General features: G+C 44.2%; 3 protein-coding genes across 3 annotated transcripts; all 3 read right to left on the reverse strand.

The window, feature by feature from the left end:
- Positions 1-15274: 15274 nt before the first annotated feature.
- Positions 15275-26507, reverse strand: LOC141463444 (nucleoporin NUP35-like). The gene is made up of 8 exons (XM_074145826.1): positions 26351-26507; positions 23581-23696; positions 22820-22889; positions 22073-22214; positions 21655-21724; positions 21436-21564; positions 16521-16685; positions 15275-15352 (listed from the first exon to the last, which is right to left on the reverse strand). Exons 1-8 carry the CDS (start codon positions 26505-26507, stop codon positions 15275-15277), a joined length of 927 nt encoding a protein of 308 aa, XP_074001927.1.
- Positions 26508-29948: 3441 nt separating this feature from the next.
- Positions 29949-36388, reverse strand: LOC141463019 (nucleoporin NUP35-like). Its single transcript, XM_074145235.1, has 8 exons — positions 36229-36388; positions 35016-35147; positions 33494-33538; positions 32743-32884; positions 32174-32243; positions 31955-32083; positions 30399-30569; positions 29949-30026 (listed from the first exon to the last, which is right to left on the reverse strand). Exons 1-8 carry the CDS (start codon positions 36386-36388, stop codon positions 29949-29951), a joined length of 927 nt encoding a protein of 308 aa, XP_074001336.1.
- A 16977-nt stretch (positions 36389-53365) lies between these two features.
- Positions 53366-59719, reverse strand: LOC141463449 (nucleoporin NUP35-like). Its single transcript, XM_074145833.1, has 8 exons — positions 59563-59719; positions 56761-56876; positions 56000-56069; positions 55249-55390; positions 54831-54900; positions 54612-54740; positions 53834-54004; positions 53366-53443 (listed from the first exon to the last, which is right to left on the reverse strand). The coding sequence occupies exons 1-8, from the start codon at positions 59717-59719 to the stop codon at positions 53366-53368; spliced, it is 933 nt and encodes a 310-aa protein (XP_074001934.1).
- Between the last annotated feature and the right edge of the window lie 1229 nt (positions 59720-60948).

Genomic DNA, 60948 nt, shown 5'->3' on the forward strand with positions numbered 1-60948 from the left:
TTGGCCTGTTTAGCTAATGGGAAAGCTACAGATGTTATAAAGTGAAAAAGAATGAGCCTAGTGCATCTACTTGGTGACAGGTCATAGCAGATTCAATTTCAGTAATAGCAAGAGTATTTTAGACTTAGATTAAGAGGCTTTCATAGCCTTTATATTTGCAGCACAGAACATGGGGTGAATTGATTAATTTTCATCAAACAGTAGGTAGTACAGCAAACAAAAGAATAGATAACCTCAATTTTAAAGCTGATTGTTTTTCCTGGCCTTATTATAAACTAATTACTCCTAACCTGGAAAAATCACGAGACCATTTGATACCAAACTTGAACAAGAATGCCTTATAGTACTCATCTTTTTAAAAATTTAATAAAGTTTAATTAAAATCTGTCTGCCTATTTTCTGCACCCATGCTTTTGCAGAGCAAGCATTTGGATGTCTGTTCGCGTGCATAATATGGGAAAATGAGCTTTGAAAAGAATGGCTATGAGATTGCATCTACCACCATTCCAAATAAATTCCAAATCTACAGTAACTGGACTTCGCTATCCTCCAGATTAAATGGAAAGAAACTATGTAGCATGAGTTGCAACTTTATTGTGAAAAATATCTATAGAGCTTTGCTATTCTTGTTTACTCTTGACATTCTCTGACACAACATCTGGCTATACATATCATATAGTCTGCTCTTAACTAGTGATCCAAGAGAAGACTAAAGGCATTTCACCATGGATATACTGAGAAGCTCAGCTTTTTTGCTCATATTGCAACAAAATGAGAATTTTACTTTATAAGAAATATGCAAGGTTTTGGTCTTCTCAAACGTGAATACTTACAGCTCTTGAGCTCAGATACTCTGTTGCAACTTGATTATTTTGTTTTCACAGGTCTTCAGGGTACAGTGTTTCTAAAAACAGCAAACACATTATACATAAAGAACAGGTGAGCTCTGCAGCACACAGCCTAATCTTTGGTAACACTCAATATCTTTGGCCCACTGCACAGAAAATGCTTATTCCACCACAGGGTCAACGAAAAGCATCCTGAAGGTCATAAGCACTACATTTCTAAAGTTCAAGTATCCTGCCCTTGACAAATACAGCAGCTAAACAGTAATCACAGTGCAGTGCAATAATCAGGAACATTCATAAGAACCCAACTAAACCTTTAATTCCTTCTCAAACAAAAGGAGGAAGAAGGCCGATTATTTTACGATTCATAGCAAAAGCTGCTGAACTATTTCTGGAAATTCTGAAAAGGTGATTCAGACACAGAATCACGCAGGACATAAGTTCTGTTAGCACTCCTGGAAGTTACTCTGAATTTTACAGAATCACATCTGAATACAAAGTTCTAGAGCTAAAGCTAAGGGACTTCTTTGCTCCGCTGTAAATAAATACATATTGTTCACTGGGCCCCTGCAGAGATGTTGAAACCAACCATGTTTAGTTCCTATTTCTAGTTTTCACAGTTCTCCCTACAGCTTATCGGACAAGCTTGTCACATTTTCAAGAAGCACCTCAAAAGCAAGCCTTATTTATTTTAAGTTATCATAATTCCATCCAATGTAATGGAGCTGTCTTGAGTGGTACAGATGAAAATTTTCCAGTTTCATCTGGTCTGCTTTCCTATTATACTTTATACTATACTATATTTATACTATAGTATTATACTACTATCTTTAGGAAGCCACATGTAAAAGCATATAGACAGGTTGTTTTTTACAGTTTCTTTCATCCTTTTCTACCAAAGCAGAAACTTAACTCCTCTAAAAAACTGCATTCCTCTGTAACTTTTTCAAGCCTACAATGCATACAAGTTTGTCTCTTTCACCTGTAACAGCAAGGAACACAGAAACTACATAACCCACATACTACTGCTAGCGCCACACAGAATAATGACACAAACCCCAACCTGAGAGTGAATAATTCTGCAAAGTCATCCCCACCAAATATATCTGAAAATGGAACAAAGATACCCTGACAGAGGTAATCAGACTAGGAGACAGAATAATGTATTGATTCATTTCAGAATTCACTTTTTTTTTTTCCAAGACAGAGTCAAAAGTACCAAAACTGCAACTATAAGCATCTAAATACAGTTCTTCTTGTAGCTCTGACAACAGACTCTGCTCACTCGGTTGTATTATCCTCTACTGTAATCTGCATGTTCTTAAATATGATTGACTTTTCACCTGTGCATTTACTATATTTCTGTACATAATCAAGCCATTTTTTGTCAAACTGGCAGTAGAAGTGCAATGTGAAGTAAATTGGTTTTCAAAGCTACTATGACACCCCAAAAACAGTAGGGGAAAAAGGCAGTAAAGTGTAAGATTTTGCTTCATTAGAAACAAAGAAAAATAGTGGCTGTTAATAAAAATGCCAAGTGAATTGATGTTTCATTAAAGCAAAAAATTCCAGTGGCAAAAAAGACTAATTTAGGTCTTAACACACCACATATTCACTGTTCACTGCTACCATAGATAGAGGCTAAAATATGTCTGCAGTCTAGTTATGTGTATATATATTTATTAAACCTAAGGCAGCTACTTTAGGATGCCAGTGTCCTTTAGAAAACACTACAACAAAAACAATTACTCTATTTTAAAACAAAGTTACTTGAAAACCATTAATAACATTCTTTATAGCCCACAATCTCGACCTAAGGACAAGTCAGTTTGGAAATTAAAGACATTCACTTCTTGAATATTTTCCTAAATCAGAGACTTGATTTAAAAAGCAAGGATTCTCAGTTTACCTACAATATGGTTTTGCATTGTTTGAAAGACCCTGGAAAATGGAATAGTTTCAGAAAAAGAAACCAAACCTAAGAAAGAAAAAAAGGCGTGGGATAAAAGATTATGTTACACTATTCTAATTCTGAGCTGCAGGCTAGCACAAGGAAATGCTGAAGGGCAGTATTTTAATATGGTTAAAAACAACAGCTATAGTTTTTTTTGACCTGTTTTCCAAGCTGCTCAGTATGGTCCATTCTTTGTTCATGAAGTAGGTCACCTTTTCCTCCCGTTTAATAAAGGCTTACAGGACAATTTATGGACTTCCATGAAAGCTTTATATCAGTAGTGTTTCTAATTATGCCTAGAAACTTTCAGGATAGGAACACCCTTACAGAGCCATGATAAGACCTTTTAATCTCATTGATTTATGTATTTGGTTGGTAAACCGTTAACACTAAGCTACTATTATAGCAATCAGGAATGACATCACCGACTTTTGAAAAATAAACCATAGAACAGAAAATCAAGTGAACTCTACTGTGCTAGGAAGATCTGGTATACAATAAGATGTACCGTATACATAGAACATTTCAAATTCTTTCCCCACATAGTCCATCATACTTCCACTCTAGTTTTTAGGTTTCTTCTCGAAACAGAGTTTCGGAGTAGGACTAACCTTTCCACAAGAAATGGGCTCATAAAATAGCAACAACTAATATGAAAAGGGAAAGCATGAAATTAAAATTTGCAGTCATCTCTCACATCTTGATAGCTCAGCTCTCAATTTTCTAAGTCCTTCTTCCCCTCTAAAGGGATTTTTCCCCCCTTGCCTACACATAAATTATACACATATTATGCATGTAATGATGCATACAAATTATAATGATTAAATATTTTTAATTGCTCTATCTGCTTCAAAAAGACAGATACTCTATTAAGTATGCATGCTCTCCCTCCCTGTAAGCTATAAACAACTTGAAGTTGTATTGTTGAGTGAGAGAATGGTAAGTGTGAGAAAAATTGAATAGGTTTGAGGCTGATTTCACCTGCACATAGGAGACAGGTATACATTAAAGTAGATGGATAAAAGTTTGTTCAAGTAATCCTTTTTCATGCTTAAACTTTTACCAAAAAAATTACTTGTGTCTGAGAAACACTACTGAGCTCCTTGCAGTCATACATACGTAACTGAGAGCTGGCTGCTTTTACAGAGAGAGGGAGACACACATACAGACTATATCCTTCATGAAAAGGCTGCCTGTTAACCTATTTTGGGTCACAGCTACTTATTTTATATGCTTTCAGACTGGGGAAGTAGGACTGTCACACAGCATGATTTTCTCTATGTGTTTCCCAACTAAAGCTTCGTATCAAATACTCTGGAAACAGATCCATTCACTTCCCCCCCACCCTGTTATACTGAACACTTTGTGATCTTGAACGTGTCCTGGATTAAGGTAGTTATTCACAAAGCTATTGGCAAATCTCTGCCTTTAGAGTTTGTAGATCCGATTTCCCTATAGACCCTGGTCAGCAGTGTACAAGGACTCTAGAGGTCAAACCCTGATCACACAGGAGCAGTGTTTTACCAATGATTAGTTTCAGTGGTGGCAGAATTTCTAGCTCTTTTTAAAAAAAAACTGTAAGAGTTTGAGAAAAGTGAGTATTCCAGGAAATAAATATTGCTGGAACTGCTGAAAATTAAACCCCTTTTTTCTCACTTTCACTTTACAGTTGATACATTTTACTTATTCTAATGCTAGCCCCTTTACCCTATATCATGACTGCTTTTGTCAAACAGTATTGTTAAAACCACCAGGATTTATGTGGGGCATAACTTTGCTGGTAAGCACAAGAAAAAGTTGATCTTCCAAAGATAAGCTGAAAAAAATGTTAACGTTGTATTCCATCCTGATCTGTTATAGAGCACAAATTATTCTTTGAATTGTTTTCAACCTCACAGGATACAGTTTAGAGATATCACTTCACATTTTAAGAAACACACCAGACACTTGTTTAGAGATCATTTTCGTTACAACATCACAAACGAAGACTGCCACTTTTCTGAATGGGTAATTGTTGACAAGAGCCATTTAAGCTGCCACGTGCTAATAAATAGCCATGCACTCAGCAGGCATTTGGAGAAGAAAAAAAGTAGATGAAAATGCTTTTAAGCTATAGAAGAAGCTGAGCTGCGTAAATGGGAATAGCTTGTTTCCAAGAGCAGGGCAGTGCTCTAAATAAGAATACTGCCAGTCCACAAACACAGTGGGACAATTACATACTGCGGTGAAAGCAAGGAGTTCAAAGTTGGTATCAAGCTCTCAAGGACAACTGTAACTCTGCTGATACAACTTTCTTAGCTTTAAAGCATATTCTGAGAAACTGACCTACAAGAGTTCTTGAAGCAGCTATTGGTACTGAAAATTTCTATCCATTTTTATTGTCTGCTGCTGCCAAGGAGTGCATCAACTCAAAATAAAAGTGCTACACAATATGTCCTTCAGCATAAAATCAGCAATTGTTATTAGTAACAAGTACCTTTATTATTCACAGGAAATTTCTTTCTAATGCTTTTAAACTGAAGAGGGTTAACTTGCCAAACAGCATCCTCAGTTTCTTTCTTTAAATTTTGGTTCTTAAAGCTCACAGTGTTTTCAACTGATGAGTATACAGTAACAGTTTTCAGAACCAACATTAGTTTGCTGCACCATTGGTTGAAATCCAAGCATTTAGTCAAGCTTGTTTCCCTCGCTGCCTGGCTTAGCACAGGTAATGAGAATTATGTCTTTCACGTTCGTGCCAACTTGAATAGATCAGAAGCAAGAATAACAGAATTGGCACTATATCAAGATAGACAGCACTGCAGAAAATAATTCCGTGCATTCTTACCCAGGCAGCATTCCAATTCCAAATGTTAAAACCAGTGAACCATAAAGAGCTAATGACAGAATAGAGCTTGCTTCTACAGTCTAACCTTGCTTAGTTTAAACTATTGCTGGATGCATTTTAAAAAGTATTACCTTGAGAACTTATCCTGTTCCGTACAGGTTAGATATCATCGTAACGTTGCTTAAGTAGTCTTTGTCACCTTGCATTCAGATAGCAAAAAAAAAACCAAACCCACCACACTCGATTTTCAACATAAACCACTCATTTTGCAAATTTTCACTAAAGACTGCAATCAAATCTCTGCTTTGTGTACATTACTTTGCAAACGTATTATTTTTACATCTGAAAACTACAAAATAACATGAATGCATGTAAGCATCTGCAAGTTTTGCACTGTATTACTAGTACAGTTAGAGTAGTAAGCACAAGTAATAAAAAATATTTTTATATATTTTCTTGTTTTCAAAAAATTATATTTCCTTTCAACATATTTCTGATATTCATTGTTTTATTCTACTCAGGAAGGCATTGATGCATAAGGTAAGCTCTCACTTAACACTATTTAAACACATCTTCTAGATGGAACATATCCTTGAATAATTTGCTAAATGGGGATATCATAAGAACTTACATATTCCTTCCTTGAATTGGGACCCTTGTCCTCATACTGGCTGAACTGATCATTGCCAAGAAACAGTATTACCCAGGACTGTTGTAAGGCTGTTCTACAGTATATGTATAAACAAGAAATAAAGAAATAGTTAAACAGTACTCAACAGTTTGTTTCAATAGTATTAAGGTATAAAATAGCCCAAAGATCTTATTTATTAATATGAGAATATATTCAAAGAAAACCCTCAATGAAATTACATAGCAAGACACAAGAACACCACATTTTAATAACTGACAACATTCAGTGGAGATCACTGAAACAGTGCTGGGTGGTCAGTTTGATGTCTCCCCATGACAGCCTTCCTTGTGAATCATAACATCCCACTGCCACCTTCCTCCTCTTTTTCTGTAACTTTTTTCTCTTCCATTTGCTTTGGTTCTTTTGCTCCAAGTTTTCTTAGAACATGAAGCAGGGCAGAAACACCTATATGTGGATTAATGACAATTTTATACTACAGATAGAGATGGAATATATATATTTATATACAATAAAAGACATAAAAGATTACTTACCTTAACTATATGATTTGTTTTTCATTACATAGGGTAGTAGGCAACTGGGACAAATTGAATGTATATACTCCACTGCCCACACAGGACACAGGTTGACACAGAATTTGTAAACCAACATCAGATAACCTATCTATTGCTCTGCTTTAGGGTTTTTTATTTGGTTTTGTTTACTGTATCACCCTTACCCAAGGAGTGATCCTGTTGAAAGTACTCAATGCATTGAAGAATTAGGTTCTGTGTGCACTCATGGTGATGCAGTAGCAAAAAAAGAACTTATACTGCCAACATCTGATGAAAGAAAATATAAATCCAAATGACATCACTAAACTAATCGCACTATAAAGGGGTAAATGAACACATGGTTAAGATTACTAAGCTCAATTTTGTAAAAAGTTAGTTTGTTTCAACAGAAAAGCAGATATCCTAATTGGCCTGGGAGTGATAATCTATTTCCAATTTTTTTTTTTAAACACAATGTGAGAGTTTCAGTTTGATTCAATTCTTTATCTCTTCTAAATTATAATTCAAAATAATTCTAATATCACCACTATTAATAGGACCTAAATCTTGAAGTCGATACAGTACAGTACAGTGAATTAGACTTTTTTGAAGTCACTATCAGACACAAAGTGACATCTTTTTCTCCTTTGTATTTCTCATAGGTAGAAAAAAGACTAATGTGCCTGACCAGAAAATGCCAAGGGGAAAACATGCAAGTGTAGGCACTCAGCTGGTAAGACTACCCCAAACAGCACTGGTGCCTCAAGACCTAGTGCCCTTTTTGCATTTCACAAAGTTCTTCATCATCCTGGAAACCTCTTGTGGAGATCTTTGTTCGAAACCAAGCTATCAGCAGGGAAGACCACACGAAATCTAGCAAAAATCTTAGCTGCAGAAGCCACTTTTGACATCCCAATTAGACACATTTGGATCAATATCTAAGACAGTTTCTTGCACCCCTTCAAAACACTGGGTCATGAGCTCATTACTTTTTGCAATCATCTCTGCCAACTTTCAAACCCACATGGCCTCTCCAGAGGTCAAGGCCTGCAAAGCCTGTGATACACATGCACACTTTGCTTTTGTACAGGCTAGACAGAAGATACATTCTTTCCTACTGCCAAAACCTTAATTTTAAGCTTACACTCCTTATCCTTGGGAAGAAAATATGTACAGTGATTCATGCAGGTTATTAAAAACTGAGGGGAAAAAAAAAGGAGGAATGGAAAAACTGATGTATCACTTCTATTTGTCACTGAAATATCAATCCACCAAAACATTCCTACCAAACTTATGCCTTCAAAAAATTAATAAATCTTTTATGCAAATATTGGGTTATACATCAGGTTTGTTTATCAGCTTGGGCATTTAAATCTCAATCTGATAGGGCCTCTGTTGGGAGGTAAAAAAAAAGCAAGCTTTCTTTCCCCTCACTTCCAGAAGCTGTACTATGCAGTTAATACTTCAGATATGGGAGTATTTTTCCCTCTCTCCTTCATGCAACTCAAGATTTCTTTGTTCTCTTTTATTGAGAGATTTCTATTGTTTCTGCATAAGAGTAGGACTTAACCTTCATGCATGTAATATTTGCTACTGCTCTGTGACACACCAGCTCCCCTTTGCTATTTCTATTCTCCTCTTTGCTATTATTCCATAAAACCAGCTGCATTACAGTGAAAACACTTGTGTACAGCTCCTGATTTTTAGCTGATAAGAGGTGCTATGGTATTTTAAGATGACACGGTAAAATGTAGCATGAGGGCATTATTTCCAACCCCCTCAACAAACTTGGCTTCCTGTTTGCAAATACAGAGCAAGCACAAAAGCAGGGGGAAGAGGGATGCAGGCATTTCTGTCTCTGAATCTTTATGCAGCAAAAGAGAAGGTACGCTAATACAGCCTTAATCACAGTTTTCTAGTAGAAGATACCCAACACTGAATTCTCTTCAAAACAATTTGCTAGCTCCTTACTGATATTAGCAGGAAGCGAAGAATTCTGTTACACAGCTAAACTCTGGTCTACATGTGTTCTGCTGCTCCAGATCTACAGCGTAACCCTAGGATCAGTCATTTAATCTCTCAATTCATCAATTTCCTTATCTATAAAATGGAGACCCCAATTTCCATCAATCTCACATTTCCAGGTTGTATGTTCTGCAGGGCAGTACCTACTTCTTGCAAAGTGTCTATATAGTGCTTACAAAAGGTACTATGACAAGAATGGGAGTCTAAAACCAGTACAAGGGCACAGGTGCTAGAATAAATAGTTCTCTGTTCCAGAGGTCCCAGACATCCCTGCAGGATTTGAGACATTTAAGTTATCAGAAGATTCTGAGTATTTCTGCTGAGGGCAAACTTCAGCAAATAAAAGAGGAGATCCCTGGGTTCTAGACAGACGTTCTCCAGCAAGAGCAATATCCTTTCCACATAATAGTGAAACTCCGGGAACACACGCTTTCATGGTAACCTAAGGCTTCTAGGCCATCATCTTTTATATGATTTGCTATTCCCATACTTTTTCTCCCCACATCATAAAGACCATGCAACTTTTTCCCTGCCTAGAATCTTGTCAGTTAAAATGTACAAAAGAATTCACTGATATAGCATATGAATTGCCAGGTGTTGGTGTCTATATTGAGGAAGGCTTTTCCTGCTGTGCCAAGGTCAACCTGAGATATAATGAGAACAGATGTGATCAGTGGATCTCTGAATGCTGACACAACACAAAAGGAAAAGGCTTCATATGCCTTTTGAAGTACCCTTAAGAAAAGGATAAAGGCAGTGCAATGGTGGGCGTCATTTTCCATTGTAGAACATTTATTTGTATTCCATAGAAAGCAAAACTATTTCTTTTGAACTTGAGCATGCAATAAATTGGGAAGAAAACTGTTGGATAAAAGTAATGGATAGGATAGAAAATTGTGATCAAGAGGGAACCATGATCAACCATTCACAACAATAGCATGTAGATTATCAACAAATCCTCTTCTATTTTGCAAGTAGCTGAAGGAAAACATGTTCATATTTAATCCCAATATATGTGAAACGCTAGATCCTGTCTCGGCAAGCATCCTGACCTAATATACCAGATCAGGTTGCTGCTTGAATTTGCTGCAGTTAACCATATTAATTTCCTTTCCCTTTAAAATGGCTGGGTTTATATTCTCCTTGTATTACTGAACACAAAGAAAGTCTAAACATTAGTTCTAATAGTGCTGGGCTGCTGTTGCAAAAACAAACAAAACCAACCAACCAACCAAAAAAAATCAAACCCAAAAAAACCAAAAGCATTTCAGCATTTCATGTGAATGTTAAGACAAGTTAAGAGGTAGTGCTGAAAACTTGAGGCCTTCTTCCATTAGCTTGTGAGTTGCATAAAAGTTTACCCTGCTTTTACTGAATTTTCTTTGATGTCATTAGTACATTTGTTTGTGTGAGGTTATTAAAATCATAAAATAGACCCACAATTCATTTAACACACCGCCAAACTCTCCAGCTATTTAAGTCCTGTCATTATATAGCTGGAGATTTCAATTTTAAGTTTCCCGTAGACTTTAGGAGACAAAGGTTTGAGGAAACATTCTTATGATTAAAACACAGAATATGAAATATAATATTGTAAGACTTCAGAAAATAACAATTAGATTTACAACTGAAGTAAAACGACCTTTTGACTCTTAGTGGCCTTCAGAGAACAATTACAATATACTCTGTAACTGGAATTTCAAATGCAGTTAACAGTAAATGATCTGGTCAATGATTGGTCCAACCCCAAAATCAAAGTCTATATACACTACTTGCAGTAAATAAGTTTGGGGGTTTGGGTGTGTTTATTTCTTTAAGAGTTTTTTTACTCCCATGAACTAACTTCTGTGGTACTGTTCCTCAGGCTTTTAATAATGTATCTTCAAGAACTCCTTCCTGCCATCACTCCATATCTTCATTTTTTTCTGCCTTGCAAGCACTAGAAAAGAAATTTCTTTTAAATTATGTCCATAAATTATTGTACAAGTTTACCACAATATAGTATTTTTACATATATATACATAATCAGAGGAAAAGCCATAATTTTATGGGGAGCACCACTCATGTTCAGTAACAATATTCGACCTGAGGCTAACACAGTGACTGTTATTTACATTGCTAGTTCAAATTTCAGTAGGCTGAAATACTGGTGCAGCAATACTGCTGCAAGGAAGCTTATAGAGCTTCAGTATATTTTTGTCTTCAGGAGAGAAATAGTGGGTTTACGTCTGAACAACAACTAACATGATCTCATTTCTTTCAGCTCTAGAACAAAGCTGGCCCATCTTTCAGTAGAACAGACTTCTCTCAATTCACAAAGCAGAATTTTTGAGAGAGGAGACAGAAAAAAATCTAACAGAACCTAACATAGACATTGTGGAATCAAATCCCTACACAGAACTTTTTTCATTCCAAAGAGTTAATTCAAACTACCTGCGTAGCTTTTCCCAGTCCATCCTACAGGGACTCAATGTCAGCAATTCCAGATGGTCAGAGAACGATACCCACAAAACTACTTCTAGTTGTTAAAAAGAAATCCTTCCTCCAGTAAATAAAGACCTGGCACAGAATGCTAGGTAGAGAAAACACTGTGCATTTCTCTTACTACAAGCATTTACAGCATTGCTATGTCAACCATATTTTATGCACTTCCCACTTAACACAGTTCAGAGGTGGCAGATTTTTCAGAAACGGAGGTGGTATTTTTTTATCATGCTAATTTAATTGCACGAAAATGGGCAGAGGAAGAACACTGAGAAAATGTTACTAAACAATATCTTACACTTTTCATTCAGTGAAAAGGTCTGAAAGTAAATGACAAATTTATGTTTTTATTGTTTGTTTTTTTCATGCAAGGTGTTAAGGTTCAGGAGTGCACAATGGTTCTAGTTGCGTATCAAACTTAAATTCAAGGCAGAGGTTTACGCTTTCCCAATGCATCCGCAGCGGCAGAAGACACCGCAGTAGAAGCTTCCAATACTTGGTGTGGTTTAGGGGAGTTTGGTGATCGATATTTGTACAGCAGAAACGCTTCCCAATCCCTTGTTCAGACTGTCCTTCACGCCTTGCAAATTGCTTTAGTTGTTTCTGAATAAATCACTATACTTCTCCTGGTCTGTCTCATACGACGTATTCCACCGATAACACCCTGAATATCTGGTAGACACACATCACCTTGCTCAAGGTCCATTAGATGCCCATCTAGGGTCAGGGGCCACAAAAGTCTCCCAGAAATACAGCAGCTCTGCAGCTGCTCCTGCATCCCGTTTTGTTACGCTGTGACAGCCTGAGCTCCTGCAAATCAACTTGTTCTCCTCTCCTGGGGCACCAGAATGCCAGCTGCCACCACTGCGCTGCCACTAGTAATAATATATAACCTGTACTAGAGCTACAGCTGTAGTGTCAGGAGGTGGACGCCACGATCCTTACGAGTCCCTTCCAACTCACCCCATTCCATCAGTCTAGGTCTTTCAGGACCTTCCCTCGTGGCAATTCTATAGAGAGCTCAAAAAACGTTTCAAGACTCACCTAGTAGGACGCTCGCTGAGGACTAAACGGTCAAACCCAAAAAGACAGTCACTCCCACCACCTCCTCCATTAAAATACTAATCTCGCAGCTAATCACTGTATATCCATCTATGAGGCTAGTTGTCTCTGTAACCAAATACATAAAGCACATTTTATATTCTGAATGACGCCAATATCTAGGAACAACAGTAGATTCACTTTCAGAAAGACACTTTAAGCCTTTAAGTCAAGATGTAAATTCATCCTCTCCCCCGCCTAGAATTTACCTGCAGGGAAAGCAGTTTGATACTCCTCATTCTAAAGAGCTACCACCTTTGCTAGAAACCGGAAAGCTGGCAAGTCTAAAGAAACGCACAGCAACAACAATTAATGTCTTCTTGCTGGTGTTCGATTTACCATTACCAAGAACAAAACCTATACGATTCCATATATTGGCAAGCTCCGCTGTTAATGCCATAGTCATCTGGAAAAAGTAGTCTCGTTAATATTAGACTGTCCTCTAGCCTGTATACAAGGGTGACCTCTCTGCAGTTTTTACTTCAGGACCTTCAGTCTGCAAATGAACATTTTCATATGTTCACAAGCACAATTCAATTACAAAGAAAGAGAAACCGTGGCACCTCAAAATCAATGGCCCATTAGGATGGACAATTCTAACTCCATTTCATTGATTGACACGTGATACTACGTGCTGTCCTAGTGCAAGCCTGGAAAATACTGCAGGCCTTCCCTCAGTTTCACTGAAGTCAGCAGCACGATCTTATCCACCGCTGCAATCCTACACAGCAAACACATCAAATTGGCAAACTTTAAAAGGAGAGCTAAGAGCACTCGGTGGGAAAGCCCAGTAACTCAAAGTACTGGCCAGCCGAGACAGCACCTTCTGCAAGAAAACCTTGTTACTTTACTGCAAAGACGATTTTTTTTTTTTTTTTTAAATAAAGAGGAAGTTTCGTTATAGTTTTATGACTTTATGGAACAACATCTAACTTCTGTTGCAGTCGGGATTGCTGAGAATTTCTAAGCAGGAGACTGCTAACTGTCACTATTTGAATTAATAATGTATGTTATTAATATATTAGAAGATCTATACAGCTTAATAAATTCATTCTACAGTGCTTTATGTCATGACAGCCAGTGTTGCAACCATGAGTCTTTCAAGCCAGCTGCATGTTAAATTGCCACGAAGAACTGGGAGTTTTGTCAAAAGAACAACCACCAGTTAACATATGTGCACTCAAAAAACCCCCCAGTCTGGGTTCCAATCAAAATATTCAGCTACAGCACTGTATCGAAACCAGTTTTGGACTCTCTTCAGGTTTCAAACCGAATTGTCTCTTAATAAGAACTGGATAATCCACACTTCAGAACTATAATTTCCAAGATTTCCACAGACATCCATTTATTAAGTCATCTTTGCTTCATGTAATCAAGGTTACCTTACTGGCACCAGGGGGCAGAAAAGAACCTTGAAAAAGAAAACAGCTTTTCTTCAAACTTAATTCTGCAACACGGGACGGATTTTCACAGAAGACACACACAGCTCCAAAGGCAGCCAAACAAGATGCTAATTAGGTGGACGACACGCAGCAGAAGCGAAAAAAATATTGAAAAGTTCTCTATTTATCATGTGGAAAATTCAGGCCATCCCTACAATGAAAGATATGTTCCTAAACTGATTTCTACAGTAAACTATTCCGAAATCGGATGCAATAAACACTTGAGCAAAATAAAACACTGACTGTTCAGAGCAAACCCTTATTTTCAGGCTGTTTCTAATCAGAAGAGATTTGCAGAGAGAAGTGCAGCTGAAGACCTTTGAGAGCACCCTGCACTGGGAAGCAAAGCCTGGAAATCGGCACGACTGGATTTTCACCTGGCAAACACAAAACTGACCAATGCAGATCCACACTAACACAGCCACAAAATCAAAGCAGTAACAGTTGCCTGTAGTTTCCAGAGGACTGGAGAAAAAGCTGCTCTCTTCCCAGACAAAAGAGACCTTGATCTCAAAGACCAGGAGCTTCCATGACACACACGGCTACCCGAGGGGCTCACCTCCAACAGAAAGCTTCAAGGGGGGTGCGGTGGGGGAAGTTCAATTTAGGAAAAAAAAAAAAAAAAATCATCATTCAGCCAATACCTTTGTGCTGGTGGCATCCAAACCTCTATGACTAACTCTGTCAGTCATTTGGGTCAAGAGTTCTTGACAAGACAATGGGAGAGAAGGAACAAACGGACCTAAAACCAGGTACCCCAACCCTCAGCGGGCTGATTGTCCAAGAAACTTGGCTATACCTCATGAAATGCTCCCTGGGGGGGAACTTAGCAACTAATTGGAATATGAAAGCCACTCTTCTAGAAGTTAGGATACCCACCTCCACCTGAAGACCCCCACCCACTGAGCCAGCACAGGACAATTAAGAGACACTGCCCCTTTAATTGAAGACAACCACATTTGACACCAACCAGCTTCAAAATCAGGAATTGTGAGCACCAGTAAAAAGCTGATGAACAAGGAATATGTTAATTATGGTAACTTACAATGTACAACTGAATGATGTGTCAATGCTGGGCGGGCCAGCTTTGGGGAAATACCCCCTTGCCCCTTTTCTGCACAGAACTGCTAATAAGTAGCTAACACCTCCACTCTGTGTGTCATTGCCTTCCACACAGGGTAAACAAAAATGGGAAAAAAGCTCTTCTATTTACAGTTACTCCGTTTTCAAAACCATGCCTACGTTGCCATCATTTAAAGTGCAAGCTACATCTCTGCTGAATTAACTGAAGGCACAACAGGTGGGATGTAAGTTAAAACACTGCCACTGGTAGTCATACAACTAACCACGGATGCCAGTGGCGTATTTCCAACCCTGACCCACTTAGTGTGTTACGTCCTCCTGTGTATTACCAGCCAAGCACAGATTCCATTACTTCAGATACAATGCTCTCACCTTTCCTAGGAGTCTGTCTTTCCAAAAACACCTAGAAGGAAAGGAGAAAGAGTGTCAAGGTTTTGGCTGAATTTACCAAAACCGGACCGGCAGATGGCCCTTCCCCCCCCTTCCCCCCCCCAAAAAGAGGAGAGAGGAGGAGAAAGAGATAAGGAGATTCAGAAGTTTAGAATGAACTAAACTACTTTAATGAAAAATTAATATTAAAATAAAAATAAAGAAGAAAATAATGAAATAGATACAATATATACAAAACCGTATCAAGCTCCCAGGATGTCAGTTACATCACCGGCAGGCACTGGGGAAGTCCCAGACTGGACTCAGTGATGAATGGGAACTGGATTCCAGCTCTGGAGTCAGGAACACACGGATCGGGATCAAAGGCAGATGAACAGACAGAGTCCTCTCTGGACATCGGCCATCGCAGGAAGGGGGCTGACCCTTTGATCCCTCAGCCTTTATACTGAGCATGGGGCAGATGGGATGGAATACCCCAGTTGGTCAGGTTTGGGTCACCTGTCCTGTCCGCTCCTCCCCACTGATGTGACCCCTCTACGTTTTTTCCGTTTCCGACCCTCTAAGGGGGCAAATAAGGAAATTGGCTGCCCTTGGTTGTTATAGCAATAAGTATAAGCAAGGGCCTCCCTGCATACCATTCCTTGGCATGGAGCACAAACATTGGGCTTATCACTCTGAGAACGAGCAGTTTTCTCCACAATATGCCGTTAATTTCAGAGAGTTAGAGGAGGCCTAGCTAGGATGTAAAGTTACAGAACAGAAAATTGGTTCGGTTTTACTTCAAACCGGGACAAAGAGGAAAAAAGAAAATAAGGATAATCGGTTATCACACTGAATGCTTTTTTTAAATATCCAGGTTTTTTTCTTTTCCCAAGTGCTGCTATATTTTGACAAAATACGTTTGAAAGATTTTCAAAACCTCTGGAAACATGAAAAAAATAGTTTTTTTTATTTTATTACTATTACTTTATTTGATTACTATTATTATCATTATCACCATTATTATTATTGTTCTTGTTGTGACTGAACAGAGTGAGTTTGTACTTGAAGCACACCTTTAAGGAAATGACAGGAGGAGAAGATCAGGGCTAAGCTCACACTGAGGTTAAAGTGCGTACAGGCTCATACAGCTAAGAGGAGGCAGCACAAAGAAACACACGCTTCCCTTTCCCTTAAATTACCTGATAGTGACTGGAGTAACCTTTACATGCAAGAGGTCTCATTGTGGGAAACCTTGTCGTACAATTAGCAGGCTGTACTGGTGTGCTGGTGACGGACTGTGTAGGTGGAGTCAAAACTGAAGACAGTGAGGATACAGAATTTCTTGCAAAGTTTGTCATCACACTCTTAAAAGAGGGATAATAGAATGTCAGCGAAATTATAAAGCAGTATTTCAAACTTTACTGTGTAGAATCATTTGATAATTTACGTTCTCATCTCAAAGTCAGCCACGACCACAAATGCTGCATTTAGACTGAGTGGGGCACAGCCTTCAACCTGCCTCCAGACAGCCAGAATTCAGAAGCACATCTGGCAGGAGATGGTAATAGGAACCTCTCCTCGTACAGCTTAGTGGAGATTTATTTGCAGGCATAAACAAGCATGCCAGGGAGTTCTAGGACTCGCAACCCTACTTTCCCCTTCAACCCTAGAACACCAGCAGCGGGACACAGAATCCAAATAGGAACAAGACAGCACAATTAAGCTACAGCCCTGTACCCCATAAACAATTTTGGACCATCTTCAGGGTTCAAAACAAAGAGTCTCTTAATAATAACTGGGTAATCCACACTACAGAACTATCAACCTACTTGAGTCAAAGAAATCCTTAAGAGAAGACCAAAAGTCATTCACAGGGCTTTTAATTACGTATTCATTTCTAAAGGTAACTTCACCAACTGAACTCTCATTTATAAACACTAACATAAAGTTGACAGGACTGGTTGCACTTTAACACTTGAGAGACCCCACATCAAAAGAACACCTTTTACCCCTGTCCAAGCAATTTAAAAAACATGGCAGCATTACCACAAAGTAATGCATGAAGTTGCCTGAGGACCGCTGTTTTTACTCGAGACAGAGAACCTGTATTCCAGAGCCTTCTCATCGGCAGTCTGAAATTCAGTAAACCAACCCCTGATGCCAAGTCCTTTGTCAGCCTGTTCATTGTGTTTTCACTCACTTCACAACTGGACAGCTTACTATTTCTGAACATACTTAAGCAGGACAGTTTTGCAGACTCATCTGTGGTCGAGTCATCTACAGCCAAATTCAAGAAAACTGATGCAAGTCTTGTATTTTTACACACGGACTCAGACGATCAGAAAAATCAAAGGCAATTCTGCTCACACAAAACAGATTTTGTGGTATATTCTGCTAAAACACTGTGTGGTCAATTTGTCCCTCGCAAAAAGGAGAGGAGTGAATACTGGTAGGATTCTCAGTAAACCTTGAGGACTATTTCATGAAAGCGATATTTAGAAGTCTGAATTGCTCTCAAATTGAGACATTGAGTAAACTCATCTTGTCCCTCCTCCTTTTATTATGAAAGCCCTTCAATTAAGAGAAAACTGAGCACTGCTATTTTCTCACAGTACTGTTTATACACCTCCTAACCACGGTACAAGTAAGATACCGTCTTCTATTGCATGTCAGTTAAACTTCTCACTACATTATGGAAAAAGTGCCACACAGTGGAGGTAGATACCTACAGTTTGAAATGAGAGGCAGACGTGAGGCACTCTAGCATTTGATCTTCATTTTATGGTAGCGTACATGGATCACCCAAATAAACATCACTCACCTAGCAGAAAAGTTACCAGAAAGCTAAATTGAAGAGGGGTGGGAGGGAAAAGGGGGCACAAAAATAAATGCTTTCTCCAAGTTATAAAAGTCTTTACCAAAAGAAGCGCCTGTGAGAATTGCAGTGAAGTTCGCATTAAACCAATACCACTGATCCTTCCAGAGCTGAAAACTGCTCGATCTAAGAGAAGTGAATTGGATACCTGAGTAACATGCTTGTGATTGAGGCAGACAAAAGAAAATAAGCATTCCTGACAGTTTTGTGTTAAACTAAGGCCATAATGCTTGTGAAAAATGTAGTCCGCAATCTTATGAGAAACCCCGGACTAGGGAAACCAGAACTGAGTTTCATGAGTATGTTAGACATCACTAGCTGAAGTCCATTACTTTGGTTTTAATCTAAACCACATCTAGCTACAGCTAGAAGAGAACCCTTCCTTATTGCAAAGGAGCAGGTACGTTGACAACAAACAGGGAGACCTGGGTTTTTAAACACAACTACCTAACAACAGGAGCTAGCCCTGAAAAGCTTTACTTGAAGACCTTCCTAGCGATATTATCAGGCACACTTTGCAACAAAGCTGTGTGGTGATTTGTGCTACGTGGGACCGGAACATTCTCATACGTAGAAAACCCAAACCATCGATGCCGGGGTTTAACTAGTGCTCAACACTAAGGCAACGTGTGAAGTCTTAACCAGCAGTCTTTACCAGCAGAAGCCACCTCAGAAAAATTTCTTCATGATACTGTCCGGAAGTGCGCACACTTACCTGTTCTGAACTCTCTTCTCCTCCTACTTACTACTTCCAGAACCAAGTAAACAACATCCGCTGCTCCCAAGTGCTTTTCCTCTACAGGAAGCTGCAATGACCTATCAGTAAAAGCATTCTTCAAGCTATGAGAAGCAAGAGACTGAGGCAAACAACCGGGGGGGAAAAGCACCAACTTAGCACATTTCAAAATCTGGTACTTTGGGGTAAAATACGTCAGCCAAACTACGGGCTTGGGCTCCAACTCCTTCCGTATGCATTTAGGGATAAGCCATACCATAGGATGTCAGGCTCAGCGTATAAAGCTGGGGGAAGGAGGAGGGAGGAGGAGGTGTACAGAGTGAGGATGTTTGTCTTCCCGAGTCACCGCTACGCGTGATGGAGCCCTGCTTTACTGGAGACGGCTGAACACCTGCCTGCCGTTGGGAAGCGGTGAATGAATCCCTTGTTTTGCTGTGCTTTTGTGCGTGGCTTTTGCTTTACCTGTTAAACTGTCTTTATCTCAACCCACGAGTTCTTCCTCACTTTTGCTCTTCCCCTTCCCATTGGTACTACTTCAGTAAAAATCAGCAGCATCTGCTCTGCTGATCACACTTCAGCAAACATTTGGCGGCATCATACTAAAGAGTTAGGAAAGACCATTTGCAGTGCTCTTAACAGAACTCACACCTGTTGAAAAAACAACCTAAGAAAAACTTTATTTAGCATTATCTATAAAACAAAGAGTTAGAAGGTTGCTATGACATTTAGAACATGATGCATTTACAACAGCAGATAATTATAAAACAGCAACAAATGCTAGCAAAAACATTGACATCACAAATGCTAAGAACAGTCCCTTTCCCCGGGAGCCAGCTGGGCATAGTGTTCTTCCTCCAAGGAGCCCAAGACCTTTCCAGGAGGAAAAAAAAAAAAAAAAAAGAAAGAAAGAAACAAACAAACAATAAGTTTCAAAGCATCAGTAAATAAAGCTGCCATTTTAAACATTTCCAGTTTACTGGGAAGAAATTTACAGAAATTAAGGACAGAGGAAAAATGTCAATGCTGACAGGTTTTCTACAATCAGGCAGTCGGAGCACAAATGGGAAAAAAGCTCTTCTATTTACAGTTACTCCGTTTTCAAAACCATGCCTACGTTGCCATCATTTAAAGTGCAAGCTACATCTCTGCTGAATTAACTGAAGGCACAACAGGTGGGATGTAAGTTAAAACACTGCCACTGGTAGTCATACAACTAACCACGGATGCCAGTGGCGTATTTCCAACCCTGACCCACTTAGTGTGTTACGTCCTCCTGTGTATTACCAGCCAAACACATATCCCAGTGCTTTAGATACAATGCTCTCACCTTTCCTAGGAGTCTGTCTTTCCAAAAACACCTAGAAGGAAGGGAGAAAGAGGAAGAGAGAAAATAAAGATCATCGGTTAGCGCTTTTTTAAATACCCAGGGTTTTTTCTTCTCCCAAGTGCTGCTATATTTTGACAAAAGACGTTTGAAAGATTTTCAAAACCTCTGGAAACATGAAATGAACTTAATTTCTTCATTTTTTTACTATTATTATCACCATTATTATTATTGTTGTTGTTCCGACTGAACAGAGTGAGTTTGTACTTGAAGCACACCTTTAAGGAAATGACAGGAGGAGAAGATCAGGGCTAAGCTCACACTGAGGTTAATGTGCGTACAGGCTCATACAGCTAAGAGGAGGCAGCACAAAGAAACACACGCTTCCCTTTCCCTTAAATTACCTGATAGTGACTGGCGCAAGCTTTACACGCAAGAGGTCTCATTGTGGGAAACCTTGTCGTATGATTTACATGCTGTACTGCTGTGCCATCAACGGATGTAGATGTAGAGCTTCTTGCCATCACACTCTTCAAAAGAGGGATAATATAATGTCAACAAGTACTAAATAGCAGGATTTCAACCTTTATTATTTAGCATTATTATTTGAACGATCTAGCTCAGGATCCAATTAGCCCAAAAAACAGCCTGCCCTACCCCAACCACTATGGAAAAGAAAGGAAGGTGGCTCGGTGGAGGCAGGGTGTCTTGCTCACAAATTCTCAGTCAAACGGACCAGGATAAACACAAGAGCCAGAATCCCATGAAGAGTCCCATATAAATGAGGGATGAGGGACAATTAGGAGCAAGAACAGTCTCCATCTGCCACCACGTATCTACGGCAGCCCCTAGATGCCACCAGTTCCAGCCTAGGAAACTCTTTGAGCTCAAGCGTCTCCTATTGTGTGCTTCCGCTGCAGATCTGGTGCAGCAACACCATCCTGTGCACTAGAACTTCCCAGCAGCACAGAGGTTTCCAAGCGTGACCCTTCTCAGCAGGAAGCCCTGTCAAACACTTCAGAAAAACTCGTGTAAGGTACAGGAGACTCTACCTACTGAACTTAACTTCCCAGGCAATTTGCAATTCAAAAAGGAAAAAATAAAAGATGTTGAGGCAAATAAAGAGGAAGTCATAAAACAGAGCGCCTTCTACTTAAATACAAGCAGCTGTTAACTCACTTTATCTGTACACGGCTTGACACCAATCCTGATGCAGTCACCAAAAATTCTTCCGTCTTTGCTCAAGGCTTTGCGGGCTTCAAGCTCAGACTGATAGCAAATGTGCATCCAGTTTCCTGTGTTGGACATCTAGAGGAGATTAAGGCACCACTGTGACATTCAGCCTTTTAAAGAAGGAGCCAGAACCTTTCCAGAAATGAATCCCAATCTAAGACATACCACGTGCTTTAATATGTTTCCATACTGAGCAAACTGATGAAGAATGTAGGAAGCTGATGCTTGAGTAAACCTGAATGATGGAAAAAAAATTATGCAAAAAGTTACAATGAGTAGTTTATGAAGGCTGGTGCTACAAGAGAACCCTAGGAAGGGGTTTTAGATATCCAAAAGAGACCAGGGCGTTCATGCCGTTTTAGAAGCAGCCACTTGAAGAACACTCTCTTTCTAACTTGAAAAAAATAACAGGCAGCTTATGTTCAGGTGCTTCGCTAACAGAGGTGCATTTACTGACTTTAACCACAGCTGTATTTCTGGCAGAACCTAGGAATGCCAGACAACAGCAACGTCCAAGTACCTCTTCCCACATGTTGCCAAGATTACACCTATGATTTTTCCTATACTTTGGAAAGCCACTTACCCATATACGGTTACCCATCTGCCGTCACCTTGATCCTCCGATCTTAGAGAATAAACTGGAGCATAAAAATGATCTGGCTGAGCAGGAGACAGAGTCATGCTCCTTCGCTGCCATGCACTTGCAGGACTGAGCATACTTGGAGCTGTTAAATTGAAACGGCATTCGTTAACAAATCACTTTTCCCAGACAGACATCACTTTTGCTTAGGAGCCTAAACTGAAAGAATCAAGTCAGTCTCAAGCATTTCACTTGCTTATGGAAGAGCTTGGGAGAGACTTAGTTGCAGACACAGACAAACAGTACATCAACCCAACCTTCTCATCTGCAAGCACACTAGGAAGACTTGTGACTCACAGCCCCGCTTTCCCCTTCAGCCCTGAACACCAGCAGCTGAACACAGACTCCCAAGAGGAACAAGAAAGAAGCAAGAAGCCACGGGCTCACACAGAAGATAGGAAACCTTACAAAGATGGAAGGAGACCCATCCAGCTCAGTGCCTTCACTCAACTACAGCCACCTCTGCGCTCAGTTCAGCAGCACATTTTGAAGAGGGACTAAGTAAAGCTGATTGCAATTCAGAGTGGAAAAGTATTTCACATCCACATCCCTTTTGAAAAGTTAGTACAGAAAGACACAACTCCGTCGTAAATTTGCAAGGAGTTGATGCAGCTTCAACAACAGTCATGATTTTTGTCTGTTAAGCAAAGCAGTAAGAAAGTCAGTTATCTATTTGGACAGGACGTCTACCTCGTCCAGGAGTTGATGCCGTAATTCCAACCAACGGGCTCCGTCCTAGAGAAGAGGTTTTTTTCATGGCCTGCAGGAAGACACAGAAAGTGTGACAAATCATTCTCACGGGTACGCTTCTCAGATCAGCTGAGATCATTTCCAAGGACTTGAGCATCAGGCAAGAACATTAACTGGTTGCCTTAAGGTCCTCCTCACTTTTCAGAGTAAGAACAGACATTCCCGTGTATATTTAGTACAAGATGATTAAAAGGTACTCATGAGAAGTTATTTGACAGTGTTTTTACATTCCAGCACACAGCCTAGCAGAGTCTGGACACGCAGGATCCTCAGCTCCCACATTCCGGCATTTCCAGCCGACTACTATAGCCTTACAAGCTCTACAAGAAGAAAGCTTAGGTAGGCTTAGCGTGAGCTTTAGGAAACAGGAACCCAAAAATCCCTTCAGTAAACGCCTCTAGTGCCCATTAAAAGAAAAGATAACGCGTATTTGGACCCTTCTGTCCATCAGCAGCCCAATACATTAACAAGAAGGGGAAAAGCTGCAACAAGTCTGCATTTGTCATGGACAAAGCACAGCAGAGGCAGGATTTGCATTTGTCATTCTCTACAGTACCGAAACGCAAAACCAGGAGATGACAGCTCCACAACTGCAGCTCGCGTTCAAGCCACACAGGAACAGGCACACCAAGCCACCAGACTAAGCAACAGCATGAGCTGAAGACTCACTGGGCACTTTTGCCAGTATCAAAGCCACTTACTGGTGTTGATGAGCCGAGAGGTACTGATCCACGGCCAAGATCATACCGGCTTCTAACTGGTGGTGGATCACGTCTCTCTTCATCTGTAGGGACTACTGCTGGTAAGGGAGATAACCCTAAAATCAAAAGGGACAAATGAAGAGCCTGAGAAATCTTGGGAGTTTTACTCCACTGCTACTTGTTCTTGAAACTTCAACAGGAAATTCAACCAGGAAAGACTCTTGTTTCTTTCACTGGGGGGTTACAAAACCACCTGGTCAATAGAGGATGGCCCTGGTGAGACACGATGGAAACTAACTAGGCAAACTAAGTCCAGTACACGCGCCGAGAAAAACAAGGGAACTCAGTATTGTTGTTGCCAAACTATGTGCGTACCCATGAGAACCTGACCTTCAGAGAAGGAAAACAACCAGAAGAAGATGCAACAATGTGGTCGCGTATCAGAAAGCCGCTGTTAGCCCAGTCGGAGCACGAGTCTGGGAGGCTCACTGCATGCACTGGCCACGCGTGCAGCGACCCGAGCTGGTGCTTTCCCACTCGCTCCGGTGCAGGATATAAGGGGGCTGTCTCGGGCGGTGGGAGAGAGAGACACGAGCGCACTTTGAAGTTACAGGGGACGCCCTGAAGGTGCTGTGCCTACCTCCCCCCCACCATACCCATGGGGCTCCTCGCCATCCTGCTGCTCGGCGGTGCTGCTACTATCTTTGGGTTGGCAAGGCTCTCCTAAATAACTGCTGTTCGTTGGTAAAACTCTAAGTAACTGTGGTTTCTTGGTTAAACTCTCCTAAAGTAACTTTTGGTTGTTGGTAAAACTCCTAAGTATTTTTTGGTGCATTTGGGAATTGCTTATCAAGGCTTCACAATAAAGCAGAGTTAACATTTTGTTTTTCATGTGAACTCTCATTTCTACGTTGGAAACCAGATACACCCACCAAACTCTTCAGGTTGGAATGTTCTAGGTAAGAATTTCACACACGTGTCACAACCTGCTGCCTTACACAAACATCATCTAAAACTTTGAGACCTCTTAGTAACCCCCTATAGTCACTGTCACACCCACTTGGACTTTTAAAGAAGTTCTGAGCATAGCTACACCTTCCCGGTTTAAGGCAGGTTGGAGGTGGATTTTAATTGTCTCAGAGACTAACTCCCCTCCAGCCGAGAGGCAAAAGCAAGGCTTTTAAGACTCAAGACATTCTACATGCTAAAGAACCCTACCACAGTGCACGCAGACATTGCACAGGCTGCCACATTCCCACTCTCCAAATTCCTTCCCCTCCCATTAATCTTGTAGTCAAGTAAAATGGAAGCTCTTGAGAGCAGGGATGAGCTTGCATTTAGACAGGATGAAGTTAAGGCAGCTGCTCTCCCATTTGCAAAACTCTGGGACTTCCAGGAGAGCAGGGAATTAAACCGACTGGAAAACCTTGACCTATCTCTGAACACCTTCTGTGTGTTCACCCCAAGGGGTAAAAAACCTCACACTAATAAAAACCAAACCCAAAATAACCCCAAACACATCCAAGAAGTATTACAGCAGATTCTACAAAGCACTCTCCTCCCAGCAAGTTTTCAGTTACAGGGACATACTTAACCACGCCTTTGGGGAGGCCTGTGTTAGTATCCGACTGCTCCCCCTTTTCTGGAGTTAATACTCTGAGGCTGGAATAAACCCTTTTAAAAACAATCAGGTGAAATTCACATGATTATCTTCAATTTCATAAATATTTCCATCAGAGGGTTGTATTTGGCCAGAGGGGGATGGCAGGGGATAGGGTTGAGGTGGGGAGCAGGGCGGACAAGATCCAGAAGCAGGAGACCCACGGACCACCAGTCAGAATATCTCAAGTTGGAAGGGTCCCATAGGGATCATTGAGTCCAATTCTGCTTGAAATTGCAAGACAGGAATATCTACAATTGTCTTGCATGTTCTTTAATTCTCAGCTTCTCCTCCAGAATGACTAGCACACTAACACCGTCAGCTATTTCGATTATGCCAACTGATCTAATGCAGAGCTAAGATCACCCATGACGTCAAATTAAGCAGTGAAGCTGTTAACGACTCACCCAGCTCAGAGAAGAAAACAGACCTAGGATACCACCATCTCAGGAACATGGGAAAGGGCTGCTTCTAGTCAGTACAAGTAGGCAGCTGGAAAGGGATTAGCATTTACAACTGGGAAAAGTCACTACTCCAGCCCAGCTACAGCAAGCATCAAGCCTGGGAATACAACCAGTTACTGAGTTGTTGTAACTGAAACAACTGGTTGCTGAGTAAGGAGTCGCTTGTAGTTCTTCTCCATCCAGCTGTTACAAGCCGGACAATCGGTAGGTGACTTGTTAGAGTTCATCGCAAAGAAACCAGCAGCTTGCACGAGCTGCTTTTCGGCTGCCAGCAGACGTGTCTGTTTGAAACAGAGAGAAAGCACTGATGGCCGTTCTCGCAATTGACTTGTGAAGAGCTGGATGAACTGATTTGACCTTACGAGAGGTTCCTCTGACCTTCCCTGTAAACGCAACTCTTCCTGCACCAAAACTGCCACGTTGACAACACTTTTTAAACTTCAGCGTACTTGGCAGGTTTTAGCCAAACCCCAGAGAACACGCTTGAGTTCCCCGATCGCTCAACGAGTTGAGCTCATTGCTAGGAAGTTACAAAGCTACAGGAACTCAGGCCGAATTCAAGCCTGCAGCGGTCCTGTAGAGCAGCAGCCAGACAGACCAAACGTCCCCTCTCAGGAGACTCTTTCAGCACGGAACAGACTCTGACCTGCAAGCAGCGCCCAAAATTCCCACACGCTGACTGTGCGGCCGCGCAAATCGGGTACGGGGCGACCCACTGCGTCGGGTAACGCGCCCATCAGGAACTCGGGCAGAAAGCGCCCATCGGCTCCTGCCTTCCGAGAGAGCGGGGCGCCGGGAGCCATCGCCTCGGCTCCTGCGCTACCGCCAAAAAGCTCCCGAAAGCGGCCGGGCCGCGGCGGGGGGCAGAGCCGGGCAGCCTGGGCCGGGCAGCAGCCACCTCTGAGGCGCCTCGCGCCGCCCAACGGCCGCCGGCAGCGGCTCGCGCGGGGCCCAACGGCCGGGGCCCGGCGGCGCGGGGCCGAGGCGCAGAGGGCGCGAGGCCGGGGAGGGGCGGCGGCGAATTGAGGGGGTTTGGTGTTTTCGGTGCTTTCGGTGCGAGGTGTTAAGGGTCGGAGCGCACCCTGGCTAATAGTCGTGTCCCAAAGCGGGATTCAAGGCAGAGGTTTACGCTTTCCCAGTGCACCCGCAGCGGCAGCAGACACCGCAGTAGAAGCTTCCAATACTCGGTGTGGTTTAGGGGACTTTGGTGATCGATATTTGTACAGCAGAAACGCTTCCCAATCCCTTGTTCAGACTGTCCTTCACGCCTTGCAAATTGCTTTAGTTGTTTCTGAATAAATCACTATACTTCTCCTGGTCTGTCTCATACGACGTATTCCACCGATAACACCCTGAATATCTGGTAGACACACATCACCTTGCTCAAGGTCCATTAGATGCCCATCTAGGGTCAGGGGCCACAAAAGTCTCCCAGAAATACAGCAGCTCTGCAGCTGCTCCTGCATCCCGTTTTGTTACGCTGTGACAGCCTGAGCTCCTGCAAATCAACTTGTTCTCCTCTCCTGGGGCACCAGAATGCCAGCTGCCACCACTGCGCTGCCACTAGTAATAATATATAACCTGTACTAGAGCTACAGCTGTAGTGTCAGGAGGTGGACGCCACGATCCTTACGAGTCCCTTCCAACTCACCCCATTCCATCAGTCTAGGTCTTTCAGGACCTTCCCTCGTGGCAATTCTATAGAGAGCTCAAAAAACGTTTCAAGACTCACCTAGTAGGACGCTCGCTGAGGACTAAACGGTCAAACCCAAAAAGACAGTCACTCCCACCACCTCCTCCATTAAAATACTAATCTCGCAGCTAATCACTGTATATCCATCTATGAGGCTAGTTGTCTCTGTAACCAAATACATAAAGCACATTTTATATTCTGAATGAGGCAAATATCTAGGAACAACAGTAGATTCACTTCCAGAAAGACGCTTTAAGCCTTTAAGTCAAGATGTAAATTCATCCTCTCCCCCTCCTAGAATTTACCTGCAGGGAAAGCAGTTTGATACTCCTCATTCTAAAGAGCTACCACCTTTGCTAGAAACCGGAAAGCTGGCAAGTCTAAAGAAACGCACAGCAACAACAATTAATGTCTTCTTGCTGGTGTTCAATTTACCATTACCAAGAACAAAACCTATACGATTCCATATATTGGCAAGCTCCGCTGTTAATGCCATAGTCATCTGGAAAAAGTAGTCTCGTTAATATTAGACTGTCCTCTAGCCTGTATACAAGGGTGACCTCTCTGCAGTTTTTACTTCAGGACCTTCAGTCTGCAAATGAACATTTTCATATGTTCACAAGCACAATTCAATTACAAAGAAAGAGAAACCGTGGCACCTCAAAATCAATGGCCCATTAGGATGGACAATTCTAACTCCATTTCATTGATTGACACGTGATACTACGTGCTGTCCTAGTGCAAGCCTGGAAAATACTGCAGGCCTTCCCTCAGTTTCACTGAAGTCAGCAGCACGATCTTATCCACCGCTGCAATCCTACACAGCAAACACATCAAATTGGCAAACTTTAAAAGGAGAGCTAAGAGCACTCGGTGGGAAAGCCCAGTAACTCAAAGTACCGGCCAGCCGAGACAGCACCTTCTGCAAGAAAACCTTGTTACTTTGCAGCAAAGACGACGTTTGTTGTTTTTTTTTTTTTTTTTTAAAGAGGAAGTTTCAGAAGAGATTTGCAGAGAGAAGTGCAGCTGAAGACCTTTGAGAGCACCCTGCACTGGGAAGCAAAGCCTGGAAATCGGCACGACTGGATTTTCACCTGGCAAACACACGACTGACCCACACTGAAATGCCACTGCGGATCCACACTAACACAGCCACAAATCAAAGCAGTAACAGTTGCCTGTAGTTTCCAGAGGACTGGAGAAAAAGCTGCTCTCTTCCCAGACAAAAGAGACCTTGATCTCAAAGACCAGGAGCTTCCACGACACACACGGTTACCCGAGGGGCTCACCTCCAACAGAAAGCTTCAAGGGGGGTGCAGTGGGGGAAGTTCAATTTAGGAGAGAAAAAAAAAAATCATCATTCGGCCAATACCTTTGTGCTGGTGGCATCCAAACCTCTATGACTAACTCTGTCAGTCATTTGGGTCAAGAGTTCTTGACAAGACAATGGGAGAGAAGGAACAAACGGACCTAAAACCAGGTACCCCAACCCTCAGCGGGCTGATTGTCCAAGAAACTTGGCTATACCTCATGAAATGCTCCCTGGGGAGGAACTTAGCAACTAATTGGAATATGAAAGCCACTCTTCTAGAAGTTAGGATACCCACCTCCACCTGAAGACCCCCACCCATTGAGCCAGCACAGGACAATTAAGAGACACTGCCCCTTTAATTGAAGATGACCACATTTGACACCAACCAGCTTCAAGACCAGGAATTGTGAGCACCAGTAAAAAGCTGATGAACAAGGAATATGTTAATTATGGTAACTTAAAATGTACAACTGAATGATTGTGTCAATGCTGGGCGGGCCAGCTTTGGGGAAATACCCCCTTGCCCCTTTTCTGCACAGAACTGCTAATAAGTAGCTAATACCCCCACTCTGTGTGTCATTACCTTCCACACAGGGTAAACAATCCCACCTGTTTGGGGACAACACTGGTTTGGGATGGAAGTTGATTGTCTTCATAGTAGCTAGTATGGGGCTGTGTTTTGCACTCCTAAGAAACCTCACACTTGTTTAAAGAACAAGCTAGCTTTATTTGTAAATCACAGAGTTAAAAGGTTGCTATGAAGTTTTGAAGGTGCTTCCAGAGATAATTATAAAATAGCAATGAATGCTAACAAAACAGTTAACACGGCAAATACTAAGAACAGTCCCTGTCCCGGGGACCCAGCTGGGCATAGTGTTCTTCCTCCAAGGAGCACAACACCTTTCCAGAAATAAATTAAAAAAAAAATAAAAAAAAAGAAACAAACAATAAGATTAAAGGCATCCGTAAATAAAGCTGACAATAAGTAATTGCTGATAGGTTTCCTAGAATGAGGCAACTGGAGCACAAACAGCTTTTAATTTACACTTACCCGGTTTTTAAACCATGTCTACATTACCATCATTTAAAGTGCAAGCTACATCTCTGCTGAATTAACTGAAGGCACAACAGGTGGGATGTAAGTTAAAACACTGCCACTGGTAGTCATACAACTAACCACGGATGCCAGTGGCGTATTTCCAACCCTGACCCACTTAGTGTGTTACGTCCTCCTGTATATTACCAGCCAAACACAGATTCCATTACTTTAGATACAAAACTTTCATCTTTCCTAGGAATCTGTCTGCCAGAAACCACCTAGAAGGAACGGAGAAAGAAGAAGACAGAAAATAAGGAGAATCATTAACATACACTTAATTATTTTCATACTAACCAGGTTTTTTTTTCTTTCCTGAAGTGCTACTATATTTTGACTAGGTATGTCTAAATGATTTGCAAAACAAGTCTTTAAATTCTGGAAGCACGACATTAGTTAACGTCATCAATTTATTATTTACTATTATGTTTCAGACTGAACAGAGTGAGTTTGTACTTGAAGCACATCTTTAAGGAAATGACAGGAGGAGAAGATCAGGGCTAAGCTCACACTGAGGTTATTGTGCGTACAGGCTCATACAGCTAAGAGGAGGCAGCACAAAGAAACACACGCTTCCCTTTCCCTTTAATTACCTGATAGTGACTGGAGTAACCTTTACGTGCTGGTGCAAGATGTGTCATCGTGGGAAACCTTGTCATACGGTTTGCAGGCTGTACTGGTGCGCTGCCGACTGGTTGTGTATGTGGAGTAAAAACTGAAGACATTGAAGATGTAGCGCTTCTTGCAAAGTTTTCCATCACGCTCTTAAAAAGAGGAATAAATATAATGTAAACAAGTACTAAAAAGCAGTATTTCAACCTTTATTATCTAGCATTATTATCTGGAATCGTTTGGTAACGCATCTTCCCATCTCAAAGGCCACAGGAAAACTGCCTGTCAGCACAGAGCAGCACCAAGCATTTTCCCCACCGCAAGCATCGATACGTTGGGTTATGCCACCCCAAAGTAGGGGAAGCTTCAAATCTGTTCCCTGTATGTACTAAGTGGCAGCCAAGTTTGGAACAACATACAGCAAATACAGCAATTGTAAGACTTGCAGCAAACCGCAAGAAGTATGTTTTTTCATGCCCAGTTGATCGTACGTAGCGTAACATACTCCTTTAAATACTTCTCAAAACAGTTGACCTGATCCCCGCAGGAGCGTCTCCAATCCTTTACCAACTCGCAGCTTTTGGCTCCGATTCCATTTCCCAAGGAGTTTCACTCAGTCCCTTCAGCAAATGCGAGGAAAGGAGTCATAAGGCTCCGTTTCTCTATGTGTTTAGAAGGGAAGGTGTGTAGAATGGAAGAGGCAGCAAGTGACTCGATGGGAACCGTGAGTTCCACAAGAACCCAGAGAAAACAATGCGTGAAATGACAGCCAGCCTGGGGAGACCCAATTTTCCCCATTCAAACTCAGCGGAGCACAGCCTTCAGCCAGCCTCCAGACAACAGAAATGCCGCAGCACATCTGGCAGGAGATGGCTATCCAAAACACAGCATAGGAGTAGTGTCCTGGGGGGTGGCAGCTGACTCGGCTCAACACAAGGGGAACCGACCCATGGAACCATCTGCTCCTTTTAAATCTGAAGCCTAATCTCTCCTGTCAAAGCCATCCTATCTAGTTGCTAATTGCAAGGAAGAGCTTTACAGACTCATTCCAAACCCTCAAGTGCATTCGTCTCCAGAATTCTCTCTTGCCTCCAAATACAGAGGTTCATGATTATGGCCTTAATCACTGATATTTGAAAGTGGACACTGTCCACGAAAGACAGAAAATTCCAAAGCAACAAAGATCACAGACATGGAAATTACATGTCTCAGATGCCATCAGTTCCAGCCTAGGAAACTCTTTGAGCTCAACCGTCTCCTATCTCACGGTTTCACTTCAGATCTGGTGCAGCAACACCATCCTGTGCACTAGAACTTCCAAGCAGCACAGAGGTTTCCAAGCGTGACCCTTCTCAGCAGGAAGCCCTGTCAAACACTTCAGAAAAACTCGTGTAAGGTACAGGAGACTCTACCTACTGAACTTAACTTCCCAGGCTTTGCAATTCAAAAAGGAAAAAATAAGAGACGTCGGGGCAAATAAAGAGGAAGCCGTAAAACAGAGCGCTTTCTACTTAAATACAAGCAGTTGTTAACTTACTAAATCTATACATGGCTTGACACCAATCCTGATACATTCACCAAAAATTCTTCCATCTTTGCTCAAGGCTTTCCGCGCTTGAAGCTTAGACTGATAGCAAATGTGCATCCAGTTTCCTGTGTTGGACATCTAGAGGAGATTAAGGCACCATTGTGATATTCAGCCTTTTAAAGAAGGAGCCAGAACCTTTCCAGAGATGACTCTCAAACTAAGACATACCACATGCTTTAATATGTTTCCATACTGAGAAAACTGTACAAGAATATAAGAGGCTGATGCTTGAGTAAACCTGAAAGACAGAAAAGATATACAAAAAGAATTATGGGGGAATGCTGTTGCTGAAACAGAACCAGTATAAAGTATTAAAGAATTAACAGTATAATATATAGTGATATATATATTATACAATATATTATAAAAGTGTAATATATAGTCTAATATAAAGTATTAAAGTATTAACATAAACAGTATACAGTTTCTTTAGAAATCCAAAAGAGACCAGGGAATTCATGCCATTTTAGAAGCAGCAACTTGAGGAATAGTCTCTTCTAGGCTTTTTTACTCCACCATACCTCAGGGGTGGAAGCTGCCTTTCTAATTTGAAAAAAAATAACAGGCAGCTTAAGTTCAGATGCTTCGCTAACAGAGGTGCATTTACTGACTTTAACCACAGCTGTATTTCCGGCAGAACCTAGGAATGCCAGACAACAGCAACGTCCAAGTACCTCTTCCCACATGTTGCCAAGATTGCACCCATGATTTTTCCTATACTTTGGAAATCCACTTACCCATATACGGTTACCCATCTGCCATCGAGTTGATCCTCTGATGTCAGGGAATCACCCTGTGTATAAAAAGGATCTAGCTGAGCAGGAGACAGAGTCATGCTCCTTCGCTGCCACGCACTTGCAGGACTGAGCATACTTGGAGCTGTTAAATTGAAACGGCATTCGTTAACAAATCACTTTTCCCAGACAGACATCACTTTTGCTTAGGAGCCTAAACTGAAAGAATCAAGTCAGTCTCAAGCATTTCACTTGCTTATGGAAGAGCTTGGGAGAGACTTAGTTGCAGACACAGACAAACAGTACATCAACCCAACCTTCTCATCTGCAAGCACACTAGGAAGACTTGTGACTCACAGCCCCGCTTTCCCCTTCAGCCCTGAACACCAGCAGCTGAACACAGACTCCCAAGAGGAACAAGAAAGAAGCAAGAAGCCACGGGCTCACACAGAAGATAGGAAACCTTACAAAGATGGAAGGAGACCCATCCAGCTCAGTGCCTTCACTCAACTACAGCCACCTCTGCGCTCAGTTCAGCAACACATTTTGAAGAGGGACTAAGTAAAGCTGATTGCAATTCCGTCAGAGTGGAAAAGTATTTCACATCCACATCCCTTTTGAAAAGTTAGTACAGAAAGACACAACTCCGTCGTAAATTTGCAAGGAGTTGATGCAGCTTCAACAACAGTCATGATTTTTGTCTGTTAAGCAAAGCAGTAAGAAAGTCAATTATCTATTTGGACAGGACATCTACCTCGTCCAGGAGTTGATGCCATAGTTCCAACCAACGGGCTCCATGCTAGAGAAGAGGGTTTTTTCATGGCCTGCAGGAAGACACAGAAAGTGTGACAAATCATTCTCACAGGTACGCTTCTCAGATCAGCTGAGATCATTTCCAAGGACTTGAGCATCAGGCAAGAATATTAACTGGTTGCCTTAAGGTCCTCCTCACTTTTCAGAGTAAGAACAGACATTCCCGTGTCTATTTAGTACAAGATGATTAAAAGGTACTCATGAGAAGTTATTTGACAGTGTTTTTACATTCCAGCACACAGCCTAGCAGAGTCTGGACATGCAGGAGCCTCAGCTCCCACATTCTGGCATTTCCAGCTGACTACTATAGCCTTACAAGCTCTACAAGAAGAAAGCTTAGGTAGGCTTAGCGTGAGCTTTAGGAAACAGGAACCCAAAAATCCCTTACCTAACACCAATCCCATAGGCTTTGAGAAACCAAGTAGCTTTAGGTAGCCATACTCACAAACCTCATAGGCTACCTTCTTCAAAGCAGGCATCTCACTATTGCTGGAGTAGAGCAATTCACACATTCACCTGCCTCCTGATGGAGAAGATGCCAGGATCACAAATCACCAGCATCTGAATTTCACTGCCTAAAAGGCTTAGAAATCACGAGAGCATCATCCCCGCTTGTAATCCTCAGCATTCACTTCCTTTTTCTCTCAACTACTTAGTGCAACTGCACTGAAGGGAAGCCCAATTCCAGTTTTAGCAGCTAGGAGTTTTTTTCTGTTTAACATAGAAGGCTGTCAACATTCAAAAGTAGTTTAGTGCATATTTAGCATGAATCACAGCATTTTGTAGACACAAGATCAAACGGACTGGATCACCACTGGGCCTAGCAACATGCCTTCTAATAGCTGCTCTTTTAGAGCAGACTGTTCATTCAAGTGAGGCCGCCTTCTTGTGTCAAAAGAATCATGTTCACCAAAAAAGAACTGACTAGTCCTTCATGGCTCAGTTGGGCAAAGCAGAAGAGCTTATTCTTAGAATGACCTTCTAGAAATTTTACTGTTACCCTTTCAAAATTGACCCCACTTCCCAGCCCGATATTGGATTCCATGTTTCCCTCAGTGCAAAACTCCTTCCAGATCAGTAGACGCCTCTAGTGCCCATTAAAAGAAAAGATAACGCATATTTGGACCCTTCTGTCCATCACCAGCCCAATACATTAACAAGAAGGTGAAAAGCTGCAACAAGTCTGCATTTGTCATGGACAAAGCACAGCAGAGGCAGGATTTGCATTTGTCATTCTCTACAGTACCAAAACGCAAAACCAGGAGATGACAGCTCCACAACTGCAGCTCGCGTTCAAGCCACACAGGAACAGGCACACCAAGCCACCAGACTAAGCAACAGCATGAGCTGAAGACTCACTGGGTGTTTTGCTACAACGGCTGACAAAAATGAGTTAAAAGAATTCCATGAAGCTGTAAACTACCTCACATTTTCTGCCAAGAACAAGCCAGTATCTAGGCCACTTACTGGTATTCTTGAGCTTAGAGGCCTTGAACCAAGTCCAGGACTAGATAATTCATCATACAGGCTTCTCACTGGTGGAGCACCACTTTTATCTTTATACGTAGGGACAACTGGTTGTGGGGGAGATCCTCCTGAAATGAAAAGGAACAAATGAAGAGCCTGAGAAATCTTGGAGATTTACTCCACCGCTACATGTTCTTGAAACTTCAACAGGAAATTCTGCCGGGAAAGACTCTTGATTCTTTCACGAAAAGAAATGCAAAACCATTTGGCCCACCACACTCTTCGGGTAGGAATGTTCTAGGTAAGAATTTCACACACGTGTCACAACCTGCTGCCTTACACAAACATCATCTAAAACTTTCAGACCTCTTAGTAACCCCCTATAGTCACTGTCACACCCACTTGGACTTTTAAAGAAGTTCCGAGCATAGCTACACCTTCCCGCTTTAAGGCAGGTTGGAGGTGGATTTTAATTGTCTCAGAGACTAACTCCCCTCCAGCCGAGAGGCAAAAGCAAGGCTTTTAAGACTCAAGACATTCTACATGCTAAAGAACCCTACCACAGTGCACGCAGACATTGCACAGGCTGCCACATTCCCACTCTCCAAATTCCTTCCCCTCCCATTAATCTTGTAGTCAAGTAAAACGGAAGCTCTTGAGAGCAGGGATGAGCTTGCATTTAGACAGGATGAAGTTAAGGCAGCTGCTCTCCCATTTGCAAAACTCTGGGACTTCCAGGAGAGCAGGGAATTAAACCGACTGGAAAAACCTTGACCTATCTCCGAACACTTTTTGTGTGTTCACCCCGGGGGGCTTGGGGAGAGAAGAAAAAATGATTTTCACTTAACAGCTTTCACTTGCAAAACATTTGGACATTAAGCTTTTCTAAAGTACTCTTCCATCCTAAATTCTGAGCTTCAGGACTCCTCTCTGACCTGCTTAACACATCCAAGAGTGTTACAGCGGATTCTACAAAGCACTCTCCTCCCAGCAAGTTTTCAGTTACAGGGACATACTTAACCACGCCTTTGGGGAGGCCTGTGTTAGTATCTGACTGCTCCCCCTTTTCTGGAGTTGATACTCTGAGGCTGGAATAAATCCTTTTAAAAACAATCAGGTGAAATTCACATGATTATCTTCAATTTCATAAATATTTCCATCAGAGGGTTGTATTTGGGGCGGATGGACAAGAGTCAGACAAATTCTGACCTGCAAGTAGTGGAGACCTCATTTCCATTACACCAACTGAAAGGCCGCTTAAAGCACACGTTCGAGGGGTCTCTGGCACAGGTAAATTACCCATCAAGAATTCAGGAAGAAACTGAACACTAGCTCCTGCTTCTGGAGATGTTGGGGAACCAAGAGTCATCGGCTCAGCTCCTGTGTTAATGAAAACAAAAAAAACCAAACCAATATAAAAACACAGAAGACAAGAGACGAGCCTTTTCCATGGCTTAAATGTTCGTTCTACTGCTGGATTTCTGGCTTTGGGGGTAATCACGGGGTTTGGGTGGTTTTGACGGCTTTCTGATGTAAAGGCAATCACGCCAAGGCGGGATCCTCCTCCGCTGCCGGCCGGTTCCGCGCCCCAGCCCGGGGAAGGCGCTTCCAAAGAGCACCGCGGCCTCACGCCGCCCACTTAGCGGCTTCCCCACAGCCCTGCCGCCACCGCCGGCCTCGCCACACCCCTGGGCCGTCCCCGCCTTTCGCAGGGCTTCAGGGACGGCTCTGGCGTCGCGGAGCAGCGGCTGCTCGGTCCGAGCCCAGGCGTTACCCCAGAGGAAGGCGCTCATCCCGCCGCCGTCTCCCATCACCCCGCTTCAGCCCGGCGGCGCCCGGCCTCCCCCAACGCCTTCCCCAGCCTGGAGCAGGGGGCCGGCCCCGGCCCCAGCCCCCTCGGCAGGAGAGCGGAGCGCGGGCCGCGGCGGGCGGCAGAGCCGGGCAGCCTGGGCCGGGCAGCGGCCACCTCTGAGGCGCCTCGCGCCGCCCAACGGCCGCCGGCAGCGGCTCGCGCGGGGCCCGGCGGCGCGGGCCGAGGCGCAGAGGGCGCGAGGCCGGGGAGGGGCGGCGGCCCCGCGGCCAAGGCGGGCGAGTCGGGCCGGGCGGGGGGAAGGAAGCCTGTGCTCGGCCTCGGGGCTTTTCCCCGAGAAACAGCCGGGGCTGCGCTCAGAAGCCGCCGCCTTCCGGTGTCGGTGAGGGGGGAGCGGCTCCTGCGGGTCGGGAGCCAAGGGCCGACCAGCACTCCGGAAGCCTCACTCGGCCAAGGCGGGGAAATCGCCTCAGAAACCTCTCCATCTGCGCACGCACATCAGGTCCCTTCTTCTGCACCACCACCAGCGAAGCCCAGAGTTCCTGCCCCAGGGCAGCAACCTGAACCTCTCCCGAAGTGCTTGGGGGATCTTCCTCAGGACGAGCTCCGGCTTCGTCCTGCCAGCCGGACGCCCATCTCCCGTGCCCACGGAGCGAAGCTCAAAGTAGTTCGATCGAGGGGTCTTGGTAGGGAGGTGGCTGAGACATCACAGAAGGTGCTTGACCTCGAAGAGGGACCGAAACCAAACAACGTGTCTCCTGTGTTCTGCTGCAGCTGCTGACTGAGACAGGGGACAGCAAAAAATAACAAGTTCTGCACCACAGTGGAGCCCAGAGCGTACCCCAGACTAACCCGGGGCAGTTACAATGCAAAAATACACCCCCTCCCCCTTTGCCAACACGCAGTGTGAGAAACGCTCGCTCACAAATAGAATGTAAAGAGGACAAAGTCTTTGAAGCAAAGATAAAAACTCATTAAAACAAAATGAGCGAGTGAGCTGAACCGGGTCCAGTTGCAGAACTTCAGGCATTTAGGACTCTTCAGGACTATGGTAGCGTTACACCGTCTACACTAATTACATAGGGGTGCGGGGCCTTGAAATTCTCTTTGGGTTAACTCTTTAAAACTAGAATCCCTTACCGCTTACGTACATTAATTTTTGTACTACTTCTTGTTGCTCACACACAATCCTAGTCTCCTCGCCTCACACTTCGACAACAAGTGTAAACACCGATTAGAAATGTATTTCAGAATGATGTGTTACCATTTAAAGGTTCTACCACGCTGGACCGCTTATGGTGGTGGGGTATTTTGCTGAACAACACATAGGGGTTGGGCACAACTGGGTGGCGCGCCTCAACAATTCTATTTAGTTCCCTCAAATCCTGCACTAACCTCCACCCCCACCTGATTTCCTTACTGGTAAGATAGGCGCGCTGTAGGGAGACGTACACGGTTCTCAGAGACCGTCTTGTAACAGTCCCTCAGTTAGGGGTTGGAGCCCTCTCCTGCCTTCCAAAGATAGAGGGTGTTGCTTCACACCCACAGGTTGACGTTCCTTCTTTAATTCTACTCTTAAAGGGGGCATATCTAGTCCTCCTCTATTGCGTTGCGCTACCCAGACGATCGAGCCAATCTCTTTCTCATCTTCTACCGTTCATTTCAATAGCTGCACCACCATCTTGTTCTCCTTTGGAACTATTCCAATCCCCAATAGAATTTGCAAATCCCTCCCCAATAGGTTCACTCCAGCCTCTGGTATCGCTATTAAGTTGGCTATAACTTCTTTGTTATTCCCCTGGATCATTCCTTGTTCCACAGTAGGGACTGGGAACCCCTCCCCTTTTATCCCGACTACGCTAGTCGTAAGTTTTCCCATTTCATATCCCTGTGGGATTTTAGTTATACTTGTCCTCTCTGCTCTTCAATCTACTAAAAATACGTATCCTTCCTTCTGGGGTCCTAATTTTAAATTTGTCAAGGGCTCAATATGATGATTAGACCCCAGAAGGTAGAACCCCTGACACCCCTCTTCTTGAGAATAATCGTCTCATTGGAACGAATTGTCTCGTTTGGAACGCCCTGTTCTCTCTTTGCCTCATTGGGCATTCTCTTTTAATTAAATGTCCTTCCCTCCCACAGTGGGAACACCTTTTGGGGCCCACTTGCCACACGGGTGGGGTCCCTCTTCGCCCTTCTGGGGTCCTAAAGCCCCCATGTCCCGGTCCATAACTGGGCCCTCGACCACAATTTGGTAACCTCTCTCTTTCTCTCTCTCTCTCTGGTTGCCGCTTCATCACCTGTTCTACCGTGGCTACCAGTAATTTGGTTTTAGCTTTCTGGTTTTCGTCATCCCTTCTGACCTACACTTGTTGGGCCTCCCGCATCAGATCATTTAAATCCCAGTCATGCCAATCTCCCAGCTTTTCCAACTTTTTCTTTATATCGGGCTAGGTCTTTGTAACAAAATTGACGCAATTCCAACAACTCTCGCCCTGCATCTATTCCTGAGTATTGTTGCAGATTTTCCCTCAGTCTTTCCAGCCAATCTGCAGGGGGTTTGTCCTTCTGTTCTTTACTTTCTAAAGCTTTATCGAAATTATGCCCCTTTGGGGCGGCCTCTCGTATTCCCCTAATGACTAATCTCCTATTATCGGACATATTCTTCCTCCCCTCAACATTGTTCTGATCCAAGAGGGCCTTGCTATGGGGAATTTCTGCTCCCCCAGAATCCCTCCCTGAACACCAGGAGGATTCTCCCGCTCCCAGATTCTCCTTAGATATTCTCCTTAGATGCCTTTTTCGAGGAGGGTAAACTCTGGACCTCCTTTTTAATCTGGTCCAGCTCTGTGGCTCGGGGCCTTGGTCCCTCCTCTAGTCAGGGGGCGTATGGTCCTGCGGGATTATCCCCTTCCTCTGCACTATCCCCCCCCTTCCTCCCCGTTCCTCAGTGCCTGGTCATGGGGTTCATCCCTGGGGTCGTATGGGGGTGGTAAATTATCTAGGGGCTCCCACTTTTCTTCTTCCTTTTTCCCTTTCTTTTCCGCAAGATCCTTTGCCGTATATAAGGTGCGAGACCCTCTCCAACAAAAAGCACATTCGCTTTCCTCCTGACTTGCAGGCTTCTTACTATTTACACATGAATTCAGAGCCTGACAAACCCAATCTTCCCTGGACCCAAACTTTGGCCGATGCAATGGGTCAGACCTAATGGGTTCTTTAACCCATTCAAACACACAGTACCGTACCGTCCTTTTCTTATACTAGGCCTATATCCCATTGTCTTTTCCCCGGGTACAACCTTGCCCCCAATTCCCAAGCATCACCTTTAAGGACTGTGAGGTGGAATGCTCGAGGAGGGATCCTTGGATCCTTCTTTTTCTCTTAAAATCCCTTTTCCTAGGCCTATTTCCCATTATCTCTGTTTCCCGACGGACACCGTTCACCTGGAACCTTTTCACTTCGCCCCTTCTCCGGCCGGTCTCCTCACGGAGGAGCGGAACTGCAGTTAGAAGGGCTCCACACTGGCTTCGCAGATAATTCTGCGTCTCATTCACACACTCTCAGCCCCGCTCTCCCAGCCGCCCGAGTAATACCGAACAGTCGGTTTTCTGACCCGGGTCCCGTGCACAGAAATTACCAGCTGCCGCGCGTAACTCGGTTCCGTCAATTCATCAGCTCTTCCTTCCCCCTTCTTCTTTGCTTCGAGAGTCCTCCCTCCGGACAGGACCCGCTGCCCTTCACGGAACGAGACAGTAGGTTGGAGACCGCTGAAATCAGCCGGGCGCGCCTCTCCGCTCTCGCTGCCCCGTCCTGCAGAAACAGGGGTGCTGATCCCCGACGAGCCCCCACATTGTGAGAAACGCTCGCTCACGAATAAAACGCAAAGAGGACAAAGGCTTCGGAGCAAAGATAAAAATTTATTAAAACAAAATGAATGAGTCAGCTGAGTCGGGATCCCCCCCCGCTCCCCAAAAGAGGCACACCCAGTTACAGAAGTTCAGGTATTTATACCTTCCTGTCCCTTCTCCCATTGCTTCGGTACTTCAGGGCTCACTTTCTTTCGCCATCGGTGAGCCTGTCACAGGCTCCATCCACTCTCTTTCCTTTTGAGGAGTTGTTCTCCTAAGTTACCCGATCCTACCCACGCCCCCAGCAACCAACCTCCTCCATACATCATCCCTCTCCGTGCCAAACGGCCAAAACCCACAACGTGGCTGAAGCAAAACCCGAGTTCATCTCCCACAACCGCATCGGGTAAAGAGCCCATCAGGAACTTTAGGCCCCGAAGGAAGGCATCAGCTCTCAGAAACTATTCCATTAACTCACAACCCTAACTGGGGAGATACGCAGGCTTTCTCAAATGCCTTTCTGCCTGCAGAGGAAAGGAGAACGGCGTTAGATTAGAAAGAAGAGGGAGGAAAAAGGAGCAGCAGGAGAATCCTCGTCAGTGCCTGCCTTTGGGGGAGGATCCAGACTGGGATGCGAATGCTGGGCTGGGAGAGGCTGAACTGGAGCAGTCTCAGGAGCTAATACTATCTGGAATACAGTGTGGGGTCCCAAACCCAAAGAATCCCTCTAAACTATAGGAAGAAAGTCCGTCGGCGCTTTCTGAGAAATTACGTGAAGCAGCTGAGAAGTGGACTGATTGGAGCCATACGAGGAGGCAAATCAGACAATGTTCAGCGTGTTCGATGCGTGACCTGCCTGGACGCGACGACCAGTTTGCTCAGTTACTAAGCCTCCAGACAGCCGGAATTCAGCAGCACTTCTTTTCAGGAGATGGTTATAGGAACCTCTCCTCGTACAGCTTAGTGGAGATTTATTTGCAGGCACAGACAAACAAGCATGCCAGGGAGTTTTAGGACTCGCAACCCTACTTTCCCCTTCAACCCTAGAACACCAGCAGCGGGACACAGAATCCAAACAGGAACAAGACAGCACAATTAAGCTACAGCCCTGTACCCCATAAACAATTTTGGACCATCTTCAGGGTTCAAAACAAAGAGTCTCTTAATAATAACTGGGTAATCCACACTACAGAACTATCAACCTACTTGAGTCAAAGAAATCCATAAAAGAAGACCAAAAGTCATTCACAGGGCTTTTAATTACGTATTCATTTCTAAAGGTAACTTCACCAACTGAACTCTCATTTATAAACACTAACAGAAAGTTGACAGGACTGGTTACGCTTTGATACTAACAACAGGAGCTAGCCCTGAAAAGGTTTACTTGAAGACCTTCCACGCATTTCAGAGACCCTTCAGACATGTCATTCTCCACATCCTCCGCCCTTTCACACACGGCCCCTGTACACTCATACAATTAATAACGATATTATCAGGCACACTTTGCAACAAAGCTGTGTGGTGGTTTGTGCCGCGTGGGACCGGAACATTCTCATACGTAGAAAACCCAAACCATCGATGCCGGGGTTTAACTAGTGCTCAACACTAAGGCAACGTGTGAAGTCTTAACCAGCAGTCTTTACCAGCAGAAGCCACCTCAGAAAAATTTCTTCATGATACTGTCCGGAAGTGCGCACACTTACCTGTTCTGAACTCTCTTCTCCTCCTACTTACTACTTCCAGAACCAAGTAAACAACATCCGCTGCTCCCAAGTGCTTTTCCTCTACAGGAAGCTGCAATGACCTATCAGTAAAAGCATTCCTCAAGCTATGAGAAGCAAGAGACTGAGGCAAACAACCGGGGGGAAAAAGCACCAACTTAGCACACTTCAAAATCTGGTACTTTGGGGTAAAATACGTCAGCCAAACTACCGGCTTGGGCTCCAACTCCTTCCGTATGCATTTAGGGATAAGCCATACCATAGGATGTCAGGCTCAGCGTATAAAGCTGGGGGAAGGAGGAGGGAGGGGGAGGTGTACAGAGTGAGGATGTCTGTCTTCCCGAGTCACCGCTACGCGTGATGGAGCCCTGCTTTACTGGAGACGGCTGAACACCTGCCTGCCGTTGGGAAGCGGTGAATGAATCCCTTGTTTTGCTGTGCTTTTGTGCGTGGCTTTTGCTTTACCTGTTAAACTGTCTTTATCTCAACCCACGAGTTCTTCCTCACTTTTGCTCTTCCCCTTCCCATTGGTACTACTTCAGTAAAAATCAGCAGCATCTGCTCTGCTGATCACACTTCAGCAAACATTTGGCGGCATCATACTAAAGAGTTAGGAAAGACCATTTGCAGTGCTCTTAACAGAACTCACACCTGTTGAAAAAACAACCTAAGAAAAACTTTATTTAGCATTATCTATAAAACAAAGAGTTAGAAGGTTGCTATGACATTTAGAACATGATGCATTTACAACAGCAGATAATTATAAAACAGCAACAAATGCTAGCAAAAACATTGACATCACAAATGCTAAGAACAGTCCCTTTCCCCGGGAGCCAGCTGGGCATAGTGTTCTTCCTCCAAGGAGCCCAAGACCTTTCCAGTAGGAAAAAAAAAAAAAAAAAAGAAAGAAAGAAACAAACAAACAATAAGTTTCAAAGCATCAGTACATAAAGCTGCCATTTTAAACATTTCCAGTTTACTGGGAAGAAATTTACAGAAATTAAGGACAGAGGAAAAATGTCAATGCTGACAGGTTTTCTACAATCAGGCAATCGGAGCACAAATGGGAAAAAAGCTCTTCTATTTACAGTTACTCCGTTTTCAAAACCATGCCTACGTTGCCATCATTTAAAGTGCAAGCTACATCTCTGCTGAATTAACTGAAGGCACAACAGGTGGGATGTAAGTTAAAACACTGCCACTGGTAGTCATACAACTAACCACGGATGCCAGTGGCGTATTTCCAACCCTGACCCACTTAGTGTGTTACGTCCTCCTGTGTATTACCAGCCAAACACATATCCCAGTGCTTTAGATACAATGCTCTCACCTTTCCTAGGAGTCTGTCTTTCCAAAAACACCTAGAAGGAAGGGAGAAAGAGGAAGAGAGAAAATAAAGATCATCGGTTAGCGCTTTTTTAAATACCCAGGGTTTTTTCTTCTCCCAAGTGCTGCTATATTTTGACAAAAGACGTTTGAAAGATTTTCAAAACCTCTGGAAACATGAAATGAACTTAATTTCTTCATTTTTTTACTATTATTATCACCATTATTATTATTGTTGTTGTTCCGACTGAACAGAGTGAGTTTGTACTTGAAGCACACCTTTAAGGAAATGACAGGAGGAGAAGATCAGGGCTAAGCTCACACTGAGGTTAATGTGCGTACAGGCTCATACAGCTAAGAGGAGGCAGCACAAAGAAACACACGCTTCCCTTTCCCTTTAATTACCTGATAGTGACTGGCGCAAGCTTTACACGCAAGAGGTCTCATTGTGGGAAACCTTGTCGTATGATTTATGTGCTGTACTGCTGTGCCATCAACGGATGTAGATGTAGAGCTTCTTGCCATCACACTCTTAAAAAGAGGGATAATATAATGTCAACAAGTACTAAATAGCAGGATTTCAACCTTTATTATTTAGCATTATTATTTGAACGATCTAGCTCAGGATCCAATTAGCCCAAAAAACAGCCTGCCCTACCCCAACCACTATGGAAAAGAAAGGAAGGTGGCTCGGTGGAGGCAGGGTGTCTTGCTCACAAATTCTCAGTCAAACGGACCAGGATAAACACAAGAGCCAGAATCCCATGAAGAGTCCCATAAAAATGAGGAACGAGGGACAATTAGGAGCAAGAACAGTCTCCATCTGCCACCACGTATCTACGGCAGCCCCTAGATGCCACCAGTTCCAGCCTAGGAAACTCTTTGAGCTCAAGCGTCTCCTATCTCGCGGTTTCACTGCAGATCTGGTGCAGCAACACCATCCTGTGCACTAGAACTTCCGAGCAGCACAGAGGTTTCCAAGCGTGACCCTTCTCAGCAGGAAGCCCTGTCAAACACTTCAGAAAAACTCGTGTAAGGTACAGGAGACTCTACCTACTGAACTTAACTTCCCAGGCAATTTGCAATTCAAAAAGGAAAAAATAAAAGATGTTGAGGCAAATAAAGAGAAAGTCATAAAACAGAGCGCCTTCTACTTAAATACGAGCAGCTGTTAACTCACTTTATCTGTACACGGCTTGACACCAATCCTGATGCAGTCACCAAAAATTCTTCCGTCTTTGCTCAAGGCTTTGCGGGCTTCAAGCTCAGACTGATAGCAAATATGCATCCAGTTTCCTGTGTTGGACATCTAGAGGAGATTAAGGCACCACTGTGACATTCAGCCTTTTAAAGAAGGAGCCAGAACCTTTCCAGAAATGAATCCCAATCTAAGACATACCACGTGCTTTAATATGTTTCCATACTGAGCAAACTGATGAAGAATGTAGGAAGCTGATGCTTGACTAAACCTGAATGATGAAAAAAAAAATATGCAAAAAGTTACAATGAGTAGTTTATGAAGGCTGGTGCTACAAGAGAACCCTAGGAAGGGGTTTTAGATATCCAAAAGAGACCAGGGAATTCATGCCGTTTTAGAAGCAGCCACTTGAAGAACACTCTCTTTCTAACTTGAAAAAAATAACAGGCAGCTTATGTTCAGGTGCTTCGCTAACAGAGGTGCATTTACTGACTTTAACCACAGCTGTATTTCCGGCAGAACCTAGGAATGCCAGACAACAGCAACGCCCAAGTACCTCTTCCCACATGTTGCCAAGATTACACCCATGATTTTTCCTATACTTTGGAAATCCACTTACCCATATACAGTTACCCATCTGCCGTCAAGTTGATCCTCTGCTCTTCGAGAATAAACTGGAGCATAAAAACGATCTGGCTGAGCAGGAGACAGAGTCATGCTCCTTCGCTGCCACGCACTTGCAGGACTGAGCATACTTGGAGCTGTTAAATTGAAACGGCATTCGTTAACAAATCACTTTTGCCAGACAGACATCAATTTTGCTTAGGAGCCTAAACTGAAAGAATCAAGTCAGTCTCAAGCATTTCACTTGCTTATGGAAGACCCTGGGAGAGACTTAGTTGCAGACACAGACAAACAGCACATCAACCCAACCTTCTCATCTGCAAGCACACTAGGAAGACTTGTGACTCACAGCCCCGCTTTCCCCTTCAGCCCTGAACACCAGCAGCTGAACACAGACTCCCAAGAGGAACAAGAAAGAAGCAAGAAGCCACGGGCTCATACAGAAGATAGGAAACCTTACAAAGATGGAAGGAGACCCATCCAGCTCAGTGCCTTCACTCAACTACAGCCACCTCTGCGCTCAGTTCAGCAACACATTTTGAAGAGGGACTAAGTAAAGCTGATTGCAATTCCGTCAGAGTGGAAAAGTATTTCACATCCACATCCCTTTTGAAAAGTTAGTACAGAAAGACACAACTCCGTCGTAAATTTGCAAGGAGTTGATGCAGCTTCAACAACAGTCATGATTTTTGTCTGTTAGGCCAAGCAGTAAGAAAGTCAATTATCTATTTGGACAGGACGTCTACCTCGTCCAGGAGTTGATGCCATAGTTCCAACCAACGGGCTCCGTCCTAGAGAAGAGGTTTTTTTCATGGCCTGCAGGAAGACACAGAAAGTGTGACAAATCATTCTCACGGGTACGCTTCTCAGATCAGCTGAGATCATTTCCAAGGACTTGAGCATCAGGCAAGAACATTAACTGGTTGCCTTAAGGTCCTCCTCACTTTTCAGAGTAAGAACAGACATTCCCGTGTATATTTAGTACAAGATGATTAAAAGGTACTCATGAGAAGTTATTTGACAGTGTTTTTACATTCCAGCACACAGCCTAGCAGAGTCTGGACACGCAGGATCCTCAGCTCCCACATTCCGGCATTTCCAGCTGACTACTATAGCCTTACAAGCTCTACAAGAAGAAAGCTTAGGTAGGCTTAGCGTGAGCTTTAGGAAACAGGAACCCAAAAATCCCTTCAGTAAACGCCTCTAGTGCCCATTAAAAGAAAAGATAACGCGTATTTGGACCCTTCTGTCCATCAGCAGCCCAATACATTAACAAGAAGGGGAAAAGCTGCAACAAGTCTGCATTTGTCATGGACAAAGCACAGCAGAGGCAGGATTTGCATTTGTCATTCTCTACAGTACCGAAACGCAAAACCAGGAGATGACAGCTCCACAACTGCAGCTCGCGTTCAAGCCACACAGGAACAGGCACACCAAGCCACCAGACTAAGCAACAGCATGAGCTGAAGACTCACTGGGCACTTTTGCCAGTATCAAAGCCACTTACTGGTGTTGATGAGCCGAGGGGTACTGATCCACGGCCAAGATCATACCGGCTTCTAACTGGTGGTGGATCACGTCTCTCTTCATCTGTAGGGACTACTGCTGGTAAGGGAGATAACCCTAAAATCAAAAGGGACAAATGAAGAGCCTGAGAAATCTTGGGAGTTTTACTCCACTGCTACTTGTTCTTGAAACTTCAACAGGAAATTCAACCAGGAAAGACTCTTGTTTCTTTCACTGGGGGGTTACAAAACCACCTGGTCCACTGTGTCAGGGACAATAGAGGATGGCCCTGGTGAGACACGATGGAAACTAACTAGGCAAACTAAGTCCAGTACACGCGCCGAGAAAAACAAGGGAACTCAGTATTGTTGTTGCCAAACTATGTGCGTACCCATGAGAACCTGACCTTCAGAGAAGGAAAACAACCAGAAGAAGATGCAACAATGTGGTCGCGTATCAGAAAGCCGCTGTTAGCCCAGTCGGAGCACGAGTCTGGGAGGCTCACTGCATGCACTGGCCACGCGTGCAGCGACCCGAGCTGGTGCTTTCCCACTCGCTCCGGTGCAGGATATAAGGGGGCTGTCTCGGGCGGAGGGAGAGAGAGACACGAGCGCACTTTGAAGTTACAGGGGACGCCCTGAAGGTGCTGTGCCTACCTCCCCCCCACCATACCCATGGGGCTCCTCGCCATCCTGCTGCTCGGCGGTGCTGCTACTATCTTTGGGTTGGCAAGGCTCTCCTAAATAACTGCTGTTCGTTGGTAAAACTCTAAGTAACTGTGGTTTCTTGGTTAAACTCTCCTAAAGTAACTTTTGGTTGTTGGTAAAACTCCTAAGTATTTTTTGGTGCATTTGGGAATTGCTTATCAAGGCTTCACAATAAAGCAGAGTTAACATTTTGTTTTTCATGTGAACTCTCGTTTCTACGTTGGAATCTCTCTAAAAGAACCAGATACACCCACCAAACTCTTCAGGTTGGAATGTTCTAGGTAAGAATTTCACACACGTGTCACAACCTGCTGCCTTACACAAACATCATCTAAAACTTTGAGACCTCTTAGTAACCCCCTATAGTCACTGTCACACCCACTTGGACTTTTAAAGAAGTTCTGAGCATAGCTACACCTTCCCGGTTTAAGGCAGGTTGGAGGTGGATTTTAATTGTCTCGGAGACTAACTCCCCTCCAGCCGAGAGGCAAAAGCAAGGCTTTTAAGACTCAAGACATTCTACATGCTAAAGAACCCTACCACAGTGCACGCAGACATTGCACAGGCTGCCACATTCCCACTCTCCAAATTCCTTCCCCTCCCATTAATCTTGTAGTCAAGTAAAACGGAAGCTCTTGAGAGCAGGGATGAGCTTGCATTTAGACAGGATGAAGTTAAGGCAGCCGCTCTCCCATTTGCAAAACTCTGGGACTTCCAGGAGAGCAGGGAATTAAACCGACTGGAAAACCTTGACCTATCTCTGAACACCTTCTGTGTGTTCACCCCAAGGGGTAAAAAACCTCACACTAATAAAAACCAAACCCAAAATAACCCCAAACACTCCAAGAAGTATTACAGCGGATTCTACAAAGCACTCTCCTCCCAGCAAGTTTTCAGTTACGGGGACATACTTAACCACGCCTTTGGGGAGGCCTGTGTTAGTATCCGACTGCTCCCCCTTTTCTGGAGTTGATACTCTGAGGCTGGAATAAACCCTTTTAAAAACAATCAGGTGAAATTCACATGATTATCTTCAATTTCATAAATATTTCCATCAGAGGGTTGTATTTGGCCAGAGGGGGATGGCAGGGGATAGGGTTGAGGTGGGGAGCAGGGCGGACAAGATCCAGAAGCAGGAGACCCACGGACCACCAGTCAGAATATCTCAAGTTGGAAGGGTCCCATAGGGATCATCGAGTCCAATTCTGCTTGAAATTGCAAGACAGGAATATCTACAATTGTCTTGCATGTTCTTTAATTCTCAGCTTCTCCTCCAGAATGACTAGCACACTAACACCGTCAGCTATTTCGATTATGCCAACTCATCTAATGCAAGAGCTAAGATCACCCATGACGTCAAATTAAGCAGTGAAGCTGTTAACGACTCACTCAGACAGCTCAGAGAAGAAAACAGACCTGGGATACCACCATCTCAGGAACATGGGAAAGGGCTGCTTCTAGTCAGTACAAGTAGGCAGCTGGAAAGGGATTAGCATTTACAGCTGGGAAAAGTCACTACTCCAGCCCAGCTACAGCAAGCATCAAGCCTGGGAATACAACCAGTTACTGAGTTGTTGTAACTGAAACAACTGGTTGCTGAGTAAGGAGTCGCTTGTAGTTCTTCTCCATCCAGCTGTTACAAGCCGGACAATCGGTAGGTGACTTGTTAGAGTTCATCGCAAAGAAACCAGCAGCTTGCACGAGCTGCTTTTCGGCTGCCAGCAGACGTGTCTGTTTGAAACAGAGAGAAAGCACTGATGGCCGTTCTCGCAATTGACTTGTGAAGAGCTGGATGAACTGATTTGACCTTACGAGAGGTTCCTCTGACCTTCCCTGTAAACGCAACTCTTCCTGCACCAAAACTGCCACGTTGACAACACTTTTTAAACTTCAGCGTACTTGGCAGGTTTTAGCCAAACCCCAGAGAACACGCTTGAGTTCCCCGATCGCTCAACGAGTTGAGCTCATTGCTAGGAAGTTACAAAGCTACAGGAACTCAGGCCGAATTCAAGCCTGCAGCGGTCCTGTAGAGCAGCAGCCAGACAGACCAAACGTCCCCTCTCAGGAGACTCTTTCAGCACGGAACAGACTCTGACCTGCAAGCAGCGCCCAAAATTCCCACACGCTGACTGTGCGGCCGCGCAAATCGGGTACGGGGCGACCCACTGCGTCGGGTAACGCGCCCATCAGGAACTCGGGCAGAAAGCGCCCATCGGCTCCTGCCTTCCGAGAGAGCGGGGCGCCGGGAGCCATCGCCTCGGCTCCTGCGCTACCGCCAAAAAGCTCCCGAAAGCGGCCGGGCCGCGGCGGGGGGCAGAGCCGGGCAGCCTGGGCCGGGCAGCAGCCACCTCTGAGGCGCCTCGCGCCGCCCAACGGCCGCCGGCAGCGGCTCGCGCGGGGCCCAACGGCCGGGGCCCGGCGGCGCGGGGCCGAGGCGCAGAGGGCGCGAGGCCGGGGAGGGGCGGCGGCGAATTGAGGGGGTTTGGTGTTTTCGGTGCTTTCGGTGCGAGGTGTTAAGGGTCGGAGCGCACCCTGGCTAATAGTCGTGTCCCAAAGCGGGATTCAAGGCAGAGGTTTACGCTTTCCCAGTGCACCCGCAGCGGCAGCAGACACCGCAGTAGAAGCTTCCAATACTCGGTGTGGTTTAGGGGACTTTGGTGATCGATATTTGTACAGCAGAAACGCTTCCCAATCCCTTGTTCAGACTGTCCTTCACGCCTTGCAAATTGCTTTAGTTGTTTCTGAATAAATCACTATACTTCTCCTGGTCTGTCTCATACGACGTATTCCACCGATAACACCCTGAATATCTGGTAGACACACATCACCTTGCTCAAGGTCCATTAGATGCCCATCTAGGGTCAGGGGCCACAAAAGTCTCCCAGAAATACAGCAGCTCTGCAGCTGCTCCTGCATCCCGTTTTGTTACGCTGTGACAGCCTGAGCTCCTGCAAATCAACTTGTTCTCCTCTCCTGGGGCACCAGAATGCCAGCTGCCACCACTGCGCTGCCACTAGTAATAATATATAACCTGTACTAGAGCTACAGCTGTAGTGTCAGGAGGTGGACGCCACGATCCTTACGAGTCCCTTCCAACTCACCCCATTCCATCAGTCTAGGTCTTTCAGGACCTTCCCTCGTGGCAATTCTATAGAGAGCTCAAAAAACGTTTCAAGACTCACCTAGTAGGACGCTCGCTGAGGACTAAACGGTCAAACCCAAAAAGACAGTCACTCCCACCACCTCCTCCATTAAAATACTAATCTCACAGCTAATCACTGTATATCCATCTATGAGGCTAGTTGTCTCTGTAACCAAATACATAAAGCACATTTTATATTCTGAATGAGGCAAATATCTAGGAACAACAGTAGATTCACTTCCAGAAAGACGCTTTAAGCCTTTAAGTCAAGATGTAAATTCATCCTCTCCCCCGCCTAGAATTTACCTGCAGGGAAAGCAGTTTGATACTCCTCATTCTAAAGAGCTACCACCTTTGCTAGAAACCGGAAAGCTGGCAAGTCTAAAGAAACGCACAGCAACAACAATTAATGTCTTCTTGCTGGTGTTCGATTTACCATTACCAAGAACAAAACCTATACGATTCCATATATTGGCAAGCTCCGCTGTTAATGCCATAGTCATCTGGAAAAAGTAGTCTCGTTAATATTAGACTGTCCTCTAGCCTGTATACAAGGGTGACCTCTCTGCAGTTTTTACTTCAGGACCTTCAGTCTGCAAATGAACATTTTCATATGTTCACAAGCACAATTCAATTACAAAGAAAGAGAAACCGTGGCACCTCAAAATCAATGGCCCGTTAGGATGGACAATTCTAACTCCATTTCATTGATTGACACGTGATACTACATGCTGTCCTAGTGCAAGCCTGGAAAATACTGCAGGCCTTCCCTCAGTTTCACTGAAGTCAGCAGCACGATCTTATCCACCGCTGCAATCCTACACAGCAAACACATCAAATTGGCAAACTTTAAAAGGAGAGCTAAGAGCACTCGGTGGGAAAGCCCAGTAACTCAAAGTACCGGCCAGCCGAGACAGCACCTTCTGCAAGAAAACCTTGTTACTTTGCAGCAAAGACGACGTTTGTTGTTTTTTTTTTTTTTAAAGAGGAAGTTTCAGAAGAGATTTGCAGAGAGAAGTGCAGCTGAAGACCTTTGAGAGCACCCTGCACTGGGAAGCAAAGCCTGGAAATCGGCACGACTGGATTTTCACCTGGCAAACACCCGACTGACCCACACTGAAATGCCACTGCGGATCCACACTAACACAGCCACAAATCAAAGCAGTAACAGTTGCCTGTAGTTTCCAGAGGACTGGAGAAAAAGCTGCTCTCTTCCCAGACAAAAGAGACCTTGATCTCAAAGACCAGGAGCTTCCATGACACACACGGTTACCCAAGACGCTCACCTCCAACAGAAAGCTTCAAGGGGGGTGCGGTGGGGGAAGTTCAATTTAGGAGAGAAAAAAAAAATCATCATTCGGCCAATACCTTTGTGCTGGTGGCATCCAAACCTCTATGACTAACTCTGTCAGTCATTTGGGTCAAGAGTTCTTGACAAGACAATGGGAGAGAAGGAACAAACGGACCTAAAACCAGGTACCCCAACCCTCAGCGGGCTGATTGTCCAAGAAACTTGGCTATACCTCATGAAATGCTCCCTGGGGGGGAACTTAGCAACTAATTGGAATATGAAAGCCACTCTTCTAGAAGTTAGGATACCCACCTCCACCTGAAGACCCCCACCCATTGAGCCAGCACAGGACAATTAAGAGACACTGCCCCTTTAATTGAAGATGACCACATTTGACACCAACCAGCTTCAAGACCAGGAATTGTGAGCACCAGTAAAAAGCTGATGAACAAGGAATATGTTAATTATGGTAACTTAAAATGTACAACTGAATGATTGTGTCAATGCTGGGCGGGCCAGCTTTGGGGAAATACCCCCTTGCCCCTTTTCTGCTAATAAGTAGCTAACACCTCCACCACTCTGTGTGTCATTGCCTTCCACACGGGGTAAACAATCCCACCTGTTTGGGGACAACACTGGTTTGGGATGGAAGTTGATTGTCTTCATAGTAGCTAGTATGGGGCTGTGTTTTGCACTCCTAAGAAACCTCACACTTGTTTAAAGAACAAGCTAGCTTTATTCATAAATCACAGAGTTAAAAGGTTGCTATGAGTTTTGAAGGTTCTTCCAGAGATAATTATAAAATAGCAAAGAATGCTAACAAAACGGCAAATACTAGGAACAGTCCCTGTCCCGAGGAGCCAGCTGGGCATAGGATTCTTCCTCCAAGGAGCACAACACCTTTCCAGAAATAAAAAAAAAAAAAAAAAAAGAAACAAACAATAAGATTAAAGGCATCAGTAAATAAAGCTGCCACTTTAAACATTTCCAACTTACTGGGAAGAAATTTACAAAAAGTAATTACAGAGGAAAAAACGTAATTGCTGACAGGTTTTCTAGAATCAGGCAATCGGAGCACAAATGGGAAAAAAAGCTCTTTATTTAAACTTGCTGATTTTTTAAAACCATGTCTACATTGCCACCACTTAGTGTGTTGAGTCCTCCTGTATATTACCAGCCAAACACAGATTCCAGTGCTTTAGATACAATGCTCTCACCTTTCCTAGGAGTCTGTTTTTTCAAAAACACCTAGAAGGAAAGGAGAAAGAGGAACAAGGGAAAAAAAAGAGCATTCGTTATCACACTTAATGCTTTTTCAAATCCCCACGGCTTTTTCTTCTCCCAAGTGCTGCTATATTTTGACAAAGTATGTTTGAAAGATTTTCAAGACCTCTGGAAACGTGAAAGAAAATTCATTTCTTTATTTTATTACTATTATTATCATTATCACCATTATTGTTATTTACTATTATTTCTTAGACTGAACAGAGCGAGTTTGTACTTGAAGCACATCTTTAAGGAAATGACAGGAGGAGATCATCAGGGCTAAGCTCACACTGAGGTTAATGCGCGTACAGCCTCATACAGCTAAGAGGAGGCAGCACAAAGAAACACACGCTTCCCTTTCCCTTTAATTACCTGATAGTGACTGGAGTAACCTTTACGTGCTGGTGCAAGAGGTCTCATCGTGGGAAACCTTGTCATACGGTTTGCAGGCTGTACTGGTGCGCTGGCGACTGGTTGTGTATGTGGAGTAAAAACTGAAGACATTGAAGATGTAGCGCTTCTTGCAAAGCTTTCCATCACACTCTTAAAAAGAGGAATAAATATAATGTAAACAAGTACTAAAAGGCAGTCCTAAAAACCAATTAGCCTGAAATACAGCCAGCCCTACCCCAACCACTATGGAAAAGAAAGGAAGGTGGCTCGGTGGAGGCAGGGTGTCTTGCTCACAAATTCTCAATCAAATGGACCAGGATAAACACAAGAGCCAAAATCCCATGAAGAGTCCCATATAAATGAGGAACGAGGGACAATTAGGAGCAAGAACAGTCTCCATCTGCCACCACGTATCTACGGCAGGCCTTAGATGCCACCAGTTCCAGCCTAGGAAACTCTTTGAGCTCAAGCGTCTCCTATTGTGTGGTTTCACTTCAGATCAGGTGCAGCAACACCATCCTGTGCACTAGAACTTCCGAGCAGCACAGAGGTTTCCAAGCGTGACCCTTCTCAGCAGGAAGCCCTGTCAAACACTTCAGAAAAACTCGTGTAAGGTACAGGAGACTCTACCTACTGAACTTAACTTCCCAGGCAATTTGCAATTCAAAAAGGAAAAAATAAAAGATGTTGAGGCAAATAAAGAGAAAGTCATAAAACAGAGCGCCTTCTACTTAAATACGAGCAGCTGTTAACTCACTTTATCTGTACACGGCTTGACACCAATCCTGATGCAGTCACCAAAAATTCTTCCGTCTTTGCTCAAGGCTTTGCGGGCTTCAAGCTCAGACTGATAGCAAATATGCATCCAGTTTCCTGTGTTGGACATCTAGAGGAGATTAAGGCACCACTGTGACATTCAGCCTTTTAAAGAAGGAGCCAGAACCTTTCCAGAAATGAATCCCAATCTAAGACATACCACGTGCTTTAATATGTTTCCATACTGAGCAAACTGATGAAGAATGTAGGAAGCTGATGCTTGACTAAACCTGAATGATGAAAAAAAAAATATGCAAAAAGTTACAATGAGTAGTTTATGAAGGCTGGTGCTACAAGAGAACCCTAGGAAGGGGTTTTAGATATCCAAAAGAGACCAGGGAATTCATGCCGTTTTAGAAGCAGCCACTTGAAGAACACTCTCTTTCTAACTTGAAAAAAATAACAGGCAGCTTATGTTCAGGTGCTTCGCTAACAGAGGTGCATTTACTGACTTTAACCACAGCTGTATTTCCGGCAGAACCTAGGAATGCCAGACAACAGCAACGTCCAAGTACCTCTTCCCACATGTTGCCAAGATTACACCCATGATTTTTCCTATACTTTGGAAATCCACTTACCCATATACAGTTACCCATCTGCCGTCAAGTTGATCCTCTGCTCTTCGAGAATAAACTGGAGCATAAAAACGATCTGGCTGAGCAGGAGACAGAGTCATGCTCCTTCGCTGCCACGCACTTGCAGGACTGAGCATACTTGGAGCTGTTAAATTGAAACGGCATTCGTTAACAAATCACTTTTGCCAGACAGACATCAATTTTGCTTAGGAGCCTAAACTGAAAGAATCAAGTCAGTCTCAAGCATTTCACTTGCTTATGGAAGACCCTGGGAGAGACTTAGTTGCAGACACAGACAAACAGCACATCAACCCAACCTTCTCATCTGCAAGCACACTAGGAAGACTTGTGACTCACAGCCCCGCTTTCCCCTTCAGCCCTGAACACCAGCAGCTGAACACAGACTCCCAAGAGGAACAAGAAAGAAGCAAGAAGCCACGGGCTCATACAGAAGATAGGAAACCTTACAAAGATGGAAGGAGACCCATCCAGCTCAGTGCCTTCACTCAACTACAGCCACCTCTGCGCTCAGTTCAGCAACACATTTTGAAGAGGGACTAAGTAAAGCTGATTGCAATTCCGTCAGAGTGGAAAAGTATTTCACATCCACATCCCTTTTGAAAAGTTAGTACAGAAAGACACAACTCCGTCGTAAATTTGCAAGGAGTTGATGCAGCTTCAACAACAGTCATGATTTTTGTCTGTTAGGCCAAGCAGTAAGAAAGTCAATTATCTATTTGGACAGGACGTCTACCTCGTCCAGGAGTTGATGCCATAGTTCCAACCAACGGGCTCCGTCCTAGAGAAGAGGTTTTTTTCATGGCCTGCAGGAAGACACAGAAAGTGTGACAAATCATTCTCACGGGTACGCTTCTCAGATCAGCTGAGATCATTTCCAAGGACTTGAGCATCAGGCAAGAACATTAACTGGTTGCCTTAAGGTCCTCCTCACTTTTCAGAGTAAGAACAGACATTCCCGTGTATATTTAGTACAAGATGATTAAAAGGTACTCATGAGAAGTTATTTGACAGTGTTTTTACATTCCAGCACACAGCCTAGCAGAGTCTGGACACGCAGGATCCTCAGCTCCCACATTCCGGCATTTCCAGCTGACTACTATAGCCTTACAAGCTCTACAAGAAGAAAGCTTAGGTAGGCTTAGCGTGAGCTTTAGGAAACAGGAACCCAAAAATCCCTTCAGTAAACGCCTCTAGTGCCCATTAAAAGAAAAGATAACGCGTATTTGGACCCTTCTGTCCATCAGCAGCCCAATACATTAACAAGAAGGGGAAAAGCTGCAACAAGTCTGCATTTGTCATGGACAAAGCACAGCAGAGGCAGGATTTGCATTTGTCATTCTCTACAGTACCGAAACGCAAAACCAGGAGATGACAGCTCCACAACTGCAGCTCGCGTTCAAGCCACACAGGAACAGGCACACCAAGCCACCAGACTAAGCAACAGCATGAGCTGAAGACTCACTGGGCACTTTTGCCAGTATCAAAGCCACTTACTGGTGTTGATGAGCCGAGGGGTACTGATCCACGGCCAAGATCATACCGGCTTCTAACTGGTGGTGGATCACGTCTCTCTTCATCTGTAGGGACTACTGCTGGTAAGGGAGATAACCCTAAAATCAAAAGGGACAAATGAAGAGCCTGAGAAATCTTGGGAGTTTTACTCCACTGCTACTTGTTCTTGAAACTTCAACAGGAAATTCAACCAGGAAAGACTCTTGTTTCTTTCACTGGGGGGTTACAAAACCACCTGGTCCACTGTGTCAGGGACAATAGAGGATGGCCCTGGTGAGACACGATGGAAACTAACTAGGCAAACTAAGTCCAGTACACGCGCCGAGAAAAACAAGGGAACTCAGTATTGTTGTTGCCAAACTATGTGCGTACCCATGAGAACCTGACCTTCAGAGAAGGAAAACAACCAGAAGAAGATGCAACAATGTGGTCGCGTATCAGAAAGCCGCTGTTAGCCCAGTCGGAGCACGAGTCTGGGAGGCTCACTGCATGCACTGGCCACGCGTGCAGCGACCCGAGCTGGTGCTTTCCCACTCGCTCCGGTGCAGGATATAAGGGGGCTGTCTCGGGCGGAGGGAGAGAGAGACACGAGCGCACTTTGAAGTTACAGGGGACGCCCTGAAGGTGCTGTGCCTACCTCCCCCCCACCATACCCATGGGGCTCCTCGCCATCCTGCTGCTCGGCGGTGCTGCTACTATCTTTGGGTTGGCAAGGCTCTCCTAAATAACTGCTGTTCGTTGGTAAAACTCTAAGTAACTGTGGTTTCTTGGTTAAACTCTCCTAAAGTAACTTTTGGTTGTTGGTAAAACTCCTAAGTATTTTTTGGTGCATTTGGGAATTGCTTATCAAGGCTTCACAATAAAGCAGAGTTAACATTTTGTTTTTCATGTGAACTCTCGTTTCTACGTTGGAATCTCTCTAAAAGAACCAGATACACCCACCAAACTCTTCAGGTTGGAATGTTCTAGGTAAGAATTTCACACACGTGTCACAACCTGCTGCCTTACACAAACATCATCTAAAACTTTGAGACCTCTTAGTAACCCCCTATAGTCACTGTCACACCCACTTGGACTTTTAAAGAAGTTCTGAGCATAGCTACACCTTCCCGGTTTAAGGCAGGTTGGAGGTGGATTTTAATTGTCTCGGAGACTAACTCCCCTCCAGCCGAGAGGCAAAAGCAAGGCTTTTAAGACTCAAGACATTCTACATGCTAAAGAACCCTACCACAGTGCACGCAGACATTGCACAGGCTGCCACATTCCCACTCTCCAAATTCCTTCCCCTCCCATTAATCTTGTAGTCAAGTAAAACGGAAGCTCTTGAGAGCAGGGATGAGCTTGCATTTAGACAGGATGAAGTTAAGGCAGCCGCTCTCCCATTTGCAAAACTCTGGGACTTCCAGGAGAGCAGGGAATTAAACCGACTGGAAAACCTTGACCTATCTCTGAACACCTTCTGTGTGTTCACCCCAAGGGGTAAAAAACCTCACACTAATAAAAACCAAACCCAAAATAACCCCAAACACTCCAAGAAGTATTACAGCGGATTCTACAAAGCACTCTCCTCCCAGCAAGTTTTCAGTTACGGGGACATACTTAACCACGCCTTTGGGGAGGCCTGTGTTAGTATCCGACTGCTCCCCCTTTTCTGGAGTTGATACTCTGAGGCTGGAATAAACCCTTTTAAAAACAATCAGGTGAAATTCACATGATTATCTTCAATTTCATAAATATTTCCATCAGAGGGTTGTATTTGGCCAGAGGGGGATGGCAGGGGATAGGGTTGAGGTGGGGAGCAGGGCGGACAAGATCCAGAAGCAGGAGACCCACGGACCACCAGTCAGAATATCTCAAGTTGGAAGGGTCCCATAGGGATCATCGAGTCCAATTCTGCTTGAAATTGCAAGACAGGAATATCTACAATTGTCTTGCATGTTCTTTAATTCTCAGCTTCTCCTCCAGAATGACTAGCACACTAACACCGTCAGCTATTTCGATTATGCCAACTCATCTAATGCAAGAGCTAAGATCACCCATGACGTCAAATTAAGCAGTGAAGCTGTTAACGACTCACTCAGACAGCTCAGAGAAGAAAACAGACCTGGGATACCACCATCTCAGGAACATGGGAAAGGGCTGCTTCTAGTCAGTACAAGTAGGCAGCTGGAAAGGGATTAGCATTTACAGCTGGGAAAAGTCACTACTCCAGCCCAGCTACAGCAAGCATCAAGCCTGGGAATACAACCAGTTACTGAGTTGTTGTAACTGAAACAACTGGTTGCTGAGTAAGGAGTCGCTTGTAGTTCTTCTCCATCCAGCTGTTACAAGCCGGACAATCGGTAGGTGACTTGTTAGAGTTCATCGCAAAGAAACCAGCAGCTTGCACGAGCTGCTTTTCGGCTGCCAGCAGACGTGTCTGTTTGAAACAGAGAGAAAGCACTGATGGCCGTTCTCGCAATTGACTTGTGAAGAGCTGGATGAACTGATTTGACCTTACGAGAGGTTCCTCTGACCTTCCCTGTAAACGCAACTCTTCCTGCACCAAAACTGCCACGTTGACAACACTTTTTAAACTTCAGCGTACTTGGCAGGTTTTAGCCAAACCCCAGAGAACACGCTTGAGTTCCCCGATCGCTCAACGAGTTGAGCTCATTGCTAGGAAGTTACAAAGCTACAGGAACTCAGGCCGAATTCAAGCCTGCAGCGGTCCTGTAGAGCAGCAGCCAGACAGACCAAACGTCCCCTCTCAGGAGACTCTTTCAGCACGGAACAGACTCTGACCTGCAAGCAGCGCCCAAAATTCCCACACGCTGACTGTGCGGCCGCGCAAATCGGGTACGGGGCGACCCACTGCGTCGGGTAACGCGCCCATCAGGAACTCGGGCAGAAAGCGCCCATCGGCTCCTGCCTTCCGAGAGAGCGGGGCGCCGGGAGCCATCGCCTCGGCTCCTGCGCTACCGCCAAAAAGCTCCCGAAAGCGGCCGGGCCGCGGCGGGGGGCAGAGCCGGGCAGCCTGGGCCGGGCAGCAGCCACCTCTGAGGCGCCTCGCGCCGCCCAACGGCCGCCGGCAGCGGCTCGCGCGGGGCCCAACGGCCGGGGCCCGGCGGCGCGGGGCCGAGGCGCAGAGGGCGCGAGGCCGGGGAGGGGCGGCGGCGAATTGAGGGGGTTTGGTGTTTTCGGTGCTTTCGGTGCGAGGTGTTAAGGGTCGGAGCGCACCCTGGCTAATAGTCGTGTCCCAAAGCGGGATTCAAGGCAGAGGTTTACGCTTTCCCAGTGCACCCGCAGCGGCAGCAGACACCGCAGTAGAAGCTTCCAATACTCGGTGTGGTTTAGGGGACTTTGGTGATCGATATTTGTACAGCAGAAACGCTTCCCAATCCCTTGTTCAGACTGTCCTTCACGCCTTGCAAATTGCTTTAGTTGTTTCTGAATAAATCACTATACTTCTCCTGGTCTGTCTCATACGACGTATTCCACCGATAACACCCTGAATATCTGGTAGACACACATCACCTTGCTCAAGGTCCATTAGATGCCCATCTAGGGTCAGGGGCCACAAAAGTCTCCCAGAAATACAGCAGCTCTGCAGCTGCTCCTGCATCCCGTTTTGTTACGCTGTGACAGCCTGAGCTCCTGCAAATCAACTTGTTCTCCTCTCCTGGGGCACCAGAATGCCAGCTGCCACCACTGCGCTGCCACTAGTAATAATATATAACCTGTACTAGAGCTACAGCTGTAGTGTCAGGAGGTGGACGCCACGATCCTTACGAGTCCCTTCCAACTCACCCCATTCCATCAGTCTAGGTCTTTCAGGACCTTCCCTCGTGGCAATTCTATAGAGAGCTCAAAAAACGTTTCAAGACTCACCTAGTAGGACGCTCGCTGAGGACTAAACGGTCAAACCCAAAAAGACAGTCACTCCCACCACCTCCTCCATTAAAATACTAATCTCGCAGCTAATCACTGTATATCCATCTATGAGGCTAGTTGTCTCTGTAACCAAATACATAAAGCACATTTTATATTCTGAATGAGGCAAATATCTAGGAACAACAGTAGATTCACTTCCAGAAAGACGCTTTAAGCCTTTAAGTCAAGATGTAAATTCATCCTCTCCCCCGCCTAGAATTTACCTGCAGGGAAAGCAGTTTGATACTCCTCATTCTA

This window comes from Numenius arquata, chromosome 3 (assembly GCF_964106895.1).
Source record: "Numenius arquata chromosome 3, bNumArq3.hap1.1, whole genome shotgun sequence".
Taxonomy (NCBI): Eukaryota; Metazoa; Chordata; class Aves; order Charadriiformes; family Scolopacidae; genus Numenius; species Numenius arquata.

What these genes read in the sequence shown, in the direction of transcription:
- LOC141463444 (XM_074145826.1), bottom strand. Translation starts at nt 26,507, where the DNA reads ATGGCTCCCGGCGCCCCGCTCTCTCGGAAGGCAGGAGCCGATGGGCGC. An exon ending in GGCATCAACTCCTGGACGAG is followed by an intron (nt 22,215 to 22,819) that starts GTAGACGTCCTG and finishes TCAATTTAACAG; the next exon opens with CTCCAAGTATGCTCAGTCCT. An exon ending in GTTACTCCAGTCACTATCAG is followed by an intron (nt 15,353 to 16,520) that starts GTAATTTAAGGG and finishes CTTTCCTTCTAG; the next exon opens with GTGTTTTTGGAAAGACAGAC.
- LOC141463019 (XM_074145235.1), bottom strand. Translation starts at nt 36,388, where the DNA reads ATGACTCTTGGTTCCCCAACATCTCCAGAAGCAGGAGCTAGTGTTCAG. An exon ending in AAGCTCAAGAATACCAGTAA is followed by an intron (nt 33,539 to 35,015) that starts GTGGCCTAGATA and finishes CCTCTTCTCTAG; the next exon opens with CATGGAGCCCGTTGGTTGGA. An exon ending in TCAAGCCATGTATAGATTTA is followed by an intron (nt 30,570 to 31,954) that starts GTAAGTTAACAA and finishes CCTCTTTTTAAG; the next exon opens with AGCGTGATGGAAAACTTTGC.
- LOC141463449 (XM_074145833.1), bottom strand. Translation starts at nt 59,719, where the DNA reads ATGGCTCCCGGCGCCCCGCTCTCTCGGAAGGCAGGAGCCGATGGGCGC. An exon ending in GAAACATATTAAAGCACGTG is followed by an intron (nt 54,741 to 54,830) that starts GTATGTCTTAGA and finishes AATCTCCTCTAG; the next exon opens with ATGTCCAACACAGGAAACTG. An exon ending in GTTACTCCAGTCACTATCAG is followed by an intron (nt 53,444 to 53,833) that starts GTAATTAAAGGG and finishes CTTTCCTTCTAG; the next exon opens with GTGTTTTTGAAAAAACAGAC.